At 40.0% G+C, this 70,000-nt stretch overlaps 3 protein-coding genes across 8 annotated transcripts; 2 read left to right on the top strand and 1 right to left on the bottom strand.

The window, feature by feature from the left end:
- Nucleotides 1-23,395: 23,395 nt before the first annotated feature.
- On the bottom strand, nucleotides 23,396-29,651 carry LOC108267963 (threonine synthase-like 1). 2 transcript variants are annotated; one of them, XM_047158768.2, is made up of 3 exons: nucleotides 29,592-29,651; nucleotides 28,000-28,046; nucleotides 23,398-27,445 (listed from the first exon to the last, which is right to left on the bottom strand). In XM_047158768.2, exon 3 carries the CDS (start codon nucleotides 27,426-27,428, stop codon nucleotides 25,230-25,232), a length of 2,199 nt encoding a protein of 732 aa, XP_047014724.1. In that variant the 5' UTR covers nucleotides 27,429-27,445; nucleotides 28,000-28,046; nucleotides 29,592-29,651; the 3' UTR covers nucleotides 23,398-25,229. The 2 variants fall into 2 exon arrangements, with proteins under 2 accessions (XP_017328100.1, XP_047014724.1); XM_017472611.3 differs by lacking the exon at nucleotides 28,000-28,046 and having other exon boundaries at nucleotides 23,396-27,445; nucleotides 29,592-29,632.
- Nucleotides 29,652-29,668: 17 nt separating this feature from the next.
- Nucleotides 29,669-35,899, top strand: enkur (enkurin, TRPC channel interacting protein). 3 transcript variants are annotated; one of them, XM_017464680.2, is made up of 6 exons: nucleotides 29,669-29,698; nucleotides 30,160-30,244; nucleotides 30,547-30,692; nucleotides 33,200-33,432; nucleotides 33,523-33,669; nucleotides 35,582-35,899. In XM_017464680.2, the coding sequence occupies exons 2-6, from the start codon at nucleotides 30,165-30,167 to the stop codon at nucleotides 35,753-35,755; spliced, it is 780 nt and encodes a 259-aa protein (XP_017320169.1). In that variant the 5' UTR covers nucleotides 29,669-29,698; nucleotides 30,160-30,164; the 3' UTR covers nucleotides 35,756-35,899.
- A 715-nt stretch (nucleotides 35,900-36,614) lies between these two features.
- On the top strand, nucleotides 36,615-55,673 carry prtfdc1a (phosphoribosyl transferase domain containing 1a). Of its 3 annotated transcripts, XM_047158763.2 has the most exons (10): nucleotides 36,633-36,860; nucleotides 37,683-37,789; nucleotides 38,569-38,752; nucleotides 40,810-40,875; nucleotides 47,080-47,097; nucleotides 48,030-48,112; nucleotides 48,674-48,720; nucleotides 50,772-50,848; nucleotides 52,003-52,070; nucleotides 52,779-55,673. In XM_047158763.2, exons 1-9 carry the CDS (start codon nucleotides 36,828-36,830, stop codon nucleotides 52,048-52,050), a joined length of 663 nt encoding a protein of 220 aa, XP_047014719.1. In that variant the 5' UTR covers nucleotides 36,633-36,827; the 3' UTR covers nucleotides 52,051-52,070; nucleotides 52,779-55,673. The 3 variants fall into 3 exon arrangements, with proteins under 3 accessions (XP_047014723.1, XP_047014719.1, XP_017315447.1); XM_017459958.3 differs by lacking the exon at nucleotides 52,779-55,673 and having other exon boundaries at nucleotides 36,635-36,860; nucleotides 52,003-52,542; XM_047158767.2 differs by lacking the exons at nucleotides 47,080-47,097; nucleotides 48,030-48,112; nucleotides 48,674-48,720; ... (1 more) ...; nucleotides 52,003-52,070; nucleotides 52,779-55,673 and adding an exon at nucleotides 41,734-45,345 and having other exon boundaries at nucleotides 36,615-36,860.
- Nucleotides 55,674-70,000: the final 14,327 nt, after the last annotated feature.

Here is a 70,000-nt window from a genome sequence, read left to right as displayed (position 1 = left end):
CTGGAGTCTGGTTAAGAAAATGAGTTTGGAGGTGTGGACTACAGCTACTTTGACTGATAAAAACCCCCTCAAACTTTTGGAGTTTACTCTGCACAAGAAGCACACGCTTATGTGAGCCATGCCTCACCAAAAAGAGATTTCAGAGGATCTGCGATCAAGAATTGTTGATTTACATAAAGCTGGCAAGGGTCACAAAGTGACTTCAAAGACTTTATAAATTCACCAGTCTACAGTTAGGCAAACATTCTACAAATGGAGACACTTTGGGACTGTTGCTACTCTACCAAGAAGTGGGCGTCCAGTCAAAATGACACCAAGAGCACAACGAAGACTCATCAATGAGGTAAAGAAATAACCCCGAATGACAGCCGAAGATTTGAAGGCATCATTGGAACTGGCGGACATCTCTGTTCATGAGTCTACAATACGTAAAACACTGAACAAGCAGGGTATCTACAGCAGGACACCACGAAGGAAGCCACTGCTTACTGAAAAGAACATTGCTGCACGCCTGAAGTTTGCACAAGAGCACGCTGACACTCCACAGTGGTATGGGCAAAATGTTTTGTGGACTGAAGAAACTAAGATTGAACTATTTGGAAAAACCACACAGCACTACATCTGGTGTAGAAAGGGCACGGCGTATCATCATGAAAACAACATCATCATCCCAACCGTAGAGTACAGTGGAGGAAACATCATGAGTTGGGCCTGCTCTGCTGCATCAGGGCCCGGCCAGCGTGCAGTCACTGAGGGGAGATGAATTCCCAAGTATATCAGACAATTCTTCAGGATAATGTGAGAATGTCTGTACGTCAGCTGAAACTGTGTAGAAGTTTGGTGATGCAACAGGACAACGACCCAAAACACCGGAGCAAGTCCACAACAGAACGGCTTCAGAAAAACAAAATCCACCTTTTGGAGGGGCGGAGTCAGAGCCCAGACCTCAACCCAATACAGATGCTATGGAATGACTTGAAGAGAGCCATACACGAGACGTCCAAAGAATACGACCGAGCTAAAGCAGTTCTGCAGGAAGAATGGGCTAAAACTCCTCCTGAACCATGTGCAGATCTGATCCACAGCTACAGGAAGTGCCTGGTTGAGGTTATTGCTGCCAAGGGGGGTCAACCATTTATTAATTCTAAGGGTTCACTTACTGTTTCCACTGCCATTTAGAATGTTGAATGAGTGTGTTCATTAAAGACATGAGGGATCAGATTTATTTTGTGTTATTATTTTACACACATTATATTTGTCCATACCCCTGACCTAGATGAAGATCAGATCACATTTTATGACAAATTTATGCAGAAAACCATGAAATTCCAAAAGGTTCACATACTTTTTCTTGCCACTGTACGAGAGATTGTTGAGAGTAATCAGTACGCGTCAGATGTTCCTGCAGCTCCTTTAATGTTGCCGTAGGTCTCTTGGCAGCCTCCGTGGTGGGATTTTGTCTCGTCCTTTTATAAACTTTGGAGGAACGTCCTGTTCTTGGTGATGTCACTGTGGTGCTCCGTGTTCTCTATTAGTTTTATTGATCGCTTCATTCTGAACACAGCCATGTCTCCAATTATAAAAGGGTGTGCACACGTACGCAGCCATGTTATTGTAACTTTTTTATTTTTCCTATTTTCCCCTAAAATGTTTCTGATTGTTTTTTTCACTTCATTTTGTATACGTTGTAATTTCACACTGAGGGTAGGAAAAAGTTCTGACATGATTTATCATGGTTTCATTTGCTTTTTTCCATCACGAAATCCTGACATTTTAACGGGGGTGTGTAGACTTTTTTTTTTTTAAATACCCACTGTCTGCTGTACTTTCTCAATGTTTTTCATTCAATTTCGTCGTGCTTTATGCTTTATTTAAACGTCAATTATTGATTCTAATCTACCTGTATAAAATGTTTACATGTATATACAGTTCTATTGTTTCATTTGCTAGTTTAGGTCTGAGCTAACCGGAATAATCACTCTTTACATCCGTGCTGAGCAGAAAAGAATCTCAGAACACACACGCTGAACGGCCTACAATAGCAGAAGACCACATCAGGTTCCTCTCCTGTCAGCCAGGACCCGGAATCTGAGTCTACAGTGGACACGAGTTCTCCCAAACCAGATATATGAAGATTGGGAGGAAAAAGTCCCCCGGTCTGATCAGTCTGGTGCAGAAGGTAGGGTCAGAATTTGGCACTGACAGCATGACTCCATGAAACCAAGCTGCCTCGTGTGAACAGTCCAGGCTGTTGGTGGAGTAATGGTTCAGCATAATTTGAACACCACAGCCTATCTGAATATTGTTGATGACCAAATGCATTCCTTTATGGGTACAGTTTACTGACTTATAATGGGTACTTCCAGCATGATAATGTCCCCAAACACCAGCTCTCACTCCAATAGGGCACCGTTGGGATGAGCTAGAGGAGGAGATCCACAGCATGGATGTGTACCTGACAAATCTGGAGCAATCATGTGATGCACAAAAAGGTTTCTAGCACCTTGTGGAAGCCCTCTGTGAGCAAAGTGGTATTAGTACGGTGTTCTTAATAAAGTGGCTTTTCAGTTGTTCACTCGTCCAGCTCCTAAACCACTCATCTTTGTCATTTACTTTTTTACATCTTTGTTTCTACTTCCATCATCATTAAACTGCTAGTGGATGGCCATGTTATCTGTATACCAATTCATCTGATAAGCGATGGACTACAGAGCCTTAAAACATGCCAGAAAAAGGTCACATGACTGCTTTTAAACTCACAGACACAGCGTAATACTGACACTGCAAGGCTGTGTGATCAGTAATTCAGGAGTGTTGATATCAGTGAATAATCCTGATAAGAAAATCATAACTGACAGCTGCACGCTTAATGGGAACGTGTTCAATCTGCATTACAAATCTAATCTGAATAATTTATTCACTGTTTATTTTAAGTGTCTTCTGAGATGAGCCAAACGCTCAGGCAGCATGTCATGATGTATTTCAGCGTGCCTCCGGGAAGTACAGAACCTCACAGAATCAGCCCGTCAGTACTGCTGGGCTTGGGGTGTGGATTTCTTTTTCACTTCGGTCAGAATTTGACCAGGAAAATCTGAGAACAGGTTTAAAAACACATCCACTAAACCGATCTTAACCGGATTAGATCTTATCTGACAGAACTTTACTTTAAGTGTATTAATATTTATGGAGATTCTTCAAAGCCTAGCACATTCATAGACTCTGTGTATGACACAATTATATTTCTCTGCAAATAAAAAAGAAAAGAGTGCATACACATACACAAAAGCTTTGAGGAATAGAAACTTTTAAATTGTTCAGTCCAGACTTTTCTATCCCAGGCCAGAGACACCAGCTGCTCCTGGAGGATTCCCAGACATTCACAAGCCAAATATGAGATATAATCTCTCCAACAAGTCCTGGGTCTGGCCCAGGGTCTACAACCAGTGGAACTTGCCTGATACTTTTCTATTGGGAGGATTTATTACTACTACCAGTCTCTCTCAGATTGTCAAGCTCATGGCAAGCCCAGCAGCCCTGCCTGTACTCCAATCCTCATATTTGCCATCACTACACACAGATCGTGACCATAGGTGCGGTTAGGGACATGGATTACCCAGTAAACAGAGAGCTTTGTCCAGAAACTGAGCTCCTGCTTCACCACACACAATTTGGACATTGACAAAGTTATTGTTATATTATTATTATTATTATTATTATTATTATTATTATTACTGACCTGACTGTGTAGGACCTGTGTTCCACCCCTCCTGCATGGAGACCTTGGCCATGATAAAGGGATTTGTGTACCTCAGTTTGTTTGTGTATTTTTAGTGAACAGGTCTGGGGAAGAAGTCAGAAAAAGAATGATCCCAATGAAAACCATGTAAGTGTACCTGCCCAAATTCGGGTTACCAGGATCCACCCTGGAGCCAGGCTGGAGGTAGTGTCCACATGTGGTCTAACACCTGGTGTCCGAGCTACCAACGAACCCCAGTCAGGATCTGCCTGAAATGTCATATGGAGCCATCTTTATGTTTTCAACTATGCTGGAGAACCTTACCTCTCCTGGAAGTGTGCTCACACATAAACACAACTCCCTGAACTCTGAAACGCTTCACAATATATTACAGCAAGTGTTTTATTACAGCTGGCCAGATGGTTACTTTTACAGGAACGTAGACCTCGGCCTTCGTTAGCCATCTTAAAACGACATAATTACACGTTCTCATATGTTGTGTATAAAGCTTGGATGGGAAAATCGCAAACATGTTTATCAACATTACTGAGTTACAGAAATAACACATAACCCACTCGCATGATTAAATAAACATCAACCCTCAGGTTATCATCATATCAAACTTGTAGAGAAATATATTTTCTATTTTTGCTCCTTGTGTATGTAATGAAATAAAGAATACACTGAAACTCCATAAACTGATAAATTACTCGTACTCCTCATGTTCTTGTGGGTTTCCTCCGGGTTCTCTGGTTTTCTCCCACTGCCAAAAACATGCTAAAGGTGAACTGGTGACTCTAAATTACGAAGCATGAATGAGTGTGTAAATGATGGACTGGAGTCCCATCTAGGCTGTGTTCCTGATTCACTCTCGGTATTCCCAGGATAGGCTCCGGATTCTCCACCACCCTGACCAGGAAACAATCACCAATGAGGAATAAAGGAATGAAGTTACTCTCCTTTAATTAATTTTCTATTGTTTATTATAACCTGTCTGTTTCATACATTTACATGTATAGACTTTTGTAGTTTATCATCTGTTAATATTAACCCCCAAAACCTGAGTCTGCACATGGCATACTTGAAATGATCTCCAGACATTTTTATTTGCTTATCTGATTCACCTGTGTTGGAAACATAAACCAGGAGGACAATTCTAATCAACTAAAGTGTGCTCACAGATAAATATAACATTGATGTAGTCCTTGTGCTAATCACCATGCCTCAGTCTCACATCCAATGATTTTGAAAATACTGAGACAAACATATTAGTATACACTATATAGACAAAAGTATGTGCATCCCTGAACATTACACCCATATTTGGTTCTTTACCAAACTGGTGCTAAAAAGTTAGAAACACACATTTGTTTAGAATGTCTTTGTGTGCTGTAGCATTACAATTTCCCTTCACTGGAACTGAGACCCCAGGCCACCATCAGTGTTTCAGATAGAAAATAACAGTAATCAATCTGCAATGCAGGGACCAGAGATCTCCAAGGAGCTTGAAACTTGGCCAGAGAAGTGCGTTGACAGCAAAGACACAAGCAAACTAGAGTTCTCCCCTGAAACCCCAACCTGCTATGCCAACTGTATACAAAGTGTGAGGATCCAGGATTAGTCTGTAGAGTCATACACGTTGGCACCAAAGACTGTGACTGTAGCAGGCATCATTTCAAAACATTTACAGCATTTATCCAGTGTAAACATTTCCAAAAATGTTATGGTTTGGTAGAACTTGATAAAAACAGTACCTAAGCACTGCTGCTGTAATCATAAAGACGATCCTGTTGCTCATCCCAGGATTCTGCTCACACCGAACATCCTGTCAACACACTCCGTATTCTTCTACACCTGTATCCTGTAACGATTTATTATCCCACTGACCATCCTCCAGAAGAGGAAGAGTTCCCTTTAGAGTCTGGTTCCTCTCAAGTGTTCTCCCTCATGATGTCTCAGGGAGTTTTTGTCTCTTCTGACTTGCTCGTTAGGATCTGAATCTACATCTGGATCTCTGTAAAGCTGCTGAATTTTAATATCTGTGGTTTAAAGTATTATATAAATAACATTTTACTTATTGAGCTTAACAGTTTTTCTGTAAAAACTGAAAGCTCCAGTTAAGGACCTTGGTCCTTAAGACTTATCACGGGATTTTCTAAAAATGCCAAAATAAGACATATTCTAACCTTACATGATGTAAATTCTGGATTGTGATTGGTCAGAAGAGAAAGTGTCGATTCGTTTTGTAGAACAGCGGCTCTGACAGCAGTGCAGTTGCAAATCACAGGTTTATATTAATGTGCTCGGTCTAATATGTCATCGTTTCTATAGTAACATCTCGTTCACATGGACGTGTGCATGGTAATCTCCATGTGGTGAAGTTTTCTGTTAGAAAAAAGATGTTTATGTAACATGTGTGGAAGGCGTCTCCAGTGGCAGTGCTTTGTAATAGTCAGAAAACAACAGAAAGCAGTAACTAAGTTTTCTGACAGGACAGAGGGGTTTCTCAGTTACAGGACAAGCTCTGGTTGTTTTTTTTTGGTCTGAGTAACTTCAAGAGCTGCTATATGTCAAGTCACTCCATTTCCCAGAATGCACCACGAACTACAAACATGGCCGACAACTACAACTCCCAATGGAACACACAGACGTCTCGTGAGGACTGATCACACACACCTGTTCTCAATCACACCACACTACTTAAGAGACTGTCATACACACACAGCCATTGTGAGGTATACGCTTAGTTGACTTGTCGCGGGCCTTCACCGGGCCTTCACCGGGCCTTCACCGGGCCTTCACCGGGCCTTCACCGGGCCTTCACCGGGCCTTCACCCTCTGGTTTTTTATTTTTTTATTCCTTTGACTTTGATTCTCTGCCTTGCCTAGATTGGATTGTTTGCGTGATCATGTGACCCTTTCCTGTCTATGATCATTTTATATTTTTATTTTCTGCCTAACCCTGTGGATTTGTCTTCTCATTAAACTGCCTTACCTGCACTTGCTTCCATCTCAGCCTCCACTACGTGACACTGTATAGTTGTTTATAATGTAAGTGAGAACAGGAACTAACTAATGTCACAGACGTTAAATGTAACGATGAATGGATATTTTTATTGTAATTGGTATAAAATGGTATGGAATAAAGGAATAAAACATTCAGGGACATGCTGTTATAGGAAAGTGGGGCGTTAACAGTAATTCAGTGCTTTTCCTATAACTCCAGCAGCATCCTGTTGATGGTGATTATCATGTGGGCGTTAAGTGGCTGTGAGTCAAACTGATGAGAAACAGCAAATTAATTAGCAAAAAAAAGAAAAGAAAAACAGAAGGGGAGGATCGACCTGCAGAGGAGGACTGCACGCAGATGATTTCAGAACAGATGGTGGTCAGTGTTTGTGACGCTAAACAGTCACCCAAAGCCAAGCGAGTGCCTGTCGTTATCCACTAAGTCATGTGGGGAAATGGTTTCCATGCCAGGAGAGTGTGTGGAAATAATAACGATGCGATATTTTCTGATAGAAAAGTAAATCTGTCGAGATGAACATCCACGTCCCAGATTTCTTCTTTGTGACACGTGTGTTTCCCCGAACGCAACGCTACAGGAACGTCTCTGCGCTCCGTCGACCTACTGTTCTGTTCTTTATTTAGACCGGAAGCTTACTGAAGCCCCGGTGTTCTCACCCTGTCGTGAATTAATGAACAGTGTGTGATACGGGTTTGACAATAACCCGTGCTTATGAACAGCAGGTCCTGATCTGGCTCTGAAATATCACAGAGATTAGCACTTTTGGGGAAACATACATCATTTATAACAGGCTTTTAATAAGCGTCTCCCTGGAGAAGAGGAGCAGATTGGGTTTGGAAAGTGTTGTGGGCTAAACATCTGTTTATGAACCTGTTTATAAAAACCATTGTATTACAGGAAATACAACAGTCTGAGCTTTTCAGCCAATCCCAGCCGCACAGACATCGTCCAGACGGGATCTTTTTACACTTAGGCATGTAGTGTGGAAAGATTATTGTAAACGTTTACATTACGATGGTGGAGGATTTACATATTTGTGGCATAAATAAATTGAATTCTTTAGTTCATGATGTTTGGTACAAGGAAAGTAAAGGAATTCAGGGTTAATCTGGTTGTTTGTTTGTTTGTTTGTAAAAAAAAAAATTGGAAGACATTTTATTTTCAGCTCATCGGGATGAAATGTGGCATCTTGTTTAGAATATATTACAATTTCAATACAAATTTCATCATTTAACTCCTTAATAAAGTTCATGCGCATGAAGTTTGGTTAAAAACAAAAAGGAAGAAAGAAAAAATAGGCTAATAGTCCTTTTTTCCCCCCTAATATTCAAAACATGGGGATGTTTTCGCTTCTTTTTTTTAGAAAATTTTACAATTGAAAAATTTTATAGATTTATTTACGGGTTTTTTTCAGTTTCTTTTTGCATTCGTGGGGATGAAACATGGCTGTCTGACTGGAATATTTTAAATAAATTTACATCCTTAGTTCAGCTTCGAATATGCAAGACCAAAGAAGAGAAGTCAAATATTCCTTTTTTTTTTTTTAAGTTTAAAGTAATTTTACATTCAACTCATCGTGATTAATTGCAGCTTCTTGTTCGGAGTATTTAAAAATGTAGAAATTTCATTATTTAATTCCTGGAACAACAAAGTACATTCTGAGTTTCTTCTTCTTCTTAAGAAAAGTTTTCTTGGGAAAGTATTTAAAAAAATGTTTTATATTCATTTCATGAAACATTTGAAATGTATAAGTAAATAATTAAACACGTTAGTTAATATTCAAGTACACAAGGTCTGGTACAAAGCAACAAAAGATATAGAAATATGATGATAATGATATTAAACTCATTGGGGATGAAACATGACGCTTCTTGATTGGAATATTTATTTTAAAATGTTGAAATTGAATAATTTAATTCCCTAGCTCATGTTTAATGAGCTCGTGTTCATGTTCAAAACGTAACGTCTGGTACAAAAACAACAAGAGAGATGGTTTCTTTTATTATTATTATTATTATTATTATTATTATTATTAATCATGGGGGTGAAACTTATTGTGTGGACTGATTATTTTAAAACTTCGTTAGTTCATTCAAGTTCGTTAGTACAAAGAAACAAAACATAGTTTTATATTATGTATATACTACGTATGTGTATATATATATATATATATAATGTATATGTATATGTATATGTGTATATATTATGTCATATTTGATTATACTGTTCAGAATATTTGAGATCCAGCTCATTTGGAAGACACGTAGCTTTTGTTTGGAACAGTGTAGACTTTTTAACAAGGACTTTGGATCTCGGTGGTCTAATCAGTACACACTGCACGCTTACACACTCACAGCTCCAGAATTCACAAATTCAAAATCGATTAACATTTGGCTCCAAAATAAAAAAATAAAAAGCGCTAGTCAATTCAGAGCCAAACGGTAGCAGAGAGAGGAAGGTGCCCATGCAGGTCAAGTCTTCTGAATTTATTCAATGTTCTCATTTCATGGCTGTAATCAGACGTGTTTAGGGATAACCAAACTCCACGCTTACATTTCCACTATCTTACTTCCTGAAAGTCCCTCCAGGATTCAAGGAAACTCTGCAAGATTCTTACAATTTTTCAAAATTACCGCTGATTTTCCTCAGATTTGGGCCGATACCCAAAGTCATGTGACATCATCACGACGCCCATTCGGCCAAAGCCCTCTTCGGTTCACATGCATCGGACATGAGTACAGCTAAAAGCTCTTTAATACACTGAAGAAGACACTATTACCATCATATATATATATATATATATAATTGGTTTCACTCTGCACGCTTTTGACATTTTTTCCTAAAGTCTTTTGAATATCCGTGGAATAAAATAAAATACCTGCCACGAGTGAACCTTCTGCCATCATTCACACATTTGAATGGCCGTGTGATAAGAAGCAATGTGATAACATGAAATTAAACATGACCTTATATGGTCATGGGCGTTGTTCCGACTCGGGACAGCTTCAATTGTGGAGTAACTGCTATTGTGGAGTAACTGTTTAACACCGAACACAACACCGCTTCCCCTTCACGCGCTCGCTGAGAGGAGGATAACGCTCGAGAGGCAGGAATTTGGCCAATAGTTGCTGCAAGCCTTTTATAATCAACCAATCGGTGTGCGAGAAGGCGGGACTTACAGAGAGAGGTTAAAATAATGCAAACATGCGACCACATCTTACAGTATTAGACCATAAACACATCATAACGAAACTAAAGACGAATCCCAGACATTTTCTCAAATTCAGAAATCCCAGCTGGACGTTTTTTTAAGGTCCGAAAAAGGACATGTCCGGGAAAAAAAAGGACGTATTTTCACCCTAAACAAACATTACTGCGAAAGACCATGCAAAACAATTTCGTGCAATTTCACCAATTCAAGTAGTTTTCTGCTAAAAAAAAAATAAAAAATGGCACAAAAAACTCCGCAAGTTTCATTACAAACTTAGAAAGAAAGCCGCAACAAATCAAGCGTTTTCGGCCGGAATGATTGCAAAAAAAACTCTGTGAAATCCTGTATGGACTAATTAACTCACATTCTTTCCCCGCCCAAACAGGAAGTAGCTTAATAGCGATGTAGTCAGTTTGGTTCACTGAAAAGGATCAAAGGAGCCATGAGAAATAAAATGAAAATGGGTTGAAATTTGTGACAATTATTTAGAAAATGAATAAATGTTTTCCTCTAAATTGTACACTCTAATGAAAATGAGAGAAAACCTGTTCTGTGTCACTGGAGTGGTACTCATCTTTTATACCTTTAATATGTATCTATCACCTGGAAATGTGGATATAATGTGTGTTTAAAACAGATTTAATGTAAATAAGTAAATCGTTTTTAAATTTAAAAGGATTGCTACATGCAGTTTGCACTAAAGGGTACATGAAGGTGTACACTTGAGGATTCCACACCAGCAACATGGAAACATACAGTTTAGTACCTTTTTTCCACAAAGGTGTATTTCCTACTCATTTCAGTGCCTGATCGGCCAGATGGAAGTACGAGTCCTTTCAGATTATACAGGCTTACCTCCTGGGATCATTTCAGTTAAACGACTCATCATGCTGTCATTCTAACAGCTCTGTTTTAGCTAATCTACAAATTAGCTACTTCTCTCGTCCATTTTTATGGCATTTGGCAGATGCTCTTATCCAGAGCGACTTACATCTATCTCATTTATACAGCTGAGCAGAGAGGGTTAAAGGGCCTCGCTCAAGGGCCCAACAGTGGCAGCTTGGCAGTGCTGGGGCGTGAACTCCTGACCTTCTGATCAGTAACCCAGAGCCTTCGACCACTGCCCCACCACTACCCCATTCTTGTCAGCCATAAATGCATGCTTCACCATTTCAGTGTGATGTGGATGTGGTTCTCCTCAAAAAAATTGCGCTGTCAAAGCTAGCAGTGGATCTGTTCTGTATCTCACTTAGATGGATGTGGATCCAGTTTGAGGTTCTTGATCATTCAGAACATAAACCATAGGCCATTCTGACACTTGTGTTTGCCCTGAGAGTTTGATACAATTGGTGAAGTTGTTGGAAACCCTGATCCCTGGTCAGTGTGTCAATGTTACTTCCTGTTTCATGTTTGGTCATGCTAGGAAAAAGGATGTTATGGTCAGTGGAGGAGAAGGAATAAAGAAAAGTATGTGCAACCCTTGACCTTCGCACCTACATGGGCTTCTTCTCCAAGAAGCACAAAATTGTATTGAATGTCTTTGTACACTCTAGCATTACAATTTCCCTTCACTAGAACTAAGAAACTCAAACACTGTTCCAGCATGACGATGCTCCTGCGTGCAAAACGAGCTCCATGAAGACGTGGTGTGTGAAGGTTCAAAGAAGGTAATCCTTACCAAAAAGTGTTATCCATAACCCCTCGAGTGTTAGTACCAAAGTAAAAGAATAAAACACAGCAAATGGATGAACCCAATGGCGTGCTGACCATTTTACACACCTGCGATTATATTCTCAGCCCACGTAGAACTCTAGCCCTTTCCAAATTTCCTTTCCGTTCGCACATTTCAGAGAGTGGACAGTCTCCAGTGTCCAGCGTGTGGCTGCGATGGAGGCCATGGAGAAAAGTCCTACACACAGACCAGGCTGTAAAGTCTCCCAGCTGTTTCCACTTCCCTCTTAATGACATCCTTCATTTCAGTATTATCAGAGTTTTGTCCGTGGTGTGCTCATTAAATACGGCCGTTAGACCCTGCAACGCCACAGTTATCCCAGCGTTCTCTGATTAAATCTGTAATAGTCACTGATCCAGCTGACCCACGAGGATGTACAGATGGTGTTATGTTCATCTTTTACTGAATAATGGTGAAGAGTTTAATCATAATATACATTTTCTATTCAGTAACTAACTTCCGTAACTTCTGGATTCGCTAGCACACATTTATGTAAATAGTAAGATCATTTTTCTATAACAGCAGAATGTCAGAGTGTTTTATTCCTTTTATACTACTGCAATTGTCAAACTACAAATAATGCCAAAACTGTAGCCTAGTATCTGAAACATTCTCTAAAGACCGCGACATCGTGAGCATCTGTTGAAGTGATAGAACCATCTGGAAATCCACACGTACATTACTTTAATGAGGTTTTTTTTTTCCTTTGATGTTTTTCTTTGATGTTTCTTTCTCTCACCCCCCCACCCCCACCCCCCCACCCCCGGCCCCGGCCCCCCCCCTGCCCGCCCACACCCAACCAAAGTGTCTCTCTGATTATTCTCCATAATGAACACATCTTCCTCCTCTTATTTAGGGCAAAGTCAAGAGGCCTGAGGTGCGAGGAGCTCCATTCTTCAGGGAATTTGTCCATTTTCCATGATGAATGCACTTTTTTTTTTATATTTGTGACACATAATCTCTGTTAAAAGGCCATCAGTGTGAATCATGGAGCGCGTGGGCAATCAGTGCACTCAGGAGAGCACCTGCTGCTGCCTCTCGTACCTCTCAGTGCAGTTAAATAACGAGCCACTAGTCATCTGCGTACCTTGTGTTTTAAAGGTCCAAACAAGAAATGATTGCTGGGAATGTAATCAGACAATCCTGTGACTAATAGCACTGGGGCAGCGGTGTGATCACTTAACCCTTGTGCGTCCTTATGGACATTTTTGTCTTTCTCATTTTTTAACTTTTTTTTTTTTATCATTTTGTCTGTGTTAATGTAAACCACATACATTTTGCAAAAGGTGTGTATTTTTACGGTAATTTTAATATTTCACCCTCATTTGCTTTCATGAATCTATTTTAAACTAAATACACAATATAGTTACCCTCAACGTCTCCATTGAAACCCATTCAAACTGCAATATTTAATCCCCGTGACGTTTAAGCATAAAATCGTGCGTTCTGTGTTAATCGGCTTTTATTTTGTTCACAAGGTTTCAGAACATCGAATTGTTGTTTTTTTTTTCTTTTTTGAAATGTGTAATGTTTTCTCAGCTTTAGACTCTGGGGAAAATCCACGCTTTTGCTTTTTTCCGAACGTTGGTGTCCTCTATGGACCAACGTATGGTGTGTAAGTTTTTATACTTGATGCACAAGGGTTAAATTGATGGAGGTGATAAAGGTGTTATTGGAGGTGATGGAGAGAATCGGCGGTGCTTTTAACGGTAACAAAACCGTGTGATAAATATGAAAATGTTTTCTCTTTCATGTCACGGGACACTGAAAGCTGGACTCACTCATTACAGACCATCTCACGACAGGGGAAAACCATCTCCTGGACCTTTTCCAGTCTTCAGCTGTAGAGTTTTGACATGGTCTTCTGTAGTTGTAGCTCATCCGCATCAAGGGCCGACGTGTCGAGATGCTTTTCTGCTCACCACAGACGAAAAGAGTGGTTATTGGAGTTACTGTAGCGCTTCCTGTCAGCTCAGACCGGTCTTTCTGTTCTCCTCTGACCGCTCTTATCAACAAGGTATTTTCACCTGCAGAAACGGATGTTTTTTGTTTTCGCGCCATTCTTTGTAAACTCTAGAGAAGAGAGATTTTCGAGTGTGAAAATCCCAGGAGATCAGCGGGTTCTGAAATGCTCAAACCCATCAGCAACCACGCCACGCTCAAAGGGATCATTTTTCCCCATTCTGATGTTTGATGTGAGCATAACTGAAGCTCTCCACATGTACCTGCGTGACTTTATGCATCGCGCTTCTGCCACGTGATTGGCTGATTGGATAACGGCATAAATGTCTCTAATAAAGTGGACAGCGTTGTCAAATTGCTGTGGTCTAAGAGGAATAACACATTTCGGGACGTGGCGTTATAGGAAAATTATCAACTTTTACAAGTCTGCTTCACCACACCACACCATCACTGATTATTTTACCATAACAGCACCACACGATGGTTTATTCCTTACGTAATCACAAACAAATGAATACAGATTAGATTAGCAATTCAATCTGTGTGGAATTTATTAATGCGACTCTTAATGAGCACTATTATTAACGGCAGTAACGCTGTTAAACCTGTACATAAATCATTCATAAACAGTGTCCGTGTTCACCGTCAATCATATATATGTAGTGCGTTTAACGGGTTTAATCAGAGTGAAGAAGATTTCAAGCTTTTCTGATTAGATTTAATTAGATTAGATCAGGTCATTTAAATAATTTTTTTTATTATTATTTTAAAGCCAACATACAGTATAATCTGTTTCTGACAGCGTGGGTGTTTATTATTTCATTTTATTTTCTTTTTCATTACACGCCTATTCCTTTGTATTTCATCTCTTTCTCCACCTCTCGTAACTTCAAACCACATCATATTTCAGACGAATGCTGAATCCGATATACAACACACTGGAAATTATCTCACGTTCGCGTTTCAGAGTGTGTGAGTGTATAAGACAGATGACATCCGAGCCTTGAGAGGGTTCGGGGTAATAACGCTGAGAGAAGCTCTACACATCTTATAAGCCACCAAAGCCAAGAGCAGCGCTATTGCCTTCTTTATTTTCTGTGTGATGTGGAGGTGGGGGTCTTTGAAGTGTGACTGATGAAAAACATGATATGAACAACTGAAAGGAGAGCGGGGAAAAAAATCACTTCTTCGATGGAAAAAAAAAAAGAAGAAGCCAAGACTTGCTATTGGAGTTATTCTCGGTAGGCAGATCACTGGCGATAAAATATATTGAAAATAAATAAAAGAAGAAGAAAGACAGAAACTTCGCCTGTGTACATTTCTGCTGTGGGAATCGATCTGTTTCACTTGAACACAGGTGTGAAGATAGAGGTAGAAATCAGGTCTATTTCTTATACCACAAATGAACTCTGGGTTCTGATTGGTCAGAAGCCATTGATCCAGTTTCCAATCACAGCTTTTATTATTTTTATTTATAACGAATGCGCTCACTCTAATACGTTATCGTTTCTATAGTAACAGCTCGTTCACAGCGACTTGTGAATGAGAGACGAATGTTCCAGATGAACAGATTTAAAAAATGTAAATGGTTGGTATGCAAAGAGACGTTTCTGTAACGTTGATGGCAGGAGTCTCCAGTGTCGGCGCTTTGTAACCGTCAGAGGAGTTTACATTGTGAGAACGGGGATTCGTTTCTTTCACAGACTATAAATGTAGCTAAAAACAGATTTTAAAAACATGACGTCGTTTCGTTAATAAATGTAAATAGTAATAATCGGCAAATTGCTGTGAAAAACATGCTGTTATAGGAAATGAATCAACTTCAGAGTGGTGACAGTAACTCTGCTTCATCACAGTAAAACAGCACCACACACCACAGTGTTGTTTTATATATATATATATATATATATATATATATATATATATATATATATATATATGTATAGCAAATGAAACCCGATTACTTTAAAACATAAACAAAACACATAAAGCTGACAGGCTGAAAATAATTACAGTCCACCGAGACGTGTTCGTTCACTTCCATAAAAAAAAAATCTTATGAAAAAACTTTCCACTTGCAGTATTCAGTGCCTTTTCTCCAAATAAATACGCTTTTTTGTTTTGTTTTCTGGGGTTTTGAGACTCCTGTTCTTATCACGTCCCATTAAACTGATGTTTCATTTCCTGCCGGCTCTGTTCTGTTCCTCGGTTGTGCTTATTGCCCCTGTGTTGTGTTCAATCTCCCATACACGTCATAAATAAAGCTGCAAACCCCCAAACCCACGGGCCTTTTCCTTAGCATTAGCGATGATAAACTATCTGCATTATGGCCGTTTGTGGATCACGCAGTGTCCTCGAGGACGTGCTGGAATGACATTATTGTCATCTTTATTTACAACCGTAACGTTTTTTCCCCCTGCTCCGGCGTTCGGCGTCCGATCGCCCGCCGAGTAAACAACAGCCACATAACGAGCCTCTGCTGGGACATAACGCATGATAACGACAGGAAGTCATGCTTTGTTCTGAGAAATCTGTACGGATCGTAATGTGTGCGCTCGTTTCAGCGATACAACTTTTCCAGTGGAATTGTTTATGGAATTAAAGGAGAAAGTTGGAGCGTGCCGAGCCCCGCGGCTCATTACTGACGCTGAGGAATGGTACTGCTTTTTAATGGCTTTTCACACTTTCATGGGAAAGGAAAGTCATAAAGCCGCTGAAGCCTCGTCTCCGCAGCTCCCCAGAACACACGGTTAGAAAACGCTTAGAATGAATTTGTGAGCAGTTTGAAATGATTCGAACAGCTTTCCGACTCACAACAATGATTCCAAAACGCATTATGTCAAGTGTCTATATATAAACTAAGGAATTTAACCATCCGTGTCATGCAGTTAGAGGAAAATAATCACATTGTGATGAACTGGAGTTACTGTTACCACCCTGAAGATGATTATTTTCCAATTAACAGCACTGTTTTATTCCTCTTATACCACAGCGAATTGCCATATACTACTTATCCATGTATAGCTACTAATAAAGCTAGCTGGCGATATATTATTAGATTATGCTAACCACTTTTTAGCCTCAGCTAGCTTTCTGGTTAACCAACACATGGGACTGAGCAGCACACTTTGCTTTTTCAAAGAACCGTTTGATGGATCTTGAGTAATGTTTCTGTATTCGAAATTGTTCCAAATAGAGCCCTTTTTGAAAGCGAGGAACCCTTGAAGAATCCCTTTTAAAGGGTGTATGGGTAAGTGTGCAGTACAAGCTCCAAATTTCTGGTCATTATACGGATAAATAAATGTTCTTAGCCTCCTAATAGGTTCTACTTGGATCTCTATCTGATAGGAAAACACTTCAACATAGAACCTTTAAGGATTTTCTCCAGAAAGTTCCAAATTTTTCCAAAACCTCCTAACAAGCTAGGATATGTGAAGAAAAGAATTTCACTGTGCTGTAATGCATGTGACAAATAAAGGCTTCTTCTTCTAAGACATGGATTTAGTTGACAAATCAAGGAGAAACAGGACCAGTTATTGTCACCAAAAGCATGTATTTCTTTTACATCGGAGATTGCGTTATTATTATTGTCTGCTTTATTGTTCTGGAGCAAGCATCCACTCTTCTCAGCAGCAGGTGGACCATCTTCACCTCTATCCACATTTTCTGGCCTGGAGATTCATTAATGTGTTTTTCTCACCAAACTGACCTCTCAGATGAAACCTGAAGCCCCCCGTTGTGCACGTGGAGGACGGGTTCAGTGTACAGGGGGAACCCAATTTAAAGTAGTGGGTCAGTGAGTCCATGACTGAGGGAGGCAGCGCGGTTATTACAGCAGGGGTGAAAGGAGTACGTCCTGTCTCTGAGTGTGCTTTATTGCTCTTCTGTGAGTCTGAGAACCTCGAGTTCGGCCTTCCAAACAACTAGGATCCAAACTTCAGAAAGAAAGAGCACACCTTAAGTTCATGTGTTTTGTTTAGAATTTCTGCTGTTAAAGAAAAGAAACTTCACTGTACCTCCTAACAACCCTTAATATGTTTAAAATGACATGAGTACTGAGGAGTCCACCATTTCTTTAAGGCACAGCTCTTTTCTTTGTCTTGCTCCATAGCTAGCGTCTGGATGAGGAGGACCTCATATGCTTTTGTGGGTGCTGCTGGGTTTCAGACCACGCTTCTCCATGCTTGGTCATTCTCGTCAGTTCCAAACCCTCAGGGTGTTTTCAAATTGCTTGGTCCACGTCTTTTCAGGTGCCGATTCACTGTGTAGGCCATGGCCTCCTGAAAGGTCTGTACGGTAGCCGGATAGAGTTCATTTTGCACACGTGGCTGAACCATTGCAACCTTTGTCTCTGGATTTCCTCCTCAACAGTGCGTCACTGTTCAAATCTGCTTTCATTTTCAAACAGACCTCCCAGGATTCATTGCAAATATTGCATCTTTAGGACCTAAAACCTTTTCATACTTGACTTGAGCAGCCGTTAGGTCTCCAATCCATACAGCACTACTGGCAGGGATAGAGTGATGCATCTTGATCTTGATGGAAACGTTGCTTTTCTTCTACATGTACCATTTATGCAAGGTGATGGCTGATCCTAATGTGAATCTCTTGTGTGGATGGTGCTTTCTTCTCACCCTCAGAGATTAGATACTATTTGCAGGTGTTAGAGTTACAGAAATGCTGACAATGATTTTATATTACTGAATGCCTTGGATTTTACTGAATGCCTGCGCACTGGATGTAAAGCAGAGGAATACATTTATTCATTTCATTCATTTAGCAGACAGCAAGATACGGTGCAAGATTCGCCATTACGTTTACACACAAGTGAAATTCGTCATTAAATACAGTAATATCAGAATAGTATGTATAATGTCAGAAGAGGAGCACACTTCTGCAGAACATTTGACCACGTTTGGACTAACAGCTTGGACTAACAGTTTGGACCAGTCCCACCCATTCCCACAGATGGTTTGACCAATCCAGGCCACACAATCAGAAATGTGACCCGCCCCGTTCCTACACTCTTGACAGATGCTCTTGATCAATGCTGCCCATTCCTGCAGTTATTATTTCAGATTCTTCCTGCTTGAAATATTTTCTAATGAACTCACTTGGGTCTATTTCTCAAAATATAAACAAATTAGTCATTTAAACCTCAGCAGGTCTGACCAGGATAAAGCGCTTACTGAAGATGGATAAATGAACATGGTGAACAAGTCACGTTTTAGATATGATTGGTCAAAACCAGAAAAAATGTAAATGAGGAACTAGGGATAACAGGAAACTAGGAAAAATCAATGGTACCTATATAGTGCTTTTTTAACCTTAGTGGTTCTACAAAGCACTTTACACTGTGTCTCATTCACCCATTCACACACACACACACACACACACACCAATAGTAGCAGAGCGGCCATGCAAAGTGCTAGCCTGCCATTGGGAGCAACTTGGGGTTCAGTGGCTTGCCCAAGGACACTTTGGCATGCAGAGTCGAACATCCAACCCTACAATTAGTGGACAACCCTCTCTACCACAGATCCTCAGCCGCCCATGTGATTATCATGACTATTTACAAAAGGTACAGGGAAACAGGCTATGGTTGGGATAGTGGGATGATCAAAGGTCTTAAACAGGAAACAATAAACAGAGAAGACCAATCAGCAAAGAGAAACAGGAGAACAGGAAGTCATAACCAAATAAAAAGAGAAAAAGGGTCAGACGGTGTGGGATGTTAATAACACTATCAAAGCAAAACATCCATCCATCCATCTTCTACCACTTTATCCTTTTCAGAGTCACAGGGAACCTGGAGCCTGTCCCAGGGAGCATCGAGCACAAGGCGGGGTACACCCTGGACAGGGTGCCAATCCATCAGAGGGCGCACATACACATTCACACACCCATTCATACACTACGGACACTTTGGACATACCAATCAGCCTACCATGCATGTCTTTGGACTGGGGGAGGAAACCGGAGTTCCGGGAGGAAACCCCCGCAGCACGGGGAATCGAATCCCCGACCCTGGAGGTGTGAAGCAAACGTGCTAACCACTAAGCCACCGTGCGCCCCAAAGCAAAACATTACAGTCATTTATATTGCACACAGAAAACTTGTCATGGTAGCACCAAAGGGGTGCTGAACTAGACTTCCCATCAGCCCCAGCATGTCACGTCTTTAATCACTCGCACCTGTGTCTCGTTTCACCCCTACCAGCCCCGTTATATAAGTTCCTGTGTTTCAGCATCTCATTGTCAAGCGCTTGTTGTTGTCATGTTGCTGTGTGTCTCGGTAATAGTGTGCGTATATTTGCCCTGTATCTTCGTTTAGGTTTATGGTTCTTGTGTTCACTGCTTTATTGTTGTTTAACACTTTATCTAATAAATGATCTGCACTTGCATCCGTCTGCTCTACAAATCCCTGATAAAACAAATAAAAACAGTAGAATGAAGAGGAGTACTTTTACGTTTAAAAGTTTTATAGTGGCCTACTTCCAACATGTCCGTTTTTATTTCCTCACGCTGCCATGTCCTGAAGCAAATCAGCCGATCAATTCTGCCTCCTTTATTTATGCTGGAGAAGTTTGATGGACAGTTAATATTTCTGACCTGTCCAGGGAAACCTTGTCAGTGGTGTTGGTAGAAACCAGAGATGCAGTAAGATGTCAATCTTTCGGAATCTATTTACAACCTTGTTCTTGACCGAAAGGTTTTGAAACACTACCATGTGCACTCTGAAACCAGTTCCTTGTGAACACACCAATCAGAATGACCTACACCTCAGCTGGCGTGAATAAATTAATTCCGATCACATGCTATATTCCTGTATGTAACTATAAAAACATTTTCAAAAACAACACGTAGTCTCATCATAATGAGTCTTTATGTGTCACGTATACATTACAGCACAGTGAAATTCTTTTCTTCACATACCCCAGCATATCAGGAAGTTGGGGTCAGAGCACAGGGTCAGCCATGATACAGCACCCTGGAGCAGAGAGGGTTAAGGGCCTTGCTCACGGGCCCAAGCATGGCTGGGGCTTGAACCCCGACCTTCCAAACATTAACCCAGATCCTTAATCGTCAAGCCGTCACTGTCCCTGTAGTGCCGCATCATACACGTTACTGCAAATAAACCTGGTTCTAAAAGTGCATGTGGGTCTTCTTTGGGAAAACGTACACAGAAAAGTCAGTCATTAATTCATGTAATGTCAGTTAGTGGATAATGTTAATTTAGTACTTTGTTTGCTGGGACGGTGCATTGATTTTTATTCATGTTTACTGCTGATAACAGACCCCATATTTGTAAAAAGGTATTCATATGTGTAAAAAGAAGTCATTCAGTTGTCTGACAGCATTACTCCATCATTCAGTACTTTATACCACAGCACTGCTGAATTCTTTCTTCTGATTGGTCAGAAGGTGTCGATTCGTTTTCTATAGCAGCAGCTCTGACAGTACTGCAGTTAGTAAAGTCAGAGTAAAGTGCTGAGGACGGATGAGCGCGACCCCGAAGTTTGTAGTGCACTTAAAAGGATTATAGCAGCTAGCACAGAAGCTAATCCTATTAAAGCAGAACACATGGAGAACCCCTTGTTCCCTCTGCTCCCTCTTTGAATGCTGAATGTTTAACGACTCTGGAATTAATTAAGGTCAGATATTCTGACCGTGACGCTGCAAGAGACTGCTCCTCTCAGCTAATAGCATGCTAATGAGGACAACGGTGCTTTTCCATGGGGTGAGAAGTCATCAAAACCTTGCTGAGGCATGATAAACTTTGATCCTTTGTGTTTTGACAGCCTTCTGAAAGTACATTATTCATTTGTACCTTTTACACCTAATTGGATCGACTTTCGCCTTCAGAGGTCTTTGACCATGGATGCTACTTTTGATTTCTCTCGCTGTGCTGATGTGGACTTGTGGTCGGGGTGTAAATGTCTGAGCACTGGGTGGTCAAAATGGATGTCTCTGATCTGTCCATCACTTTGATTGACAGGTAGCTGTGGTTAACTTGACTGAATTGAGCTACTGTGAGCCTCTGAGAGATGTTCACTATTAGGAGACAGCGGTAGGACGAGAGCTTGCTGTTGTGCTTGTGTCTACTGGAAAAGTAGCAAATTGGTTTTGAAGTGTATGTCTGGCATCCTGGGTATATGTCTGTTTTTAACAAAACATAAATACTATGTTTTCTCAAGGTGTAAACATTTCATTCCAATCCCACTGAAACACATCCACCACGACATTCATAACCTCATCTACTGATGGAAAAACAACATTACTAACATGCTCCTTGGATAGCATTACTGTAGGACTACAATTGCTAACAGTCTCCATCAAGGCTCCATCATTGTACAGTTAATAACTTCAGTTCGAGACAGGAGACATTACGTTAAAACTCAAATGAACTCAGAAATGAGTCTGTTTACACAATTAGCACTTTTTGACTCTATAGTACAGTTATGGAAGAGAAATGATTTATAACCGCACTATCCGGTGTTACCAAGATGAGTCTGGTTCCTCACAAGGTTTCTTCCTCATATCGTCTCAGGGAGTGTTTTCCTCACCACCGTCGCTCATTAGCGTTACATTCACACATTTAAACTTTATATCCTGAATTTATAGATTTCTGTAAAGCTTCTTTGTTACAATGTCCATTATTAAGCACTACACAAATTAAACGGAATTGAATTAACATGGGAAACGAGTTCTCATTTTGATTATCAGCATCATCTTCATCAGCGTCCGTCCATCATAGCTCGTCGAGTTTAAACACGCCACTGATCTCTGTTCACACTAGCATCGATGGAGAGAATAATCACGGACCGAAGAACTCATTCACATCTCACTTCTGTTCTGTTGGGGAAACGATTTGTTTTGAAAGTTTTATTCGAGCACTGAAACATGTTGAAACTTTGTGCTGTCGTCTGTACAGAGTGTGTAAGCACTCTTCTCTTTTCTGATGATAACGAGAGAGGAGGAGGACGGTGGACGTTTTGAAAACCTCTATCTGATGACACACTTAAGACAAATGTACACATCTGTAGGCAGACTGCTGCATTTGTTAAACTGGATCGTTATACAATGTCGTTTTGGTGAAATACTGTACTGTACTATGATTGCCAGGAAAAGTCCATTTCAGTTTGATTTTTTGGTCATTTTTCAATAATTTTTGTTGTTTACTGTATACTCCCCATGTCGGGTTCGAAAGACTTTTGATCTTACATTATCAAGAAACAGACTGCACCAAGATCAATCACACCAGAGCTGAATCCTGGATTATGTTTGTGAGGATATATGAATAATAACGTTTATTAAAGTGATATGAATAATTTTACGGTGATGCAACCCATACTTCATGCTTAATATATTACTCCTAAGAGTTTTACAACTCATTTCTGTATCCAGCTTTTAACTGGGAGAATCTTTTTAAATGTAATTCCCAGCTCTGGATTATTTACTCAGTGCATTTGTGAATCTGTGCAGTTTCATAATCGACGTCATTCTGTATGAAGCATTAAGGCCAATGAACTCATCCATAGGGCTCGGGATAATGAGTAAGATGATTATCTTGATCATTTTGTTCGACGTTCATAATGATTATTCAACCAGAATGTTGAACGGGGAGCTCGTGATTTAACGCACCACAGCTGATAAACACTAGCATTAGCCAACCTCGCTAATATCACACATCAGAGACATATTATTATTACGCATATATTATTATTAATCCTGGAATATCCATGTAATTATAGTCATTTTTTTAAAAGCTTCAGTGTGTCTATTCAGTTTAGACCCTTTTTATGTGCCTTTACATATACGTATGTGTGAATGTAAATGACCAATCTGTCAATAATAGAAGATGATCACGCTATTTCATTCTGCTTAGGTGGAAGGTTTGGTACATACTCAATGCAGCAAACGTTATTTTAATGAAGTTTTATTTTGTAACAATTACAAAAATAAAAATGGAGTACTCCGGTCGGGGTGGAACATTCTAAAATAAATAAATAAATAAATAAATACACCAATAAAAAAAAAAAAATCAAACTAGCTTTTATTATTAAGTTACTCTGGCAGTTTGGACCATGCTACACTGGAGGCTATAGACTTCCATTTCTTGTTCATCACATTAGCCTTGTAGCTCCAGTGCAAAACTAAAGAAACAAAAGTCACACACCAAACATGTCTTGGCTACATTTGGTGTAAATATCTTTTACACTGTAATGTGATGTGTGAAATGTGAGGCCCGGTACCGTTTTAACTGATTTTGATACTTTCCCATCACCAACATGTCAGATTTAACTCAAAGATTTAATTAATAAGTTGCAAACGGTGAGTACGGTGTTGAGTTTCTGAGAAAAGCACTATTATTAAGGTTTTATTGTGGCACTTGTCCAAATGTCCAACACGTTCTAACCTCCGCAGGAAAAAATAATGAATCTGAATTATTATAATAAATCAGAAGCCTTAAATATTGATGCTCCATCATTACGTATAGATGGTTCCATACACAGAAGAAAGTAGAAAGCATGATAAACTCCACAGCCGTGTGCCAGGATTTGAGAATTTTACCCCTTCGAGAAAAGAGCGTTTTGATGTCGACATGTTCGCAGAGCAACACTGCCATCTAGGAGACGTGTTCAGGAGGCACCATCTGAGTTCAACTACTGAAGTGGTGTTAATGAGTCATCTTCAATCTCTTCACTCATATGAGGATCTTCATCAGCTCTACTAGACAGTGGGACAGCAAGCAGTTTCCCAGCTGCTGGATTTCATTGAGGCATTGTGGGTATCACGGTACCTTTTTATACTAGCTGATTTTATGTTTGAGTTTTAGAATTGTAAAATTGAACTTGTTTACCTTTCCATTTCTGTGCTGATTTATTAATGTACATTTTGGACTTTAAAATAAATTGTTGCATTGTTCAAGGGCCCAACAGTGGCAGCGCTGGGGCTTGAACCCCTGACCTTCTGATCAGTAACCCAAAGCCTTAACCACCAAGCCTTGTGTTTATCATGATATCCGCACCATTTTAAAGCAGAGAAACTGTTCGATATTAAAATGTAATTTGAGAATAATTTCATAGTATTCATGCATTTATTAAATTTATGAGGAAAACTCACCATCACACGATCAAGACTGCATGTTACGTGACTTTATCTGGTCTGTGGTGGATTTTGTTTACAGGGTTAAAGCTCATGATAACTGCATTGCAGATCTCATAGGTTTCTTTTTTAGATATTATTATGGGTTTCATTTCTTTATTGGTTTTATTTGTCTACTCAGCATTCCTCTTTGACTCCACCCACACATAATCATGTGTTACCTCAGTGGTTTTATGTATGGTCATTTTGCCTTTGAATACGTTTAGGATGATTTGTTCTGAAAAATGCACTTGTGCAGATGTTTTAAGTTAACAACTGAATGTAAATGAGTGACGTCATTGGGTTTTTTGTGTCGGGACTTAGCGAAGCTGCAGCCCTGGCAGCTGCCACTAGGGGATGCTGCAGCTCCTCACTTCTTGTGCCTATGTACTGACAGCCCTGACATCCATGTCCTACCTAACCTTCATAAATGAGTCGTGAATCATGGATTCCACCTCGCCTGTCAGCACACTGAACTCAGGCTGGCATACTGTATGTGAATGACTTGCTCTCTCTCTTACACTCTCATACAGACTTTGATGCATTAGCTCTTGGCCTGCGATACCACACAGTGCGTCCAGCTGCTCCAGAGGCTCATGTGGGACGTCAGGACAGTGTAGAGCTTTAAGAACAGCTGGAGCAAACTTCCCAAAATGCGCAGTGGAGCACAGAACAATTGGACACGTCTTATCATGCAGCCGGTCAGCCACGGATTTGGCCACAGCAGTGTGAGTGTCCATTACGTAGCCTGTTTTGGAGTGTACTTCCTGAATCGTAGTCAGACAGTCGTCCTCTGAGCACCACCCTGCTTGCACGTCCTGACGTATCGTCCGTAATAAATCCTCCGACACGGTAAAGCGCTGCTCTTTCTCAAGGCTTACAAACAAGTCGCGGACGAGCTTACCGTCCCCGCTGGATGCATAATGCAAAAACCGTTCGAGATTTGAAGACTTTAGAATGTCAATAGCAGGAGAATTTGATAGCATGAGCTTCCTGCCTCGGAGATCGTACTGACCAGTACAGATAAAATCAGAGACTACACAGTTATGATTAGAGGCACATATGATGTCCCTTATTGGGACGCCCAGTTGTTTAGCATAGATTGCAGATATGGTGTTTCCAAAGTTTCCAGTTGGGATGCACACGTCAATGGGTTGCCCGAATTTCACCACACCGTCTCTCATGAGGTCCAGGTATGCAGAGGAGTGGTAGACCACCTGTGGGAGCAGCCGTGCCCAGTTGATGGAGTTAGCTGTGCTAAGAACAGTGGCATACTCCACTGCAAAGTGGCCAGCCAGCGTTGAGTCGCCGAACATCCTCTTGATGGTCCTCTGGCAGAAGTCAAAGTCAGAGAAGATGCTGACAGACCTGGTGTTGTCCCCCTTGAATCCAGTCATCTGCAGTTTCTGTATGACACTAACGCCTTGCTCAGGGAAAAACACCAACACACCAATACGCTGCCTGTCGCTTTCTCTGAGGTTGCTGAACCCACTAAGAACTGCACTTCCTGTGTCCCCAGATGTGGCCACAAGGATCAAGTAGTTGCACATCTGCGGAAGGCAGTGAGCAAAGAGCTGTGGCATTAACTGAAGTGCCAGGTCTTTAAAAGAAGCAGTGGGACCGTGGAAGAGCTCCAGAATGTACTGATCCTCAGCAAGATGCTTAACAGGTGCCACTGATTTGCTGGCAAAGTTCTGCCCATAGGCTCGGTTAACCATCAAGCGAAGTTCTGATGGAGCGATATCCAGTGGATGTATGCACTTCTCAAGTATGACCAAAGCACGTTCAGGATAAGACATATCCGCTAATCTTATCCATTCAGAAGGTTCCAGTTTTGGGAATCCTTTATTAGGTACATAAAGCCCACCATCGGGAGCTAATCCCTCCACGACAACATCACTGAAGAACTTCACATCACTGTTTGATGCAAGTCTCTGGCTTCGGGTGGAGATGTAGGTCTCTGATTCAGAGTCCTGATATTTATGTAGAACCCTGATAACTTTCTCCGCTACTTCTCCTACAGTGTCCCCCCTTCCACAAAACACTCTGGCATCCAACCACTTTTCATAAAACTGCTTTCGGTACTTTAAGATCTCCCTCAAGGAAATGCCAGCACCCTGACCTACAATTCTGTTCACCTTCATTCTGCACAGCCTCTCCACAATGTCTTCAGTGTCCGCGTCCAAATAGAGAGCGATTCCTGAGCGCTTCAGGTGCCGCATGGCATCCGAGTGGAGCGGGTTCGAGCCTGAAAGTGAGATCACACATCCAGAGGCTGAGAAGCTGCATACAGCTCGACCCTCTTCATCGATAAAACGTTCACCTCCGACTTGCGCCAGCTTCTCTGCTACTGTCATCCCCCATGTCTTTTCCAGAACATCATCGTCTATATCGATTACAGGCTTCCTGAGTCTGTGGGACAAAATCCGTCCCACTGACGTCTTCCCAGCCCCAGGAGGACCCATGAGGAGAATGTTCCTCTCCTGAAAACTCTTTGTAGACAGACATGATGTTAACATGTACAAAGAGGCATGAGCAGAAGTATTGGAGATTCGATGGTACCTCAGTTTTTCCGTTTTGGACAATAAACGAAACAAGCGTCTAGTCATCATCTTTTTACGAAAAGCATCTAAGGAGGAAAAAAAAATCAATAAAGTTATAAACAGTGGCATTAATTATCAATTAGGAATATAAAGTAGATCAGGCTTCAGGTGTGGCTTTAAAATATATTTAATGAAATACAAACAAAGCATGTAGGAGCCACATGTGTTTACACGTTAGCTGTAAAACAGTGACACCTGCTGGAAGCTTGATTTATTTCAGTTAAGAAATATGGTGGCATTTCATGGAATGGGAGCATTTTCGTGTTCTCCTTTCTGAGCTTGGCCACACTACAGCCAATCAGATGCTTTCATTTAGAAAGGTGTTGTTAATTTTGTGGTTCTGATAAGGGAAAATAGTGAATAGAAATGTTAATAACGAACAGAAAATCTGTCTGGTTCTGTGATTATATGGTCACACGAGGTATAGAGCTGTAATGTACTGGCTTAAAGGATTAAAAACTGGGGAGAAAATTGGGAAAATAGCATCTTTGAATGCGACGTGAGGCACTATGGGGGATTAATCACTAATTATATTTTCATTAAATTGCCTTTTATCCATAAAGTAATAAGAGCTCTGTACCTGACACTGTGCCTTTCTTTCTTTCTTTTTTTCGGTGTTGTGTGTTTCTGCAAAAAAAAAAAAAAACAACATCTAGCACTAAACACTCTCAGAAAAAGGGTACTGAATTGTTCCTTCCCTTGCCACTGAAGTGGTACTCTTTATCTTTTCTACCTTTAATATCTTTACCAGGAAACGTGTACACAGTGTCCCTAAGGTGCACAATTGGATTGTAATTACCTTTTAGAGTAAAGCTTTAAAGATACACTGCATGCACCTTTCTAGGTAAAAGATATATATTAAAGGGACTATCTTTGAGGGCACATCCTTGAGGGTTACTCCACGTGATCTCAGCTGCATCCGAATGCATCGAGCATCTTGCTTATTCATCTAAACTCAGCTCAGCTCGTGTGCGTGTGCCATCCTTCGACCCAATCATGAACTCAGAGATTATTATTATTATTATTATTATTATTATTATAGCACAGTCACAATCTGTGAACATTTTATTCCCTTTGAATTCCTGACACGAGTTCAGTTCTAGAGGCGTTCTACAGCTTTCCACTGGGTGACAAACTATTACATGCAAATACTGATCAAAACAATAACTAAATGTACTGTTACTATTCCATACTGACTCTTTTCTTTTCTCCTTAAGGTTTTATATGGAAAAATAAAGGCTTACATATCCGTAACAAGTTTATCATTTAGAATTTGCAGCGTAACGACGATACAACGGAACGTATAAGGAAAGACTAACTGAAATATTTACATGTCTTTACAATATCATTAGGTAATTTTTTTCTTTCTTTTTTTTTTACAAATATTTCAGTTTCTATTTACAATCAGACTACTATAGCTCTAAGATATATAAATAAAAATATCAGACTACTATAGCTCTAAGATATATAAATAAAAATATCACTGTCTAGATTTCAACCATATTAAAATGATATATTGTGCAGGATTATCAGCTATTGCGTTTTTTATTTCCTTAAAATCTGCACGGTAACAAAATGTTCATATAGTTTGAGCTTTAGTGCATCAAACAAGGCAAAATGAATACAATACAGTGTATGTACCATAATAATAATAATAATAATAATAATAATAATAATAACAACAACAACTGTCTCAGCTTCACTCTACTGAATATAAGTAAAGCAGAGGGTTAAATTACTTTGAAATAGCCCTTTATTTATCTTCAGCAAGGGTGCCAATACTTTAGGACAGCACTTAAACGTAATCAGTGCATTTAAAATCAACAAAAGGTTATTAATGCTCTTATAATAAATAAATAATAGTTTTATCAGTGTTACAAGCGCCCGCGCGCGGGCGCGTACACACACACACACACACACACACACACTATTAGGCTTTAAATGAATCCAGATTTAAGTTAATCAAATATTCATTCACAAACTAAATGAAATAATGATGATGTTTTTAAACGGTAAATAAACAACAAACATAAATCTGCTTTAACACACATCTGAAGGTCAGACGCTAAATAAAGTGCACTGGATGTAAAGTAAAATAAAACAGCAATCTAATGTTTAATATAATTAACTATAAAAACTTGTTAATGGTTTAATAAGTGTGTTTAAACTTACAGCGCCGACACGTGCACTGACTCCGTGCGCGTTCTGTAAACACACGGTCACGTGTTACGGCATCAGGAAGTGGCCACGTGATACCGGAAGTTAACGCAAACACGACGGTTGTGTATAATACTTTTATTATTATTATTATTATTATTATTATTATTATTATTATTATTATTATTATTATTACTATAAAAAAGAATTAGAGTTATGTTTCAATTTATTTTTTGAAAGACGTTCATTTTATAATAAACCAATATATATATATAAATATAAATAGATAAATATAAATATATATAAATATATATAAATTTTGCTTGTATTTTTCTCATTTGTTAGTCGCTTTGGATAAAAGCGTCTGCTAAGTGAATAAATGTAAATGTAATATATAATGTAAATAGATTTTATGTGCAAGAAAACTGCAGTAGGTGGAGCTGTTGCTGAGCAACAGTTCTCATGGCAACGTTTAAGGAAACAAACTGGTCTCTATGTATGAAAGTGTCCATACGGCGATCTGTAATTAAGTTATCTGCCGGTTTTTAATTTTTTTTGTTGTTGTATTTTTGTTCTGTAAAAGCCACTATGTCGAGTGTAATGCATCCTCCTGAGAGCATTTATAACCTTATTCCCAGAGAGGAGGAAAAAATTGAAAAAGCTCCCAGGTAAGATTCGTTCGTTTAGCACTACTGCGAGCTATTCAAAACACAACAAGTATAAAATAATAGTTATTATTACTATCCAGATGTAATATACTATGAATAAACACTATACCAAATTAAAGTGTGGTTAGAATAAGCATTTGACATTGGTACGTTATTATTGGTACGTTTCTTGTTGTGGAAATAAACGCAAATTATTTTTTCCTCTTTCTTGAAGTTGATAAGACAAAAAAAAAAGAACTAGGTATAGACTTGTGCGGCGCGGTAAAGTGATGGTCGTGTGATGATGGTATGTTCATTTTCAGGTACACGTCGAGGTTCAGAGAGCAGGTGAAGGAGGAGAAGAAGCAGAATAAAGAGTCCAACAAGACGATGGGTCCGGCTAAAGTGGAAATGCCTTCTCCAGATAAATACCTGCTGAAACACTCCAGAGATCCCAAACTTTCTGAGAGTAAGAGTCAACTGTGATCATTAATCATGGGCAATGTGACAAAAATATCATATTACATTACTTAAATATACCTTTACAGAATTTTTACAGTACTCTGTGTATTATGTTTACGGAATTTGGCAGACACCTTTATCCAGAGCGACTTACATTTATCTCATTTATATATCTGAGCAGTTGAGGGTTAAAGGGCCTTGCTCAAGGGCCCAATAGGGGCAGCTTGGCAGTGCTGGGGCTTGAACTCCTGACACTCCAATCAGTAGCCCAATGTCTTAACCACTGACTACCACTGCCCCTGTGTAATATCTCTGATATTTTGCTGACACGATATGATATGATATGATATGACATGATATGATATGATATGATATATGATATGATATGAGATAAAAGATATATGATATGATATGATATATAATATGATATGATATGATATATGAGATATGATATGATTTGATATATGGCATAGAATATGATATTATATGACATATGATATATGATATGAGCTATGAGATATGATATGATATGATATGATATGATATGATATGATACGATATGATATGATAGGAGGCATGACAGGTGCAGAGAATTCTGTTCAGCTTTTTCCCAAACAGGGGCTTTTGTTGAACCAGGAGTTTTGCCCAACCAGGAACCCTGCCCAACCAGGGGCTTTTGCCTAACCAGGAACCCTGCCCAACCAGGGGCTTTTGCCTAACCAGGAACCTTGCCCAACCAGGTACTTTTGCCTAACCAGGAACTTTGCCCAACCAGGGGCTTTTGCCAACCAGGAGCTTTGCCCCACCAGGGGATTTTGTCGAACCAGGAGTTTTGCCCAACCAAGGACTTTTGTCCAACCAGGAGCTTCACCCAACCAGAGACTTTTGCCTAACCAGGAACTCTGCCCAACCAGGGGCTTTTGTCGAACCAGGAGCTTTGCCCAACCAGGGGCTTTGCCCAACCACAGGCTTTTGCCCAACCAGGGGATTTTGCCCAACCAGGGGCTTTTGCCCAAAAAAAGTTTTTGCCCAACCAGAAGCTTTTGCCCAACCACGAGCTTTTGCCCAACCAGGGGATTTTGTCCAACCAGGAGCTTTTGTCCAACCAGGAGCTTTTGCCCAACCAGGGGATTTTGTCCAACCAGGAGCTTTTGTCCAACCAGGAGCTTTTGCCCAACCACGAGCTTTTGCCCAACCAGGGGATTTTGTCCAACCAGGAGCTTTTGTCCAACCAGGAGCTTTTGCCCAACCAGGGGCTCTTGCCCAGCCAGAGACTTTTGCCCAACCACGGGCTTTTGCCCAACCAGGGGCTCTTGCCCAGCCAGAGACTTTTGCCCAACCACGGGCTTTTGCCCAACCAGGAGCTTTTGCCCTACTATAGACTTATGCCCAACCACGGGCTTTTGCCCAACCAGTGGCTTTTGCCCAACCATGAATTTTTGCCCAACTAGGGGATTTTGCCCAATCAGGGGCTTTTGTCCAACCAGGAGCTTTTGCCCAACCAGGGGCTCTTGCCCAGCCAGAGACTTTAGCCCAACCAGAAGCTTTTGCCCAACCACAGGCTTTTGCCCAACCAGGGGATTTTGCCCAACCACGGGCTTTTGCCCAACCATGAACTTTTGCCCAACTAGGGGATTTTGCCCAACCAGGGGCTTTTGCCCAACCAGGGGCTTTTGTCCAACCAGGAGCTTTTGCCCAACCAGGGGCTCTTGCCCAGCCAGAGACTTTTGCCCAACCACGGGCTTTTGCCCAACCAGGGGCTTTTGCCCTACTAAGGACTTTTGCCCAACCACAGGCTTTTGCCCAACCAGGGGCTTTTGCCCAAGCATGAACTTTTGCCCAACTAGGGGATTTTGCCCAACCAGGGGCTTTTGTCCAACCAGGAGCTTTTGCCCAACCAGGGGCTCTTTCCCAGCCAGAGACTTTAGCCCAACCAGAAGCTTTTGCCCAACCACAGGCTTTTGCCCAACCACGGGCTTTTGCCCAAGGCTTTTGCCCAACCATGAACTTTTGCCCAACTAGGGGATTTTGGCCAACCACAGGCTTTTGCCCAACCAAGGGCTCTTGCCCAACCAGGGGCTTTTGCCCAACCAGGGGCGCTTGCCCAGCCAGAGACTTTTGCCCAACCAAGAGCTTTTGCCCAAACAGGAGCTTTTGCCCAAAATAGGGCTTTTACCTAAGCAGGAGTTTTTGTCCAACCAGGGGGTTTTGGTAAAAGTGATGGATGAAAAATTAAGAATGAGTGATATGGCAAAAAAAATCAAGTCACAATACTTGAAAACATCTTTATGATAAATGATATACAATTTTGTTGAAGTTTTGATAATTAAGCACCAGTAAGGGTCTCATAGCTTTATGTCCAGAATTAAAATCGTATCATGATGTCACTATCATATCGTCATCATCATCACCCCCCAGCTGTAGTGCGAACTCTTGGTTTATAGGCACTATGTTATTACAGTTTACGATGCTCGTGTTTTCTGAAGTGTGTACATTATTGTGGTTTCTCCTCAGAAAAGCCTTTCTCATACAGAGACGAAATCCAGCCCAGGAAGCCTAGGATACCCGCTAAAACCGAGCAGCCACTCAGGGGCATCCAAACCAAAAAAGACTTTGTGAGAATTAACGCAGTGGAGAACATAATGGCGGTTCCGCGTAAACCTCCGCCTGCGTACGCACACACCAAACACGGAGACAAAGAGCTGCTGGAGAACTCGGGCCTCGTCCCGAAGTACCTCAAGAAACAGGTGAGTGAGAGGAAGGTGTGGAGGAAGGTAGAGCAATGGAAAGAGGGATCAGTTGATTATAAACGTGTGTGTATGTGTGTGTGTTGTCAGGATTACGGCCAGACCCCAGAGTACCTGAGCCACAGGCAGGAGGAGGTGAGGAGGGCACAGGAGGAGTACGATCGCTACGTGAAGGAGAAGATGAAGGAGGGAGCCATGAAGCAACTCTCTGAGAAGGAACGCCTGGATATCCTACACGTGAGTCACAACACACACACACACACACACACACACACACAAACACATACACACGCATTGTGTTATACAACCCCAATTCCAAAAATGGTGGGACAGTATGGAAAATGAAAAAAAAAGAGTCATTCAATTCACCCTGTATTATATTGAAAACATTATCAACACGTTATTTGATGTTTTACTTGAAAATATACACTCATTTCAAATCTGAAGACTGCAACACTCTCCAGAAAAGTTGGGACAGTCAACTGTTTACCAGTGTGTGGCTTTTCTTTTAATAGCACTTATTAAGCATTTGGACACTGAGTGAAGACTCCAGTTGGTTAAGTTTAGCGAGCGAAATTGACTGTACGGGGACTTCGTTGCATTATTTTGAACTTCATAATGTGCCACACGTTCTCAATGGGAGACGGGTCAGGACTGCAGCAGGCCATGCTAGCACCCGCACTCTCTGCGTACAAGCATGCGCTTGTAATCCGGCAGAATGTGGTCTGGTATTATCCTGCTCTGGATGGAAGCATATGTTCTTCCAAAATCTTTCTGCATTAATGATGCCCTCAAAGATGTGCAAGTTACCCATGCCATGGGCACTGACACGCCCCTATACTGTGGGCACTGACACACCCCCATACCATGGGCACTGACACGCCCCTATACCATGGGCACTGACACGCCCCTATACCATGGGCACTGACACGCCCCCATACCATGGGCACTGACACACCCCCATACCATGGGCACTGACACACCCCCATACCATGGGCACTGACACACCCCCATACCATGGGCACTGACACACCCCCATACCATGGGCACTGACACGCCCCCATACCATGACAGACGTTGGCTTTTGGACTTGATGTTGATAACAGCTTTTCCTCTTTGGCCCGGAGAACACGACGGCTGTTTTGCCCAAAAAACTATTTGAAACGTCGACTCGTCGGACCACAAAACACGATTCCACTGTGCTACTGTCCATCTCAGATGAGACCGAGCCCAGAGAAGTGGGCGGAGCTTCTGGACAGTATTGATGTATGGCTTCTGCTTTGCATGGTAAACACTTAACTTGCATCTGTGGATGCAGCGGCGAATGGTGTCGACTAACAAAGGTTTACCAAAGTATCCCCGAGCCCATGTCAGGATCTCCATTACAGACTCATGACGGTTTTTAAGACGGTGACGTCTGAGGGATCGGAGATCACACGCATTCAGAAGTGGTTTTCAGCCCGCCCTTTAAGCACCGAGATTTGCCCGGATTCCTCGAATCTTTTAATTATATTGTGCGCTGTAGAAGGTGAAATCCCCAAAATCCTCCCGATTTGCCTTTGGGGAATGTTCTTCTCAAAGTGTTGGATTATTCACTGACACATTTGTCGGCAGATCGGCGAGCCTCGACCCGTCCTCGCTCTTGAAGGACTAGACCTTCTTTGGAGGCTCCTTATATACTATGATTAGACGATCTCCTCACCTGTTCCACATCACCTTCTTATTTCAACTTCTCACATCGCTGTTAGTCCTAAATTACCCCTGTCCCAACTTTTTTGGAACGTGCTGCATGCATCAATTTCAAAATAAACGTTTATCTTGAAAAGTTGCTTAGGTGAAACCTCAAATACCTCGTCTTCATACGTTTTTCGTCTAAATACAAGTCAAAGTAAATTTACAAATCACGCCTCTGTTTTTATTAGTATTTTCCCACACTGTCCCAACTTTTTCGGAATCGGGGTTGTACTGCGTATATTTTTTCCCGGAACATTTTTATCCTCTGCTTCCACACTCGTCATTCAGCAGTTTATAGAATAAACTCGATCCAGCGCATTCTGTTTATTCTTAATGAAGACTCTGTGTGTGTGTGTGTGTGTGTGTGTGTGTGTGTGTGTGTGTGTGCGTGTGTGTGTATGGGTGTGTGGATCAGGGTCTGAAAAAGAACTGGGATGAGCTCCATCATCAGTACCAAGACCTGTCTGTGATCACGGACACACTGCCTAAGAAAAACAGGAAGGAGAGACTGGAGTCAGAAATGAAGCAGCTGGAGAAGGACATCGAGATGATCGAGAGATTCAAAACCATCTACATCGGTAAAAACTGATCCCCACACGCCGACATCGCAGAAGAACCACATCCGCGATATATACTGCCCTCACCTGGTCACCAGCATGTGCTTTAACTCTGTTAGCATTTCTAAAAGCATCGTCTTGCTCTCATAAAGAGAAATAAAGCTTTTTAAAACGTTTTAACTGATGCATAGCGTCTTCTTTTTTCCTTTTCTCCTAAGCAGGAAGACTGTTACTCCTTCACATCGTCCTCTTTTACACATTATTACACCTGGTTACTGTGTGACGCTGTGCTGCGATGGAGCAGAGTTACTCTTACCCCTTACTCTTACTCTTACCATCCTGAACTCTTTTATTCCTCCTACTCCACAGCAATTTCTCAACGACTTCCGTTCCTATTTATTCCAGACTCACACATCATCACTTTTTTTATCCGTTTACAGTTACATATTACGTGATGCTGTGAAACATCCACGAAGCAAGTTCCTGTTCTCGCCTATGTTATAGCAACTACACACAGTTGTTTATTTAACATTGATGGAAGGAGTCTCCAGTGTCAGAGGTAACGCTGTGCGTTTTCCGATATCTTCAGGACGGAGGAGTTTACGCTTCGTGAGCTGTTCGTATGTAAACAAATGTCCTTGTTTAATAAATAATTAGAGGAATAAAACACTCGGGGACATGCTGTTACAGGAAAATAATCAATGTTGGGATGGTAACGGTATCTCAGTCAGAATTTACTGTAACAGCACACACACACACACACACACACACACACACACACACACACAGGGTTTAGGGGAAGGTCACAGTGAAGAGACTACACTACTGTTTGTGTCTATTCTCTATTGTATATAATAACTTGGGCATGACCGGCTGTACACACGGTTCCTCTGACTAATCCACTCACACACACACACACACTCACACACACAGCCAACCACATGCCATATCATACACCACCAATCATTTCATTACTGCAGAATGGATTCCGGCTCATGCGGGACATTTACAGAGCTGTGTAGTGCGGACGATTCCTCCGCTTCGTCCTGCGTGTCTCTTTACTTCTCCCTACTGAAGCCGATTCTTCCTTAAAACAGACCCGTGATGAAGGACGGACAGAAAGACCAGGCTGTGGAGGTGAATAAGGAACTTCTGATTCATAATTCATAACTTCTCATTTACGTTTCAGACGCGTCTATTGTTTGACAGGTTTATATCAACGCACTCGTTCTGATACATTATCGTTTCTATAGTAACAACTCGTTCAGAGGGAGTCGTACTGTAGTGACGTTTTCTGTAAGGAGATGTTTATTTAACATTTACGGAAGGAGTCCGTAGTGAGAAGCTTCTCTTATTTGTTTCCTGTTAAAGAATGCAGCTTGCTTGGACGAGCTAGCACGTGCCAGACCACGGCCGGGCTGTGTGTCCAACCGGTACACCTTCTTTTCCCAGCATGTAGGAAAAAAAATCAATAAATCATTTACTGAATTATCTCTACTGATGATGGTGGAGTTTAACAAATATTAATCTTCATGAAGTCCTGCTTTACAATTCCATTCATTTTAAATTCTGTTCGAACACTAATGGCCTCTTTCGAGTGAGCGACGATTTACAGATAAAAGCCGATGTTCTGTTGATATCGTATAATCGTGTTTCAGTGTCCTCGTGGCTCTATTTCGCTCCACAGAGTTATTATTGCACCTAGTGGTCAAACATAGGAACTGCAACAATCGCTAATAAATAGAGGCCTAATGAGGCGGGACTCCCACTGCCCCATGCTCAGGAGAGGAGCAGACAGGACAGATAAAGACATGGTTCTGACCTTCGAAATCAGCTGGTTAATCAGAATAACTTATGCATGAAAGGGTTAATAATACAGAATGATTATTATTTAGAGTTTGAATCAGTTTGATGTCATTTATGACATGTTTCAAATTTCCTTCTGTGCTTACATGGCAGATAGCAGATGATTGGCCAGGGTATGAATTAGAGCTGTTCACGTATCCGGAGCATTACCGTGGTGATGTGGAGAGTGTGTACATCCCACACGGCATCATCATGAACAGGTAAAGTTGTTGGTCTCGCTATACTATATCTATCATTAAATCTGTTTAATAAAATAAAGATTCAATCCTTCCGTCTGATGAAACAAAATAACTTTAGACGCTGTGTGTGTTGTGTACTAACACCGTGTATTCTGATCTCTCATTACTCTCAACCTCCTCAATATACTACGATACATACACCAGCATACACCACAGCGCTGCTGAGTTCTGGATTCTGATTGGTCAGAAGGTGTTGATTAGTTTTCTATAACATCGGCCCTGACGGTAGCGCAGCTGCACATCACAGCTTTATATTAGAGCTCGCTCTAATACGTTATCGTTTCTATAGCAACAGCTCGATCACAGGGGCATGTACAGCGGACGCTCTACATAAACAGATTGTTAAATGCCGAAGTGTAAGGCAATGTTTATGTAACGTTTACGGAAGGAGTCTCCAGTGTCAGCGCTTTGTAACATTCAGAGGTAACGCTGGAACTTTAAGCTTTCTGACATCTTCATGTTCAAAATGAAATGTAACAATAAACGGGTAAAAAATATGATGTGTGACATATGGAATTGAGGGGGACTGAGGGAAACTTGAACTAATGTCAATATAAATGTAAATTATGTTCCTATATTCATAACATGAGACAGACGTAAATATATATCTTCATGCTAGGACACAGTCAAGCTAAAACATTTTTCGTTCTTTTATATGCTTCCCTCGTTCTCTCGTTCAGAATTTTAATCGTATGAAATTTGACGTGCTGTGTGTGTCTATTTATCTGTGTTTATTTCAGGATCGAGTGTTTAGCCAGAGACATCCTGGAGGACATGGGTCATGATAACCTGATGGTTCTGTGTGTTCTGAAAGGAGGCTATAAGTTCTGCGCTGACCTGATGGACTCCGTTAAAACCCAAAGCCGGAGCTCTGATTGTCCCATCACCACCCGCGTAGAGTTCATCCGCCTCAAGAGCTACCTGGTAGGACGAGAACCCGTCAGATACATCATCTAGACTCGGAGTGGTGTCATGTGGTCCACCAGGACGCCATGAACCATCATATCGTACATGCAACTTAATCATTTAGCATACTTACTTTAATTCAATTGCGTCTTGTCTGAGAGATGCGTGGTGTAACAGGAAGCAACAAACAAACAAACAAATAAGAAAGAATCCCAATTGCAAAATCCACCTGCAGATTCACTCTGGATTATAAACCAGCACTCTGCACAGGTTTTCTCACTCGTATTGCCCTATCTGTGCTGAATATAAGATAAATATGAGGAATTATATGTTATACAGTACGTAAAGCATCACGTCTGCATTAAACAGGGGGATTTATCAGCTTTAAAAAAAAAGTTCTTCAGGTATCAAAACCAGGCAGAAATATAAGCATAAGCATGGACTAACGGGAAGAAACGAGCATACGCAAAATAGGAGACCAAGACTGTCACTGTGTGCAAGTGTTTCATTAAAGAGTCTGGATTTCATCCTGTGTTTCTCAACCGGCGGTTCGAGGACCCCTAGTGGTCCTTGCCGTAATTGCAGGGGGTCCGTGGGAATGTTTTTAAAATGTTTAACTATTTCATATATATTTTTCGTTAAATGTACCAAAATATATTCAAATTTATCATTATATTTGTCCATCAAATGTAAGAACAATTTAAGATATGTTTTTTTTTTTTTAAATGAACCAATTTGTTTATGTACGTGTATTCACAAATATCACGTTAGCTGAGCTGCTGATCGTTCATTAATGGATTTATTTGACATTTATTTACAAATGAAATGATAATTTGCAAAAACCTACGAGCGGTAAACAAGTTGGAGTGTCGCGTTGACGGATAAAATAAACAAAAGATCATTCAGAGAGTCGAATTTAATCTCGCGCCAACAATAAAATGTAAAAGAACAAAATTTAGAAATGCTCTGATTCGATTTTTAATGTCCGATGTTAATATTATTAATGTTAAATATGAATAAAATAAAGTAACATGTATAGAAATGACTGTTAAATATATAGTCTATAATTGTTGTGGAGTGAGGGTTGGGGTGGGGGGGGGGGGGGGGGGGGGGTCCTTGTGGATTGTTGGAAGTATGCTAGGGGTCCAGAGCTCACAACAGGTCGAGAACCACTGTAGCGTTACAGAGAGTTACAGAGTCACTGCTTTCTACCACAAGACATCGTGTTTCAGTTGGTTTCCACCAGATGATGGCGCTGTTGTTGTATTAACTCCCTGAGAATTGAGAAGACATTTCAAGTGGCAGTGAATACAAACTCAGTTGTACAATTACGGTGTAATCTGTAAGGATAAAGTTTACAGTGGTTTCGTAAATCGATTAAAAACATCAAAATGTAAAACACACCTGATGCGCCTTTGATGTTCTTCAGTGTCAAGAAGAAGTTAAAAAACCTTGTACGTTTTTGTCGTTAATTAACAGAAGGTACCGTACACCTCCATCTCGCGCCACACCTGACGTCATAATTATGACTTCCCACTCGTAAACTCGAACTTCCCAGGAGGACCTGAACACACAATTAGAAAGGATTACGTGTAGAAGCTCTTTGGGAAGATAAGAACCCGTGATAGCTCAAAAATGTCTGATGAAAACAGTGTTGTTCAGAAACTGTAGAGTTTATATCCGGAGCGCTGAGGCGTCATGTTTTCTGATCTTTTCACTCCAATATAACACACTTTTATTAGAGAGTTTAAAAAGTGTGTGACCGTCGAGGTGGTGAAGTTTTCTGTAAGGAGATGTTTTGGATGGAAGGAGTCTTCAGTGTCAGTGCTTTGAAGAGAGAGGATAAGGAGAAGGCTGGCAAGGGAACGACTGTTTACAGCTGCTATAATGTACCTGAGAACAGGAGCGTCCTTGTTTCACAGAAACGTTAAATGTAACTATAAACGGATAATAAGTATGTGTCGTTCTTTAATAAATAAACCATTGTAATGGTTGGTACATCGTTGTGGTATAAGAGGAGTAAAACACTCGTGTGTGTGTGTGTGTGTGTGTGTGTGTGTGTTTGATGACGGCAGAACGACCGCTCCACTGAAGACCTGCAGATCATCGGCCCTGAGGATCTCTCCATGCTGAAAGGAAAAGTAAGAGCAGGACTCACGCTCGGCTTTTATTTCTCTACAGCTGTGTACAGCTCTACACTCGAACCCAAAAAAACTACTATTTCTCCATAAACTCAAGTCTAATCAGCGAAAACAATCAGATATCAGAGCGAACAAATCAGATATCAGATCCTGTAATGACGGGCGAAGACTGCAACTGAATTTAGGAAAGAAAGAAATGTATTTTTAGAACTGAAAACGTTTAAATACTATAACAAGTCTGTTTTTTACTGTTGGTTTTATTATATTTATACTTTATACGCATTTAGATGTGTTATATTTTTAATGTGAGTGTTTCTGTGGGAAAGAGTTTAACTGTGAAGTGTTTCAGTTAAAAAAAAACAAACATTTTAAAGCTTTTTTCAGTATCATCTGATCCTCCTCAAGGGTTCGGTATCATATCGGAGAAGACAACGTGATATCGTTCCGTCTCTAATAATAATACGGAGAAGAAGAACAACAAACGTAGCCAAAAATAAAATCGTAAAATATCTGAATAATAATAATAATAATAATGATGATAATAATAATAATAATAATAATAATAATAATGATGATGATAATAATAATAATAATAATAATAATAATAATAATAATAATGATGATGATGATGATGATGATGATAATAATAATAATAATAATAGCAGTAAGAGAAAGAGGAAAACATATAACAGAATATTTATAATATGTAATAAAAAATACTAAATGTTATATAATTATGTAAAATAGTATTATATATATATATATATATATATATATATATATATATATATATATATATATATATATATATATATATATATATATATATATATATATAGCCTGCCATGACCATCCCAGTCCCCTGACCTGAACCCCATAGAACACCTGTGGGATGAACTGAAGAGGAGAGTCCACCAGCGTGGACCTCGAAATGTGAAGGATCTGGAGAGATTCTGTATGGAGGAACGCTCTCAGATCCCTCACCATGTATTCTCCAACCTCATCAGCGTTATAGGAGAAGACTCAGAGCTGATATCTTGGCGAAGCGAGGCAGAACAAAGTATTGACTAAAAGGGTGCCAATAATTGTTGCGCACCTATATTTAACAAAGGTATTTTTTTTAAATAAACATGTGTTGTGTTTGCAATTGTTTGATCTCCATGAGAGCAGAGTATTTTTGTGAATCTTTTAGATCAAAAGATCAAAAGGTTAAACAATAAAGACAATTTTCACAGCCTTCTTTGCTCATGTTTACCAAGGGTGCCAATATTAGTACACGGCCATGGCTCTCCCGAGTGTAAGAAATATTCGAAAGGTATCGCTTTAAAGTCTAGTGGCGTAGGTTAGAGGGGTAGGTTAGTGCTGTAGAGAGAAATAGTGGAGAAGCTGAAATAGTTCCATCTAATGGAGCCCGAGTTCTAACAAAAACGCTAAGGTACCGTGATGAGAGCACACTCGGGTCACTTCCAGGCCGTGTATGGTTGAAATTATACACATACGGTTCGGTTTTTATTAATGACAAATAGCTTTCCTTCTGACTCCGTTTCCTCTCCCGGTTTCTTTCTCATGATGTCTCGGGGACTTTTCCTCCACACTGTCCCCGCTGGCGTCTTCATCAATGATCTAAACCTACATCTGGATTCTGTAATGCTGCTTTGTGACAATATCTGTTGTTAAAAGTGATAACCACTGTGACATTTGTGTTTCCGCTTCAGTGTGTTCACTCTGTATGGCAGAGCACACCTGAAACACATCCATTCACACCTGTAGCATGACACGTGATCATCTGGACGTTCTTACGCTCCATAAAAGCCTAGTTAAGAAATCGAAATCTTCACTTTTAGCGCAGGAATGAAGCGGCTCCAGTCGTCTGACCGACAGCATGCTCACTTCAGTGAGTCGACTCTTTTCGGTAGTTTTAGCTAACGTTACATTTCCGATTAGCATCTTAATGATGAGAGTTTTATTTGTGTAGGAAGGTTGGTGGTATTTGTGGTGCACGTTGCCATCTCACAGCTCCACGGTCGCCAGATCCATCCTACGCTCAGGTTACTGGCTGCATGGGTTTCCTCGGGGTTTTCTGGTTTCCTCCCACCTCGCAAAAACATCCCATTAGGTTGAGTGATGACTAGGACTAGCATCTCTCATACCCAGTGTTTTCCAGGGATAAACTCTGGATCCACCGTGACCCTGACCAGGACAAAGCGCTTACTGGTGTGTCACAGTTTTGTCTGTAGTTTTGGCCTAAATCCCGCGAGAATCTCACTACCTTCATGCATCTCACCCGTCTTTAAAACCTTGACCATCAACCATGATGTCAGGATGAGAAAGATCAGCACAGTGCATGCTGGTTACTCAGGGTTCAGTCCAAACTAGGAGAGCTCCGATGCGTGTATGTTCTGTCTCAAAAACACAATCAGTGTAGGATATTTGTAGAAGAAGTTCTTGGGTAAGCGAGGGCAGAACAGGACCGCTGAGCCCGTAGTGAGCTGTTGTTTGTTTACTCTCTGGGTTTATAATGTGTTTTCATCTCGCCAACTGTGCCCCAGGACACAAAATCACTAATAATTTCACTCAAGTAACAAACAACCTGCTGTTTTATAGCCACATTAGTAAAACAATGAGAAGCAAAACAGGCCACGAATGATATTTCATTGAATTAGCCAGTAGAGCCCTGTTGAAAATAAAAAACAATAGAAACCATCACAGAAGTAATAATGGTTTTCACTACAAATACCATTTCGAACCATCAGCTAATTATTAAAACTATTTCCCTTACCATTATTGGTCCTTAATGGTATCCACAACAAATTTGCCAGTAGATACCCACAGGAAGCATTATGGTTTCCATTAAAACCAATACAATTCCCATTATAACCATTAAAACCATTTGTTGTTGTTTTTTTCAGCAGGGAGGTACAGGTCAGGTTTTTTCTTTGTGTCTTTGTGTTCAGATAGACATGATGACCTTCATAGCACAGTAGCTTCAATGATTATCTAATCTAATCTGGGTAAATCAGACCTAGCCTGTTTGCTGTCTAGTTAGATCAAGGCATAATATCCATTAGTTAAAAGCGTAGCATTTGTTAGCTCGCTAATTCAGATAGACACGGCACAGAGTAGTTGTTAAATGAAAGGTAAATACTGTTCACTGTATTCATTTGTTCAAAACAAAATGTCTAACTTTAGCTAGCAAATTACCAATGCTAGCAGGTCCAACGTAAGGTAGCTAGCGAACAGGGATCATTAGATCAATAATATGAGTCGATTTGATACGTCGAAAACACTATCGTTTTTAAACACTATCTGTATCTGCTAGACTAAACTAATACAGGTGTACGGTGTACCGTACTTTCAGCTTGTGTACGTGGCTTCTATCTCATCACTGATGCTGTAGAAGTTTGTTTATTGGAATTATTCCAGGTGTGAGGTACAGGTGTTGCAGTTGATGTCAAGAGGTACAACAAAAGATTATGAACGAAACACTGATTTTAAACATTGATGTAAGGTGAGAGAAACGAGTCTCTAGGCTCTTGTGCCGCTTTACCTCTGAGCTCTAAATCTTAGTTCAGCTTGCATCAGATTCAAACTGCACTAGCTGGGAAAACCGCTTCTTTCATGCAGGGAAGTTGTGCTCGTAAAAACATGCCATTCACAAATTCCCTTCAGCTGGGCCTGATCTTAGTGGCTACTTTCAGAAAAAAAAACACAAAAACCCGACGTAGCTTTTTTACACCGCCGCAGGGCATCACACAGAACGTCAGCACAAACTGAGCCCTGAGAACACACCGCCATCGCTCCCGCCCTTGTTTCAGGCACAAGCCCACATCAAAGCGCGGCGTTACGAACATGGCCGGTGTGTTTAACAAGTCCGTCGTCATCGTCCGATCTCGTATGTAAACATAGACGGTACAGACGGCTGGAACGAAAACAAACAGACGAGAGCAGCCACAAATGAACAAGCTCAAACAAACGTCTGAAGGCAGAACCTCACGCCGTCCCCCCACCCCCCCAATCCAGCTCTGATCTGTTGTTGTTTAAGCTCGATACTGGGTTTAATTTGTCCTCCCATCTTCCGCGCGTAAATTCAGGGAAACGAAAAGCTCGGCGCCGGAGACGTCGCTTTCACAAGAACCGCTTTTGCGAAACTGCGATCTTGAACTGTTTATGAACTTCCTTTGCTTTGTGATATCCGATGCCAATCTGACATTGTTATGTGGAAGTCATGTGTAGCACAGACACAGAAAGACGCAATTATGGCTTATTACTACACACACACACTCAAACACACAAACACACACTCACAAACACACACACTTTATATTTTTACTTGTAGGTATTAGTTTACCGGTTACGGTACTGATCTAGAAATTAAGGCCACCTGAGAGAAAGTTCTACAGTGAATTCCTCATAGCTTCATGACGGATGTTGATGCATTTCCTTATCCGTGTCCCACACAGCTTCGGTTATGTTTACATCAGCGGTCTTACAGTGATAATTTAATACCGTCTCCAGTTGGAAAGGGGGAAAAAAAAGTCCTTTAAATATGTCCGAAGGTTTCGATTCATTCTCCACAACAGCAGCTGTGACAGTAGCTCCTTCGCTGGGACATGTACTGTACAGCGGACGCTCCACATCCTTATTTACAGTCATATTTATGGAAGGAGTCTCCAGTGTTAGAGCTTTGTAACAGCCAGAGGTCACTTTAAGTTTGGAGACATGACGTGTTCAGTGTCTGAAGTTCAATTCTTTAGTTTTGCGCTAGCGCTACAAGGCTAATGTAGAAACAATTAAATCTCTGCTCCAAACCACATCCAGTTCTCCGTGTATCTGACCGCTGGAACGTTGCCAAGACCACCTCGTTTGAACGCTTTTTATGTTTCATTTTTTAAGGTTCATTAAACGATGATGAGTCTTTATTGATCAGGTATACATCACAGCACGGTGAAATTCTTTTCTTTGCATATCCGAGCTTTGGGTCAGAGAGCAGGGTCAGACATGATACAGCGCCCCCTGGAGCAGAGAGGGTTAAGGGTCTTGCTCAAGGGCCCAACAGTGGCAGCTTGGCAGTGCTGGTGCTCGAACCCCCGACCTTCCGATCAGTAACCCAGAGCCTTAACCGCCAAGCCCCCACTTAAAGATCCTTTTTGTGCATGTGTTACGGTTCTAGTAAACACGTACCCTGTTATTTTGACCCGAACAGCGCCAAATGTTTTAACTTGAACCGAGAAATGTGTTGAGTCTTTGTGTTGAATATTCAAACAGATGTTATTTGCATGAGTCTTTCCATTCAGATATGGGTGTTTTTTTATAATGCTGCATCTTGTGGCTTCTACACTGGGAATGAAAAAGGCCCGGCGTGATCGAGAGTGCGCAGAGTCGAGTGAAGCGCTGGAACATCTGCGTTCAGTACAGAGAGCAGAAACCGAAAACAAAGCAGATTAATCCTTAGAATCTGTGGGGTTCCTGAAGACCTCAGACCAGCTTTAACAGTTCAACATTACTACTCAAGTCCTAATATGTACTCCTCTATAAACTCTATTCCCACTGATTATGAAACAAGCTTTGATGTTTGATGACTTTTCTGTCGGCTTGGCGTGTATATTTCTAAATTTCTTCCAGAAAATTCCGCCTACAATATTCCACACAACATATACCTTCAACACTAAATATTTCAATATTCAACATTTGAGTTGGGAATGCTTTCATCCCACATGGTTTCTAAGTACAACCTGATGATAATGGGCCTCTACAGCAGTTTACAGCTGATCTTACAATCTGTAGATCACAAAACGTCGATAGAAAATTACCTGGGAAAACAAACAAACACACAAGCAAACAAACAAAATAAACAGGAAGTCTGGCCATGAGCCTGTCAGTCTCCACACTTGACATGAAGAATGCAAACCAATTTGGAGCAAAGCGGATTTTAAAAATGTCCCACTACGAAACGCTTCCCTGAAGGATTCACCGCATAATTAAGAGCTCCAGAAAAGGGTTCTACTTAAAAACCTGTTTAGGAACAAGCAAAGTACCCTTCTAGAGTGTTCTAGAGTCACTATATATGTGTCGTATGTACTATCTAATGCAATCACTTAGTAGAGTCCCACTCTTCTTATACAGTACACACACACACACTATTATTTACGCATGTTGTTGATTTTCTAACCTTCCTCGCTCTTCTTCTCTCCACATGTAATACAGAATGTCCTGATAGTCGAGGTAAGTGACCACATCATCATTTACTGTCTTTTTGTGTGTGTGTGTGTGTGTGTGTGTGTGTGTAGTAGCTCGTTACTATAGATTTTGGTGCTGTAGGACACCATTAAATAACGACACAGCTTCGGACAGGTGATGTGGAGAGGCTATGACACTTGACTCATGCCATAGGTTATGATCTAGTGAATCTTCAGGCAGTTGAATGAACATGCAGTCATCCAGCGTACAGGCTAGCAGCTCGTTTTGAGCGGTTTTTTAGACACACGTTTGTTCAACTGTGCTCGATGTGACATCATTAACCAGGGTTGCCAGGTTTCAGTGAAATTTCCAGCCTAATTTTGTCTCAAAATCCACATAAAAACCTGAGACTAGCCTAAAAAAACCCCCACTAATTTCTCAGCCTTTATTTGGGGAGCAAGGCCACCGTGGTGCACACGCATTTCTGATGTACAGATATTATCCACTTAATAATCCCTCTCTGCCTCTCCCAATCTTTACAGTAGATCATGCAGTAGAAATGGTCCTGTACATCAAAGACACTCTCTGCGCTTACACCTTGGCTTTGTTTGTAGAAATGTATTTGATTTAATTCTGATTATATGTCATACAGCAAGATCTTTGTGGCCATGGAGTATTTCTAAACTAGTTCAACCATGTCTTGAGCATGGGGCGGTGTGATTCCCGCCCCAGTGGGCCTCTATTAGCGCTTGCTGCAGTTCTTATTTTTGACCATGAGCTGTGGACGATGAATGGGACAGTAAGCAAACTAAAAGGCGAGCAAATCAATGGAACATCAGCTTATATCTGTCAAATTGCTGGAGAAATAATTCGTATTTTGAGTTGTGAACCATATTTCCTCCTCACACACGACACGGCAGAGTTGTATATGAACTGATACATAAATCGATAATACCACGCTCCCACTCACTCTGAAGGCGATAGTGGACACGGGGAAGACCATGAAGATGCTCCTGCAGCATGTGGAGAAGTTCCAGCCCAGGACTGTCAGAGTGGCCGGGTGAGAAATAAACAAAATGATGTGTTTATGACGGGTTTTCACTGGCGCATGCCGTCAGTTTAATGGATACCATGGTGCAGAAGGAAACTGGCCAGTCTCAGGCATCTGTAATCACTTGTACAGTCAACTCCAGAAGTATTGGCACCCTTTCAGGAAGAAAAAAACGCATTTGTTTGATATTTTAACCTACATTTACAGTAGGAGGCATGCTGTAGTTTTATTTGAACACAATATTTTAAATCATGTTTGTTGGTTCTTTTTTTTGTGCATGTGGATTTTGTGGATATTTGGCAGCGATAAGGTTGTGAGTAATTTGACGTTTGGAAGAATGCATTCTTAATTTTCTTTATTGGCATCGATAGTTCTGCTGCATGATTTGAGAATAAATTTAAAAAGAAGACATTTTTATGAACTTTTTTGTCATTTAAAGAAAAACAAGGTTCATCAGCTGCTCGACTGGAAATGTTGTGTGCCGTTATTGCCTTTTCTCTTAAAGGGTGCCAATAATTTTGGAGATTAATGTATAGAGCCATTTGAAATGTTGTGTGTGTGTTTCTTCAGCTTGCTGGTAAAGCGGATTCCCGGCGGAGCTACAACACTTCCAGACTGTGAGTTCACTCGGACTCTACTGAGACCTCCACATGAGCACGTCCAAATAAACGATTTATCCTAAAAGAAAGAAAAGAAAAGGATAATGCAGTGAAGGAGGACAGCTTTGAGGTTGGAGATTTCAAAATGATACGTATGAGACACACTTGGCTGCCTATCGTCTATAAATGTGCTAAACTGAAATTCACTCCAGATGTATTTGTACTCAGGCGCGTGTGCTGATAAACACCAATCAGCTGTAAATGACCAAGCACCTTCACGTCAGTTTTCATTTAGACACTCCCACAAAAGTCCATGAAAGGTAAAGCTCACAGAGAGCTGAAAATGGTTACCATAGACACTCACTAACTCCTCCTCCTCGGTTCCTTTTGTCTTCACTGAAATGCTAGACATCTGTCGTACGTTATGGATTTGTTTAGGAATCACTTTCCTTCAGGTCATTAATCTGAAGCGAACGATTTTCACAAAATGTTCATTAAATCGGCGCGCGAGTAAATTTGATCGAGGGTTCACATTAGCGAGTGTCCCTATACACATGTTTACACAAACTCCAGAGAGAAAACAGGACACGAACGGTTTTCCAATCAGATAATCAGATTTTCATGAACAGCACGTTTCTTGTGTAAACGCTCCTGTGAATGATTTACGAAGAAGTCTGTTCGTATTCAGTGTGATAAGTGAGGCCCGGTGTTGGTTCGCTCCTGTGTGGTTTAACAGCGTGCTCATGAGCGCCCTCTATGTGCCCGTAATGCACTGCTCAGTCAATTTAGATGCAGTCCTAAACAAAAATTCCCAAATATGATTGTCGTTACTGTCGCACTGTGGTTTAGTGGTTAGCACGTTCTCCTCACACCTCCAGGGTCAGGGGTTCGATTCCCACCGTGGTCCTGTGTGTGCAGAGTTCGCATGTTCTCCCCATGCTTCCGGTACTCCGGTTTCCTCCCCCAGTCCCAAGACATACATGCTAGGCTGATTGCCATGTCCGAAGTGCCTGTAGTGTGTGAATGTGTATGTGATTGTGCACTGCAATGGACTGGCATGCTGTCCAGGGTGTACCCCACCCTGTGCCTGAGGCTCCAGGTTCCCCATGACCCTGTAGGATAAGTGGTATAGAAAATGGAGGAAAGAAAGCAAACCAAACAAAATCTCAAACAAAACACAAGTGTTTACTTCTGCTCTGATTGAGACTCAACAAAGAGACTAATATCCTGTATTCTTAATCGAGAATTCTTAGTGGAACATCAGACGTTTTAAGAAACGTATTAAATGTCAGAAAGTATCAAATCCATTGCAATCCTTAGGCTTAGTGGGTAGCACGCTTGTCTTGCACCCCCGGGATTGAAGGTTCAATTCCTGCCTCCACCCTGTGTGCATGGAGTTTGCATGTTCCATGTCCCCAGTCCAAAGACATGCACTGTAGGCTTTTTGGCATTTCCAAAATGCCCATAGTGTGTGAACAGGTGTGTGACTGTGCCCTGCCATGGGTTGGGATGCCAGCCTGCTCTGGACTCCCCTGGGAGAGGCTCCAGGCTCCCTGTGACCGTCTGTAGGATAAGCAGTATGGAAGATGGATGGAGGGATATTTTAGTCTCTGTGACAGAGGGATTTTCCCACAATGCACAGCAAATGTGTTCATTTTAGCACTACAAAAACACAGTGAGTAGTTTTACAAACGTTACAGGCAAATCCCCAGCTAGCGCGTAACCTTTCCGCTTCCACACATGCTGAGCATTTCTTCTCCCTTCGATTCGAGTCTTGTCGTAAAGCTCTGCTGATTTGAGGTTAGTGTAAAAGAGTGGACAGAACAAACATGAGTGAAATTTGCCTGGTGAAAAAAAGGCCAATTTGCAAGACAGGCATGGACGCCAGAACGGGATCTGCTCCTGCAAGCAGTTCATTTCGAGGTCATGTAGGTGATCTTTAACCATGCAAATTCACAAATCTTGGAAATATGAGCTAAAACGTCTGAGCTGAAACTAACTCAGAAATAAACCACATCAGAAATATATACATCTTTGTCTTTCCTGTTTCTTTATATCCATCTCTGCAGATGTCGGATTTGTCATCCCTAATCGCTTCGTCGTTGGTTACGCTCTGGACTACAACGAATACTTCCGAGACCTGAATGTGAGTTCTCTGAGATGTTTAGTGGCACTCTGACTCAGAGAGAAAGCAGAGAAGGGCAGGAAAGCTCCACTTCCACATTGCTTTCCATAGTCAAATTCCCACATCTCCAGTTTCTGCAGGCAGATTAGCATGATGAGCTCACTGCACACACCACTGCACCACACTTTTTCAATGCACTGGTGTTTCTCTCAGACTACATTCACTGGGAATGTTGGCATCTCTCCGATGATATTGTAGTCGTTCAAAATGAACTCAATATAGTGAATTAAAAAGCATGATGAAGTAGCCTACATCGGCACCCCCCACACACACTACCCCTGCACTACCCCCAAAACACACACACAGACACAATCACAGTCACGCCATGATTGCTTGAAGGATATCCAGGTGTTATACCACTCCCCTGCTACGTAGCAGGAGTGAAGTAGAACCCTAGTTTCCTTCTTCCCTACCTTCCAGTCATTCCTTAGTTTCCTTCTTCCCTTCCTTCCAGTCATTCCTTAGTTTTCTTCTTCCCTTCCTTCCAGTCATTCCTTAGTTTTCTTCTTCCCTTCCTTCCAGTCATTCCTTAGTTTTCTTCTTCCCTTCCTTCCAGTCTTTCCTTAGTTTTCTTCTTCCCTTCCTTCCAGTCATTCCTTAGTTTTCTTCTTCCCTACCTTCCAGTCATTCCTTAGTTTCCTTCTTCCCTACCTTCCAGTCATTCCTTAGTTTTCTTCTTCCCTTCCTTCCAGTCATTCCTTAGTTTTCTTCTTCCCTACCTTTCAGGCTTTCCTTAGTTTTCTTCTTCCCTACCTTTCAGGCGTTACTTAGTTTTCTTCTTCCCTACCTTCCAGGCGTTCCCTAGTTTCCTTATTCCCTAGCCACCAGGCATTCCCGAGTTTTCTTTTTCCCTATCTAGCAGGTCTTTCTTAGTTTTCTTCTTCCCTACTTTCCAGGTATTCCCTAGTTTCCTTCTTCCCTAGCCCTGCTTATGTCCGCTGTACACGTCCCTGTGAATGAGCTCTTACTATAAAAAAAACAATAATGCCTTAGAAGGAGTGTATTAATATAAACCTGTGATTTGCAGCTGCACTACTGTCAGAGCTGCTGTTATATTATAGAAAATTGGGGGAAATATAGTGAACTGGTTCTTCTCTCTCATTCTCTCTCTGCAGCACATCTGTGTCATCAGTGAAACCGGGAAGCTGAAGTATAAACTGTGAGAAACAGACACGTTACCAGGGTTTGTTCTTGTCTCAAATTGATAAAGCACTTCAAACTAACAAGCTCATTGTGGGGTATCTGTGGTGAGGTTCATGGAATTTTGTAAAAAATAAATAAATAAATAAATAAATAAATAAATAAAGTCATTCACTATAGACTATATTCAGAGTCGACTTAAGTGCACATGGTGTGGATTTAATACTGAAATTACCCACACTGTTACTCAGACCTCAGATGTAAGTACAACCTTAAGAGCCATTCTGACCTTACGCAAGAGTTATTCATGCAGGGGGCGGAGTTTGTCTGAAAGGCGTGTCTCAGTTTCATGTGATTCTGATCTTGAACTTAAGAGCTTTTTTTTTCTTAAGTGATATTATCTCAACTGAGGAACAGTGTTAAGTGCAGCACCACTGTCTCATAGTTTGATGTAACTACAATATGTTGGAAATGTATGTTTTGTCTATAAATACACTCAAACTCTGCTTTCTGTCAGAGGCAGTCAGGTTTTCATTTAATATCTGTTGATATTTGATGGAGTCCATGATGCCATGTATCCTAACAAAATGTCCAGGTCCTCTGCAGAAAAACAGCCCAAAACATTAAAGATCCTCCTCCATATTTAACCGTGGACATGAGGGACTTTTCCATACGGCTCCCTCTCTGTGTGACCAAAACCACCTCTGTGTTTATTACCAAAAAGCTCTATTCTGGTTTCATCTGACCGTAGAACCCGATCCCATTTGAAGTTCCAGTAGTGTCTGCACACTGAAGACGCTCGAGTGTGTTTTTGGATGAGAGTAGAGGCTTTTTTCTTCAACCCCTTCCAAACAGCTTGTGGTGATGTCGGTGACTTCAGATTGTAGTTTTGGAGACTTTCTGACCTCGAGACACGACTAACTTCTGCAGTTCTCCAGCTGTGATCCTTGGAGATGTTTTGTCCACTCGAACCGTCCTCTTCACAGTGCGTTGAGACGATATAGACACACGTCCAATTCCAGGTCGATTCATAACATTTCCAGTTGACTGGAACTTCTTAATTATTGCCCTGATGGTGAAACGGGCGTTTTCAATGCTTGTGCTATTTTCTTATAGACACGCCCCATTGTGTGAAGCTCAACAACCTTTTCCCGCACATCACAGCTACATTCCTCGCTCTTACCCATTGTTATGAATGACTAAGTGAATTTGGCCTGTGTGTTACCTCATATTTATACCCCTGTGAAACAGGAAGTCATGGTTGAACAATTTCCTGTTCCTAGTCACCCAGGTGTACTAAAAACATTTAAAATATCAATGGAAATATACTTCAGATATATTTTTCTCATATGAATTCGAAGGGGTGCCAATAATCGTTGCACACCTATATTTAACAAAGATCTTCTTTTAAAATGAACCCGTGTTGTGTTTGAAATTGTTTGATATCCATGATGGGTGCCAATATTAGTGGAGGGCAGTGTAAATTATTTATGAACAATGCTTAACGTGAGATGTAAGTGCAGCAGACGAGTCAGCTTATCCTTCACACCGCCGGCACATTACTCTTAAGTACAGCGCATCTCTCAAATTAATACAGTGAACTTTCTCCACATAAATATCCACTTCTGAACTCACGTGACAGACTCTGAATACGGGCCAGGATTGAGTATTTTGGTGATTTTTTTTAATAACGTTTTATGATGTGTTCCGTGTTCGGTTCGGCTGTGAATTATTTGACGAGCAATTAATAGGATATCGTATTTAAAGTGTTTTACACGGAAAATGATGGTGCAACAAAATGAAAAATTATTTTAAAAAACGACCAAACATTCAAGCACTTCTCTGAGAAGGAGCCTTTTTTGTGATTGTTATCGTACTGGACTTCATAAAATTCTGATTTATTGTTGTTATTACTGAGAGCTCTGTGGAAATTTATTACCATAACACAAGGCTATGAGATAAAGAGATAAACACAGCCAGGGCCGATGTAACCCTCAGAAACTTCCTTCAAGTCTCTGGATGTCTGCTTAACTTCAGCTGTGTTAGAAACAATCTCATTAAATATAGTGTGTTCTCCTTGAATGTAATGATGAAGGAAGTTTAGTGCTGAAGAACATCAAATGAACTTTCAGCATATGTGGCTCTCTAAAGAGCCAGAACGACTCATTGGATGTACTCTAATTAAATACATTACAAAGATGTTAAAGTGTTTGGGGAATATAAATGCGTGTGGGATGGACAACAAGTCTGTGTGTGGTATTAGCTTAGAAGTTAAAGATCTCTACTAATGACCAAAATGTTGTAAGATCTAATTCCATTCCTGCTATGCTTTAGATTCATGGTCTGATGTTTCTGAGCTTGGCCAGATCTAAGGTTTGGGAGAGAGAGTTTCTCTCAGAAAACATTCCATGACTCAGCCTGGGTGTGAAAATAGCATAACCATCAGAACTCACCATCTGTCATGGGGTTGGGACTGCTGTAGGTATGCAATCAAGAACTTCAGATCCATCACTGAGGCTGCTGGATGAAAACACACCTCTTCTTCTTTTCTTTTTTTCCTGTGTACCAAATATGAAATCTGCTAATTGAATTATCTCTGTAAAACATTCATAGAGTCATCCAGAACTAATGGCATATGGGTCATTCCATCTCAAGTGGTCCAATGCAGGTTGCTTGACTGTTTTTAATTGTCCTTAATTGTTTTTGAGTGATTACACTATACCTACGTAGGTAAGCCCTGAAAAAAATACAAATAAAACTCAAACTCAAACTCTTCTCAATATAAATTGACCCTAAAACTGGAACTGTGAGCAATCTTGAGCATCATATTTAGACCTAAGTTCTAAGTCTATGGAAAGTGTGAAATGTTTATATATGTAGATGCGCCTTGTAATGAGCTCTAGAGATCGGTTTTTGTTCCACGGAGCTAGAACCACCCTGAGCCGAGATATTGAGGTTTCTCTAAACAGCTGTATAACCAAAATTTGTTGTGTGTCATGAGAAAAAGATGCTTGTTACAATTAAACAAAGTAAAAGAATTTAAATTAAAAACAGTCAAGCAACCAACTTTGCAATTACTGTACCCATATCAGAGGACAAGGGAACGTGCCCAAGTGTCCACCCTTAAGATAAGTTGCAAGAAGTTGCTAAAAAAGTTGCTGATTTGTTTATTCATTAATTTGTCATGATTATTTGCATGTTAAAACATCTCACATGAAGAAGCGGGATACTGACGAATGCTCTTAAAGCAGAATAGAATAAATAGAGTACTCATCATTTCTGAGAGCTGTATGGAGGGCGGGACAGTCACCAACATCTGCTTTCATTTCCAAATCTTACAAAAGAATCGCTAAGTTGCCGTCACTTCATATACCCACCTCTGCATGTGTTGAGACTGTGTTGCGTATGTTTCGCTCAGACAATGTTCTGTCAAAGGTTCTGGTAGATAACTCTGGTGGATAAGGGCATAACCTCCACACATGTTCATGCCCTCTCCTGGTGCCTGTTATCATTCAAATTATTAAGCACACAAATATGTCCATGAGAAAGCATAAAGCGAAGCTGCTCACTTTTAACGGATGGATTGTTGCTATCCCATTAATGCTACATGTTTAGTTTGATGTTTAGTTATCTGATCATGATACGTGTCACACCTGACCGTTTCAGACATCATGAGTGTCAGGATTCTATTCAGATCAGGATTTTCTACATAAACATGCAGGTGCTTTTAAAATACATCATAACCAAAGCCCCTCCCAATATATTACATCATAACCAAAGCCCTCCCAATATATTACATCATAACCAAAGCCCCTCCCAATATTACATCATAACCAAAGCCCCTCCCAATATATTACATCATAACCAAAGCCCTCCCAATATTTTACATCATAACCAAAGCCCCTCCCAATATATTACATCATAACCAAAGCCCTCCCAATATATTACATCATAACCAAAGCCCCTCCCAATATATTACATCATAACCAAAGCCCTCCCAATATTTTACATCATAACCAAAGCCCCTCCCAATATATTACATCATAACCAAAGCCCTCCCAATATATTACATCATAACCAAAGCCCCTCCCAATATATTACATCATAACCAAAGCCCTCCCAATATATTACATCATAACCAAAGCCCCTCCCAATATATTACATCATAACCAAAGCCCCTCCCAATATATTACATCATAACCAAAGCCCCTCCCAATATTTTACATAATAAACCAAACACCTCCCAGTACATTACCTGGGCCAAATAACATTCAGATTGCAGCTACTGTATTAATTCCTTGTTTTTAGCGGTTTGCACAGCACGGGATTTTGAGTTTGCGTAGTTTACTGTGAAGGCCATTTCCTAGAGGCCATTTTTAATGTGAATCAGTTGTCAGGATGCTTAATGAACTCCCTTGTGGAATGTTTGGGAAGTTCCGGCAGTGGCTAAAAGCCTAACTGATAACAACACACATCACTAACACACACACACACACACACACACACACACACACACACACACACACACACACACACACATAACTTATACATATTTCCAGGTACAGAGAGTACACAGGAATTGCAGGATGGAATTTGGAATTTATGAGTGATTATTTACTGTAAGTGAGATACAATAATCATACATGTACAGCATGCACACATACACACACACGCACACACACACACACATCCACGCACACACACGCACACACACATACACACATACACACACACGCACACACACACACACACATACACACACACACACACATACACGCAGACACACACACACACACATACACGCACACACACGCACACACACACATACACATACATGCACACACACACACACACACACACACACACATACACGCACACACACACACACACATACACACATACATACATGCACACGCACACACACACACACACACACACACACACACACACACACACACACACATGTCGCGGTGGTCAGTGAAGGAGGGGGAGGAGGGAAGGACCTTGGATTCCTGGAATTTCACTAATCTGTCCTTAAACTTGTCCTCGCCCTTCACATTGTCCTGCTTACACCTTTATCAACATCTTCATCCCAATTATCCTCTTACTCATAGAGCACAATAAAAACACTGTTCAACATGCTGAACTGTGTATGACCATCGTACTAAACTCCATCCGAACCAAGGGAAGATTTCCAGAAACAGTTTATATTTCAAACATGTACGGGATGTGTGATTTATCCTTCTTCTATTTTACTAATTTACTAGTGTTTTATTTGCAGGAAAGGTCGAGTGTTCAGAATACTGAAGTGTACTGAATACTGAAAAGTACAGAATACTGAACTGTAAGGAATACTGAAGTGTACGGAATACTGAAAAGTATAGAATACTGAAAAATATAGAATACTGAAGTGTAATACTGAAGTGTATGGAATACTGAAGTGTACGGAATACTGAAGTGTAAGGAATACTGAAGTGTACGAAATACTGAAGTGTAAGGAATACTGAAAAGTATAGAATACTGAAAAATATGGAATACTGAAGTGTAAGTAATACTGAAGTGTATGGAATACTGAAGTGTAAGGAATACTGAAGTGTATGGAATACTGAAGTGTAAGTAATACTGAAGTGTAAGTAATACTGAAGTGTACGGAATACTGAAGTGTACGGAATACTGAAGTGTAAGTAATACTGAAGTGTATGGAATACTGAAGTGTATGGAATACTGAAGTGTACGGAATACTGAAGTATAAGTAATACTGAAGTGTATGGAATACTGAAGTGTAAGGAATACTGAAGCGTATGGAATATTGAAGTGTAAGTAATACTGAAGTGTACGGAATACTGAACTGTATGGAATACTGAAGTGTAAGTAATACTGAAGTGTATGGAATACTGAAGTGTAAGGAATACTGAAGTGTATGGAATATTGAAGTGTAAGTAATACTGAAGTGTACGGAATACTGAACTGTATGGAATACTGAAGTGTAAGTAATACTGAAGTGTATGGAATACTGAAGTGTAAGGAATACTGAAGTGTACGGAATACTGAAGTGTAAGGAATACTGGAGTGTATGGAATACTGAAGTGTAAGGAATACTGAAGTGTAAGGAATACTGAAGTGTAAGTAATACTGAACTGTACGGAATACTGAACTGTATGGAATACTGAAGTGTAAGGAATACTGAAGTGTAAGGAATACTGAAGTGTAAGTAATACTGAAGTGTATGGAATACTGAAGTTTAAGGAATGCTGAAGTGTAAGTAATACTGAAGTGTACGGAATACTGAAGGGTATGGAATATTGAAGTGTATGGAATACTGAAGTGTAAGTAATACTGAAGTGTAAGTAATACTGAAGTGTATGGAATACTGAAGTGTAAGGAATACTGAAGTGTATGGAATACTGAAGTGTAAGTAATACTGAAGTGTATGGAATACTGAAGTGTATGGAATACTGAAGTGTAAGGAATACTGAAGTGTATGGAATACTGAAGTGTACGGAATACTGAAGTGTAAGTAATACTGAAGTGTACGGAATACTGAAGTGTATGGAATACTGAAGTGTACGGAATACTGAAGTGTGCGGAATACTGAAGTGTATGGAATACTGAAGTGTAAGTAATACTGAAGTGTATGGAATACTGAACTGTAAGGAATACTGAAGTGTACGGAATACTGAAAAGTATAGAATACTGAAAAATATAGAATACTGAAGTGTATGGAATATTGAAGTGTACGGAATACTGAAGTGTAAGGAATACTGAAAAGTATAGAATACTGAAAAATATGGAATACTGAACTGTAAGGAATACTGAAGTGTACGGAATACTGAAAAGTATAGAATACTGAAAAATATAGAATACTGAAGTGTAATACTGAAGTGTATGGAATACTGAAGTGTACGGAATACTGAAGTGTAAGGAATACTGAAGTGTAATACTGAAGTGTATGGAATACTGAAGTATACGGAATACTGAAGTGTACGGAATACTGAAGTGTAAGTAATACTGAAGTGTAAGGAATACTGAAGTGTATGGAATACTGAAGTGTATGGAATATTTAAGTGTATGGAATACTGAAGTGTAAGCAATACTGAAGTGTATGGAATACTGAAGTGTAAGTAATACTGAAGTGTAAGTAATACTGAAGTGTAATACTGAAGTGTATGGAATACTGAAGTGTATGGAATACTGAAGTGTACGGAATACTGAAGTGTAAGTAATACTGAAGTGTATGGAATACTGAAGTGTAAGGAATACTGAAGTGTATGGAATATTGAAGTGTAAGTAATACTGAAGTGTATGGAATACTGAAGTGTATGGAATACTGAAGTGTAATACTGAAGAGTAAGTAATACTGAAGTGTAATACTGAAGTGTACGGAATACTGAAGTGTACGGAATACTGAAGTGTAAGTAATACTGAAGTGTATGGAATACTGAAGTGTAAGGAATACTGAAGTGTATGGAATATTGAAGTGTAAGTAATACTGAAGTGTATGGAATACTGAAGTGTATGGAATACTGAAGTGTACGGAATACTGAAGTGTAAGTAATACTGAAGTGTATGGAATACTGAAGTGTAAGGAATACTGAAGTGTATGGAATATTGAAGTGTAAGTAATACTGAAGTGTATGGAATACTGAAGTGTAATACTGAAGTGTAAGTAATACTGAAGTGTATGGAATACTGAAGTGTAATACTGAAGTGTATGGAATACTGAAGTGTAAGGAATACTGAAGTGTATGGAATATTGAAGTGTAAGTAATACTGAAGTGTATGGAATACTGAAGTGTATGGAATACTGAAGTGTAATACTGAAGTGTAAGTAATACTGAAGTGTATGGAATACTGAAGTGTACGGAATACTGAAGTGTATGGAATACTGAAGTGTACGGAATCCTGAAGTGTAAGTAATACTGAAGTGTATGGAATACTGAAGTGTATGGAATACTGAAGTGTACGGAATACTGAAGTGTAAGTAATACTGAAGTGTAATACTGAAGTGTATGGAATACTGAAGTGTATGGAATACTGAAGTGTAAGGAATACTGAAGTGTAAGGAATACTGAAGTGTATGGAATACTGAAGTGTAAGTAATACTGAAGTGTATGGAATACTGAAGTGTACGGAATACTGAAGTGTATGGAATATTGAAGTGTAAGTAATACTGAAGTGTAAGTAATACTGAAGTGTAATACTGAAGTGTAAGGAATACTGAAGTGTATGGAATACTGAAGTATAAGTAATACTGAAGTGTACAGAATACTGAAGTGTACGGAATACTGAAGTGTATGGAATACTGAAGTGTAAGTAATACTGAAGTGTAAGGAATACTGAAGTGTACGGAATACTGAAGTGTATGGAATACTGAAGTGTAAGTAATACTGAAGTGTAATACTGAAGTGTACGGAATACTGAAGTGTAAGTAATACTGAAGTGTATGGAATACTGAAGTGTATGGAATACTGAAGTGTAAGTAATACTGAAGTGTATGGAATACTGAAGTGTAAGTAATACTGAAGTGTAATACTGAAGTGTATGGAATACTGAAGTGTATGGAATACTGAAGTGTAAGTAATACTGAAGTGTACAGAATACTGAAGTGTACGGAATACTGAAGTGTATGGAATACTGAAGTGTAAGTAATACTGAAGTGTAAGGAATACTGAAGTGTACGGAATACTGAAGTGTAAGTAATACTGAAGTGTAATACTGAAGTGTACGGAATACTGAAGTGTACGGAATACTGAAGTGTACGGAATACTGAAGTGTAAGTAATACTGAAGTGTATGGAATACTGAAGTGTAAGTAATACTGAAGTGTATGGAATACTGAAGTGTATGTAATACTGATGTGTAAGTAATACTGAAGTGTATGGAATACTGAAGTGTAAGGAATACTGAAGTGTACGGAATACTGAAGTGTACGGAATACTGAAGTGTAAGTAATACTGAAGTGTATGGAATATTGAAGTGTAAGTAATACTGAAGTGTATGGAATACTGAAGTGTATGGAATACTGAAGTGTAATACTGAAGTGTACGGAATACTGAAGTGTAAGTAATACTGAAGTGTAATACTGAAGTGTATGGAATACTGAAGTGTATGGAATACTGAAGTGTACGGAATACTGAAGTGTAAGTAATACTGAAGTGTATGGAATACTGAAGTGTATGGAATACTGAAGTGTATGGAATACTGAAGTGTAAGGAATACTGAAGTGTATGGAATACTGAAGTGTAAGTAATACTGAAGTGTATGGAATACTGAAGTGTAAGGAATACTGAAGTGTAAGGAATACTGAAGTGTAAGTAATACTGAACTGTACGGAATACTGAACTGTACGGAATACTGAAGTGTAAGGAATACTGAAGTGTAAGTAATACTGAAGTGTAAGTAATACTGAAGTGTATGGAATACTGAAGTTTAAGGAATGCTGAAGTGTAAGTAATACTGAAGTGTACGGAATACTGAAGGGTATGGAATATTGAAGTGTATGGAATACTGAAGTGTAAGTAATACTGAAGTGTAAGTAATACTGAAGTGTATGGAATACTGAAGTGTAAGGAATACTGAAGTGTATGGAATACTGAAGTGTAAGTAATACTGAAGTGTATGGAATACTGAAGTGTATGGAATACTGAAGTGTAAGGAATACTGAAGTGTATGGAATACTGAAGTGTACGGAATACTGAAGTGTAAGTAATACTGAAGTGTACGGAATACTGAAGTGTATGGAATACTGAAGTGTACGGAATACTGAAGTGTGCGGAATACTGAAGTGTATGGAATACTGAAGTGTAAGTAATACTGAAGTGTATGGAATACTGAACTGTAAGGAATACTGAAGTGTACGGAATACTGAAAAGTATAGAATACTGAAAAATATAGAATACTGAAGTGTATGGAATATTGAAGTGTACGGAATACTGAAGTGTAAGGAATACTGAAAAGTATAGAATACTGAAAAATATGGAATACTGAACTGTAAGGAATACTGAAGTGTACGGAATACTGAAAAGTATAGAATACTGAAAAATATAGAATACTGAAGTGTAATACTGAAGTGTATGGAATACTGAAGTGTAAGGAATACTGAAGTGTAATACTGAAGTGTATGGAATACTGAAGTATACGGAATACTGAAGTGTACGGAATACTGAAGTGTAAGTAATACTGAAGTGTAAGGAATACTGAAGTGTATGGAATACTGAAGTGTATGGAATATTTAAGTGTATGGAATACTGAAGTGTAAGCAATACTGAAGTGTATGGAATACTGAAGTGTAAGTAATACTGAAGTGTAAGTAATACTGAAGTGTAATACTGAAGTGTATGGAATACTGAAGTGTATGGAATACTGAAGTGTACGGAATACTGAAGTGTAAGTAATACTGAAGTGTATGGAATACTGAAGTGTAAGGAATACTGAAGTGTATGGAATATTGAAGTGTAAGTAATACTGAAGTGTATGGAATACTGAAGTGTATGGAATACTGAAGTGTAATACTGAAGAGTAAGTAATACTGAAGTGTAATACTGAAGTGTACGGAATACTGAAGTGTACGGAATACTGAAGTGTAAGTAATACTGAAGTGTATGGAATACTGAAGTGTAAGGAATACTGAAGTGTATGGAATATTGAAGTGTAAGTAATACTGAAGTGTATGGAATACTGAAGTGTATGGAATACTGAAGTGTACGGAATACTGAAGTGTAAGTAATACTGAAGTGTATGGAATACTGAAGTGTAAGGAATACTGAAGTGTATGGAATATTGAAGTGTAAGTAATACTGAAGTGTATGGAATACTGAAGTGTATGGAATACTGAAGTGTAATACTGAAGTGTAAGTAATACTGAAGTGTATGGAATACTGAAGTGTAATACTGAAGTGTATGGAATACTGAAGTGTAAGGAATACTGAAGTGTATGGAATATTGAAGTGTAAGTAATACTGAAGTGTATGGAATACTGAAGTGTATGGAATACTGAAGTGTAATACTGAAGTGTAAGTAATACTGAAGTGTATGGAATACTGAAGTGTACGGAATACTGAAGTGTATGGAATACTGAAGTGTACGGAATCCTGAAGTGTAAGTAATACTGAAGTGTATGGAATACTGAAGTGTATGGAATACTGAAGTGTACGGAATACTGAAGTGTAAGTAATACTGAAGTGTAATACTGAAGTGTATGGAATACTGAAGTGTATGGAATACTGAAGTATAAGGAATACTGAAGTGTAAGGAATACTGAAGTGTATGGAATACTGAAGTGTAAGTAATACTGAAGTGTATGGAATACTGAAGTGTACGGAATACTGAAGTGTATGGAATATTGAAGTGTAAGTAATACTGAAGTGTAAGTAATACTGAAGTGTAATACTGAAGTGTAAGGAATACTGAAGTGTATGGAATACTGAAGTATAAGTAATACTGAAGTGTACAGAATACTGAAGTGTATGGAATACTGAAGTGTAAGTAATACTGAAGTGTAAGGAATACTGAAGTGTACGGAATACTGAAGTGTATGGAATACTGAAGTGTAAGTAATACTGAAGTGTAATACTGAAGTGTACGGAATACTGAAGTGTATGTAATACTGAAGTGTATGGAATACTGAAGTGTATGGAATACTGAAGTGTAAGTAATACTGAAGTGTATGGAATACTGAAGTGTAAGTAATACTGAAGTGTAATACTGAAGTGTATGGAATACTGAAGTGTATGGAATACTGAAGTGTAAGTAATACTGAAGTGTACGGAATACTGAAGTGTACGGAATACTGAAGTGTATGGAATACTGAAGTGTAAGTAATACTGAAGTGTAAGGAATACTGAAGTGTACGGAATACTGAAGTGTAAGTAATACTGAAGTGTAATACTGAAGTGTACGGAATACTGAAGTGTACGGAATACTGAAGTGTACGGAATACTGAAGTGTAAGTAATACTGAAGTGTATGGAATACTGAAGTGTAAGTAATACTGAAGTGTATGGAATACTGAAGTGTATGTAATACTGATGTGTAAGTAATACTGAAGTGTATGGAATACTGAAGTGTAAGGAATACTGAAGTGTACGGAATACTGAAGTGTACGGAATACTGAAGTGTAAGTAATACTGAAGTGTATGGAATATTGAAGTGTAAGTAATACTGAAGTGTATGGAATACTGAAGTGTATGGAATACTGAAGTGTAATACTGAAGTGTACGGAATACTGAAGTGTAAGTAATACTGAAGTGTAATACTGAAGTGTATGGAATACTGAAGTGTATGGAATACTGAAGTGTACGGAATACTGAAGTGTAAGTAATACTGAAGTGTATGGAATACTGAAGTGTATGGAATACTGAAGTGTATGGAATACTGAAGTGTAAGTAATACTGAAGTGTATGGAATACTGAAGTGTAAGTAATACTGAAGTGTAATACTGAAGTGTAAGGAATACTGAAGTGTATGGAATACTGAAGTGTAAGTAATACTGAAGTGTAATACTGAAGTGTATGGAATACTGAAGTGTAAGTAATACTGAAGTGTAAGGAATACTGAAGTGTATGGAATACTGAAGTGTAAGTAATACTGAAGTGTAAGGAATACTGAAGTGTACGGAATACTGAAGTGTAAGTAATACTGAAGTGTAATACTGAAGTGTACGGAATACTGAAGTGTACGGAATACTGAAGTGTACGGAATACTGAAGTGTAAGTAATACTGAAGTGTATGGAATACTGAAGTGTATGTAATACTGAAGTGTAAGGAATACTGAAGTGTAAGGAATACTGAAGTGTACGGAATACTGAAGTGTAAGTAATACTGAAGTGTAATACTGAAGTGTATGGAATACTGAAGTGTAAGTAATACTGAAGTGTATGGAATACTGAAGTGTACAGAATACTGAAGTGTATGGAATACTGAAGTGTAAGTAATACTGAAGTGTATGGAATACTGAAGTGTAAGTAATACTGAAGTGTAATACTGAAGTGTAAGGAATATTGAAGTGTACGGAATACTGAAGTGTACGGAATACTGAAGTGTAAGGAATACTGAAGTGTACGGAATACTGAAGTGTAAGTAATACTGAAGTGTAATACTGAAGTGTATGGAATACTGAAGTGTAAGTAATACTGAAGTGTATGGAATACTGAAGTGTACAGAATACTGAAGTGTATGGAATACTGAAGTGTAAGTAATACTGAAGTGTAATACTGAAGTGTAAGGAATATTGAAGTGTACGGAATACTGAAGTGTACGGAATACTGAAGTGTAAGGAATACTGAAGTGTATGGAATACTGAAGTGTAAGGAATACTGAAGTGTAAGGAATAACTGAACTGTATGGAATACTGAAGTGTAAGTAATACTGAAGTGTATGGAATACTGAAGTGTACGGAATACTGAAGTGTATGGAATACTGAAGTGTATGGAATACTGAAGTGTAAGTAATACTGAAGTGTAATACTGAAGTGTAAGGAATACTGAAGTGTATGGAATACTGAAGTGTATGGAATACTGAAGTGTAAGGAATACTGAAGTGTACGGAATACTGAAGTGTATGGAATACTGAAGTGTACGGAATACTGAAGTGTAAGTAATACTGAAGTGTATGGAATACTGAAGTGTACGGAATACTGAAGTGTACGGAATACTGAAGTGTATGGAATACTGAAGTGTAAGGAATACTGAAGTGTACGGAATACTGAAGTGTATGGAATACTGAAGTGTAATACAGAAGTGTATGGAATACTGAAGTGTAAGGAATACTGGTGTATGGAATACTGAGGTGTAAGTAATACTGAAGTGTATGGAATACTGAAGTGTAAGTAATACTGAAGTGTATGGAATACTGAAGTGTAAGGAATACTGAAGTGTACGGAATACTGAAGTGTATGGAATACTGAAGTGTAATACTGAAGTGTACGGAATACTGAAGTGTAAGGAATACTGGTGTATGGAATACTGAGGTGTAAGTAATACTGAAGTGTATGGAATACTGAAGTCTATGGAATACTGAAGTGTATGGAATACAGATGTGTATGGAATACCGCACCATTGGGCATACTGAATTGTAATAATGAACTGTATGGAATAATTCCGTCTTCATAGTAAATCCTGACCCTTCTGAAATACACCCGAATCCCTTCCTGGGCTCATTAATAAACATGTCCTCCACTAAAATGTGCAGTGGCTTACATTTATAGATTTTGGCAGACATTCTTATCCAGAGGACTTATCTCATTTCTACATCTGAGCAGTTGAAGGTTAAGGGCCTTGCTCAAGGGCCCAGCAGTGGCAGTTTGGCGGTGTTTATTTGAACTTATGACTTTCCAAGCAGGAGTCCAATGCATGAACCACTGCGCTACCACTTCCCCTACAGTATGAGCAGTGAGAGCAGCACTGATCTCTCACCGTCCTTAACACACTTTATCCCACCAGGACACACACTACCACACTCAAAAACACACATTAACCATGTACCATCACCTAATGCAGCTGTCACACACACCCAACCTCCCTCTCACTGCTTCCCGCTCCTACACATCACACGTCTGTGCGGGACAGAGAAAGTGTTCTGTACGTGAGGCCGGAGAACACAGAGGTCTCTCACATCCTCACAGCAGATCTGATGTATAGACGGGGATTAGTGCCAGGGGAAAGCCTGCTCTCGTCCTGGGGATAAAGGTGCACTTTGGTAAGGGTGACAAAGACGTCCTTTGTGGACACGGCTCTGCCTCCGTGTCCCTTATCGGACATCGGCACTTAGGAACGGTCAACTTTCCTATCCGATAAGCTCTCTGCACTGCCATTGTGTGCTGGAACCGCCGGGGATCTGCTCAGGAAAACGTTCTCATGCACAGTCCTTATGGCGTACTATTGAGTGAGGAAGAAAAAAAAAAGGAAAGAGTCTGTTACAGGTACTTTAAACACACAAAGCAGACAAAAAGTGTATTGTAGCTGTGAGCTTCTGTGCTTGTGCACTCAGCATAACACGACTGAAATGCAGTCGATCAGCCAGGAAACGTCTGCTGTCTGAGGTTCACTCGGTTTTACTCCTGCACTGGAGCTGACAGGTAATGCAGGTCTGTCTGAACATGAGACCATGGACCTCAAACACATCCAGGTCTTCAGTCATGTAATGACCTGGTTTAGTGTGTGTGTGTGTGTGTGTGTGTGTGTGTGTGTGTGTGTGTGTGTGTGTGTGTGTGTGTGTGTGTGTGTGTGTGTGTGTGTCTAGGTCATCTACGAACATGAACAAAAGTTCTCTGTGTAGCTGAGCACTGGGACGTTATTATTTATTATTCATGCAGGCGGCCATCTTGGACAACCAGCATCACTTTTTTACTTAGCACAGTTCGGTATCATCACTGGCCACGCCTCCTAAAGTGACTTTTACAGCAAGCTATTCCTTTATGATGTATTGTATTACAGAATCAGAACTCCTACATACTGAATTGTTTCTATTTGCTTTTTTTTTTTTAAATTTATTTTCTCATGTATTTGTTCTGCAGTTCAAATGCATGTGCGTAATATTTTAATATTATTATCATTTTTTCTATTTTCTCTCGTCCTCGGATCAAACCGAGAAGAATTATGCACTTATGATGAGCAGTGCCTCATAGCAAATATATAGATATGAGAAATCATTCATTTTTTAAAATCCATATAGATATACTGTGTAATAACAAATATAACAAAAAAAATGCAATAGAAATGCAAATAGAATTCAATAATTTGAATAGTATTTTGAAAGTAATTTGTGATTTATTAACTGCAGGATTTATTTATTCGTTTGTTTGTTTGTTTCTTTGTTTGTTTGTTTGTTTGTTTGTTACTTTTTTTTCAGAACAACATTGTGTTCAAATGAGGGACGTTGAAGATCAGGGTTTTATACATTTTTATAAATAAATAATCTGCACAGTGGCGCTTTAGCACAAGCGTTATTATTAGCCCCCTGACGTTTTTCCTCATAATATCATATATTATCATTTTTTTCTTGATATATCGTGATTTTTTTGACTCTGAAATCTTACAAACTTTTTCCTTGAAATCTTTTTAAACAGTGGCCCTGAAATGTGCTCAGAACAGCGTCTGATTTCAGAGTTTTAGTAGATTTCCTTTCCGAGAGAGAGCAGCTGCTGTTTCACACACACACACACACACACACACACACACACACACACACACACACACACACACACACACACACACAGTCCATCTCCTCCATTCACCTTTTGTTCACTGTGTCTCTCATCATTAGCTGATCTCTCTCAATGCCCCCCTCGCCTCTCCTTGCCCCCCTTGAGGCCCCCCTCAGCCCCCCCCAACCCCCACTCCCACCCTGCATGCCATGTTATTCCCATAATCCTCTAATATCTCAAACGCCTCAGTGCATCAGAGAGCTTACAGTGCTGTGAAAAAGTAAGATTCCTTCTGTGTTTGTGCAGATCTCCTACTAAATCATTTCAGAAATTAAAACAAAATCTAAGATGAAACAAACGGTAATCTGAGTAAACACAAAATACAGTTTTAGATGATGGTAATTTATTAAAGCAAAAAATTTATTCAATTCAGAAAGGGGTTCAGCTGCACTCGACACAACCGGGCCTGATTACTGCAAACCCTGTCTAATCACCTCAACACTTAAATAGAACTTTTTTAACAGCATGAAGCTGATTAAAAGGTCTTACCCAGTAACACACTACGCTGAAGCTGAAAGAAATTCCAGAAATGATGAGGAAGAAGGTGATTGAAAGACATCAGTCTGGGAAGGGTTACAAAGCTATTTCAAAGGCTCTGGGACTCCAAAGAACCACAGCGAGAGCCGTTATCTCCAAATAGATAAACTCGGCACATAGAGAACCTTCACAGACGTGTCCGATCTTCCACAATTCCTCCAAGAGCACAGCGACGACTCATCCAGGAAGTCACAAAAGAGCCAAGGACAACATCAAAGGACCTACAGGCCTCTCTTGAATCAATAAAGGTCAGTGTTCATGACTCCACTATCAGAAAGACACCGGGGGAAAATGGCGTCCATGGAAGAGTGGCGAGGTGAAAACCACTGCTGACCCAGAAGAACATTAAGCCTCATCTGAATTTTGCCAAAACACACCTTGATGATCCTCAAACCTTTTGGGAGAATGTTCTGTGGACTGATGAGTGGAAAGTGGAACTGTTAGGAAGACAGGGGTCCCGTTACATCTGGAGTAAACCAAACACCGAATTCCACAAAAAAAGAACATCTTAACATACCTATGGTGAAGCATGGTGGAGGAGGTGTGATGGTGTGGGGATGCTCTGCTGCTTCGGGGTCTGGGCAACTTGCAGTAACTGAGGGAAACATGAATTCTGCTCTCTACCAGAAAATCCTAAAGGAGAATGTCCGGTCTTCAGTCCGTAAATCGAAACTCAAGCGTAACTGGATTAAGCAGCAAGACAACGATCCAAAGCGTAGGAGTAAGTCCAAGTCCTAGAAGTGAGTGAAAGTCTGATCTCCAGTTATCCGAACTGTTTGGTTGCAGTTATTGCTGTTAAAGGCGGCACAACCAGCTTTTAAGTTTAAGGGGGGCAATTAGTTTATCACGTGGGTGATAGGTGTTGGATCACTTTTTTTTTGCTTCGGTGGAATAAATAAAACCTGTATTGTGTGTTTACTCAGGTTGCCTTTGTTTTATATTGTATTTCATTGAAGATCTAAAACAATTTAGTATGAGATATACACAAATACAGAAGAAATCAAATGCAAATACTTTTTCACAGCACTGTAAATCAATACTTTTCTTTTAAATCAATACGCTCTGCTTTAATGAAACAGAACTGCAGACCTGAGAGTTTTATACAGTTTTGGTATTTCTATAATTCTTTGAATTATTGTATTGTATCCCTTCATTTTATTCATATTTTTTATTTTAAGTTGGTCTGCGTTTGTAGTTTTGTACTTTATTTTCTTTATCTTTATTTTTTACTTCATCC

The sequence above is a fragment of the Ictalurus punctatus genome, chromosome 1 (genome assembly GCF_001660625.3).
Source record: "Ictalurus punctatus breed USDA103 chromosome 1, Coco_2.0, whole genome shotgun sequence".
Classification (NCBI taxonomy): Eukaryota; Metazoa; Chordata; class Actinopteri; order Siluriformes; family Ictaluridae; genus Ictalurus; species Ictalurus punctatus.
Note: the sequence above shows the minus strand (reverse complement) of the source record. Positions and strands in the feature narration are given on the sequence as shown.

Excerpts from the sequence above, each read along its gene's own strand:
- LOC108267963 (XM_047158768.2), bottom strand. The coding sequence starts at position 27,428 with ATGATGACTAGACGCTTGTTTCGTTTATTGTCCAAAACGGAAAAACTG.
- enkur (XM_017464680.2), top strand. The coding sequence starts at position 30,165 with ATGTCGAGTGTAATGCATCCTCCTGAGAGCATTTATAACCTTATTCCC. Across the intron at positions 30,693-33,199 it reads AGATCCCAAACTTTCTGAGA|AAAAGCCTTTCTCATACAGA; the intron begins GTAAGAGTCAAC and ends GTTTCTCCTCAG. Across the intron at positions 33,433-33,522 it reads CGAAGTACCTCAAGAAACAG|GATTACGGCCAGACCCCAGA; the intron begins GTGAGTGAGAGG and ends GTGTGTTGTCAG.
- prtfdc1a (XM_047158763.2), top strand. The coding sequence starts at position 36,828 with ATGAAGGACGGACAGAAAGACCAGGCTGTGGAG. Across the intron at positions 37,790-38,568 it reads CACGGCATCATCATGAACAG|GATCGAGTGTTTAGCCAGAG; the intron begins GTAAAGTTGTTG and ends TGTTTATTTCAG. Across the intron at positions 38,753-40,809 it reads TCCGCCTCAAGAGCTACCTG|AACGACCGCTCCACTGAAGA; the intron begins GTAGGACGAGAA and ends TGATGACGGCAG.